This window comes from Struthio camelus, chromosome Z (genome assembly GCF_040807025.1).
Source record: "Struthio camelus isolate bStrCam1 chromosome Z, bStrCam1.hap1, whole genome shotgun sequence".
In the NCBI taxonomy this organism is placed as follows: domain Eukaryota; kingdom Metazoa; phylum Chordata; class Aves; order Struthioniformes; family Struthionidae; genus Struthio; species Struthio camelus.
The window spans coordinates 14,023,420-14,095,020 of NC_090982.1; the positions used below are offsets into that span (position 1 = coordinate 14,023,420).

The window sequence follows — 71,601 nt, forward strand, 5'->3', positions numbered from 1 at the left end:
GAACTTTGCAAGGCAATCTAGGGTAAGAAAAATAAAGTATTTGGATTTTAGTTGCATTACAGCATTAAGTCAGCCTGAGATCTCTGCTCTCTTTTGCCAGGAAGAGATAGCCTTGGTTACCAAGAAAATGCTCTGCAAGGTCCCACGCCCTCTGGCGCAAGAGGTTATAAGGAGCTGGAGCAGCTATCTCTGTCACCAGCATAGCTGGTGCTGCAGAAGAACAGATAGACAACTGTAGAGTAAATGCTCTTTGCAGCAGGAACACGCTTTCACTGCCTAGAGTATATAAGAATAAACAGAGGTTAGTAACTCATCGAAGGCAAGCAGTTAACTACTGGAAAAGAATTCTGCTCTATCACTACATTGTCCTGTTCATTGGACCCCAAGGTTTCCATTCTGAGCGAGTATCCTACTTAGGCTCTTAGTTTATATACACTGGCCAAATTACTGTGAAACAATACTGCTGAAATACTGCTCTTACAGCCTTGGGAAAAAGCACCATGTAAGAACTTACATTAGTTATAAAAGCTGGAATGATTATTGCAGAGGACTAGACTTAACTTCTGCACTATGTGCACCGTAAGACTTCCCATGAATTTACCTGTGTTTCAGTTAAAGTCTCTCTCCTGAAATGGCATTCACTGTTTAAGAAGCTCATCACACGGACAACACCACGCCGTTATCTATTTCTTGGAGAAAAGTCTTCCACAACGCTAAGCCTGAGATCTGCTGCAGTGACAAACAAGCTCCTTCTCCTCATGGGTCGGCCGAGGTCTCAGCTTACCAGCAGATGCTGCTAAATGAACGGCGACCCGTGGCGAACCGGCCTGCCCTCCTGAACGAGACCGCGAGGGAAACGCAGCGTCCAGCCTGCCCGCCTCCGTCAGGGCGGCGACCTGCACCCTTCGGCGTGGCCAGAGCGCGAGCTGCCGGGCCGGGCGGCTCAGCCTTTCCGCGCCAAAGCGCGCCTCAGCGGGACGTGAGGTCATCCCTCCTCTCGGCGGCCGCCGCCGTGCCGGCCCGCCACCCTGCGCCGCGCAGCCAGAGCCGGCCGGCCTGCCGCGGCCGCCCCAACGGTCCCAACGGAACCAACGGCCGCGGCGGCAGAGGGGCAAAGGTCGCGCCGGCAGCTCCCCCCCCCGTGGCCGCCGCTACGGCGCGTACGCAGGCACGCACCCGCATGCCCACAGGCATGATTTTTATCCGCGCTCACACCCACGCGGGACCCCGGGGCGGCGCGGCCCTCCGCCGCCGCTGCCCCCTCCCCACCCGCCGCCGCGCGTGCGCAGTGGGGCCGGCGGCGCCCGCTCCTTAGGCGGCGCGGTGGGGGTGGAGGGGTGGCGGTGACGACATCGCTGGCGGCGGCGGCGGTTAGACCCCGGCCGCCTGCCGCCCTGGCTGGGCGGCGCGCTGCCTTTGCCGCGCACGCGCGCCGCGCTCCCCACGCGCTCGCGGCCCCCGCCCCCCCTCCGCCTTCGCGCAAGCGCGCTCGGCTCCCCCCGCCCGCCTGCTTGCCCCGCGCCGCGCCGCGCCGCTCCGGGGACGCGCGGCGGCAGCGAGCGCCGCGGGCGGCCCGGCGGCCGGCGCCATGCAGATCACGCTGAAGACGCTGCAGCAGCAGACCTTCCGCATCGACATCGACCCCGAGGAGACGGTGCGGGCCCGGCGGCGGCGGCGCGCCGTGTCCTCCCCCCACTTCCCTCCCCCTCCCTCCCGGGGCCGCCCCGCTTCGGCCCTGCCCGCGGCGGCGGGAGGCCTCTCGGCCGGGTCCCGCCGCGGCGGGAAGCGGCCTGGCGGGAGGCCGGGCCGGACCGAGACAGGACCGGGCCGTTGTGCTGCCGTGGGCGTCCCGGCGGCGGCGGGAGGCCGGGAGGGGCCCGGCCCGGCCTTCCCTCCTCCCCCCCTGCCCCGGGTCGGGAGGGCGGTTAACGTCTGCTGGGGAGCGCCTCGGCCGCGGATGCCCAGCGGCAGCGGGTGCTGCCAGCCGTCAAGGGCTTTAGCGCCTCGGTCCCTTGTCCGCTTCTTTATTTATTAACGGAGGAAGCTGCCCCTTGTCTTTTAGCGTTTCCTCGCTTGGATAATGGTCGTCCCGGGAAGCACAAGCGAGGAGGAGCAGGCTGAGAGGGTGTTTGCCAGCTCGGCCGGCTTATGAGACAGCAAAATGCTGGAAGTTGGATTATGGGAAATTTGAAAACGGGCTCTGCCGCGATTAAGTGCGCTGGCGGCAGCGTTTTGGGCGGCAGCGGGACAAAGGGGTGTCCTGCGGGAGCGTAGTGCGGCGGTTAGCGGTGGGGTCTGCGGGGCGCCTTGCGTTCGGGGTGGGGGATGAGGCCTTGCCTAAGTAGCTCTCGAGGCACGGGGGGGGGGGGGGGGGGCTGTGAAAAAACGTGCTTAAATCTGCTCAGAGGAGCGACTGGAAAGTTAAGGGCAAAAAATTCTCGTAGAGAAAGTTGGAAAGAGCTCGCAGAACTTAATGCGACGTAGTAAAAAAAGCAAGGAAAGAAAATTTTGTTGAGCCGTCCGTTGAAAGGTCTGTTTGAACTGTTGGCAGACGCTTTCAACCGTACCCTGTTAACCAAGCATTTCACAACTTTGCTGGGATGTTCCTAGTTAGCCTGATTTTGAGAAGAACTAACTGTACCTAAGTGCGCTGGTTCGTTAAATTTCTAACATCTTGAACGCAAATATTCTTGTTTCTGGGAGCTCAGGAGGCACTGCTTTTAGACCTTGCACCGTGCTTGTGTGGTTCACTGCTAGAGGTAGGCTTGTTTACTTGGAGCTGTGCCCTATACTGTGACAAGGCCGAAAATGATCTAGTTGTGATAGGCCCGGGAAACTTGTTGCTCTAAAATTGGCTTCTGTTTCTAGCACTTTCTTCCCTTATTCTCAGCATGAATTGATTTTAAACAGACTTAATATTACAGCGCAAAGTAGTATTTTTAACAGCAGTTCATGCTTGTTACTGAAAACTGTTATTAGCTTTAAGGAAAATATTTAAATGTGTTTTCCAGTGAGAGTATGAAGCAAAACACTTCATTATAATTAAGTAGGCATAAATTCTGTTACAGCTTTTACATGAAGACTACTATTTTTTTCTCCTTTATCAGGTGATTGATTCAGAACATGCTTTTAATGCTAGTGTGACTTAAGGTTGTACTTAGTTGTATTTTAAAATATTGGCCTGCTGAGTGTTTTTACTGAATAAATGTTAGACTTGAAAAACAAAGTCTGTGTTTATGACAGTTGTAGGTGAAGACTAATATGTTTTGACTGTTATTAAAAAGGAATTGAGGTGGCCTGAGGCCCCATTGTCTGAGAAGCAAGGTTCATTAACAGATTTTTTTTTTTTTTTTTTTCCAAACGTGGTTGGTTTGTTAATCTTGGGGGAAAAACTTCTGGGGTGTTTAGGAATCAATGCTGCACTCTTTATGCTCTGTAGAGAAGATGGGTTTGTCAGTTGTAATGATTCCAGTATTCTGAGCGGAGCGCTTCAGCGCTTGATAAGGCGTTCAGACTTGTCCAGGATAAACCAAAGCATTTACTTAGGAACAGAAGTTCACCCTCCTCTTTTTTGACTGCCTTTGAAAGAGTAAATGTGTTAAGCTGTGTGTTAGAAGCAAGAGACAAGCACTCTCTGAAACTAATGCACACCTGGGTAGCTGCAGCTCTTGTCTGAGTGTAACACTGTAGGCTTCTAAATCTGGTACTTCTGTTGCAGTTACCAGTATGTAGACGTGAAATACACTTCTAAAAAGTTCTAATCTTGGCAAATGTTCTTAACTTGTAAAGTGAAATAACAGCCTTAAATAAGTATATTCTATTTCTTTTTCAGTTTCCCTATGCTGTTAACCTAAATATCCTGATTTTCCCAGTGGAGGGAATTGCAAGGAATGTTCAGGATGTCAGTGGTCCTTTGACAGTTTCCACTTTGTGTAGTTTTCATGTTTCAATGTGAATTTCATATTTCAGTGTTCTGCTACAGTGTTTAAAAGGTCCAGGCTTTTCCTGGGCGAGTTTTAAGTGTCAACAGGAAGCTTTGTTAGGGAAATTTAGACTTTTATATGTTCTAGTGTATCCTTATATATGTTAAGTTCATTGTTAAACGAGTGTCCTGGGATTTTTGGATGTGCATGTAATCTCCCTTTGGTGCTGGAAGCTTGTGTTTTTTAAATTGAGGATTTTGGACTAGATACTGATGCAAGTTGCACAAAATATCTGGGGGATGGGTTCCAGGAAAAACAATTAGAAAATGAAGCAGGATCCAAAGGGTATGTAATAAAGAAAGAGCGAGGAGTGGCATATGTTTGGGTTTTCCAGTTAAAATAAGTATACTTCAAAAAAAAAAAAAAAAAAGGTCACAGCTCTTAAAGAGGTTTTTTGAGGGGAAGAAACTGTTCTAGCAAAGAATGCGTATTTTCTGACATGTAGGGGGTTTAAAAATGTCTTGGTCACGTAGCAACAAGAAAGCAGTACATATGAGGGAAATACTCTTTAATATGTACGTGGGGTGGTTCTGTGAAAAAGAAACAAGTTGCTTTAAATTCTCTTTGGAGAACCTTTTATTTTCAGTGGCAAATTCTGGAATTAGATAAGGTTAAACTGAAACTGTTATCTGAGTGGCTAGAGTACTATGTGAGAACCCATGAAAAGATTTGATTGGTTTCATCTCTTTGTATTTATTTGATATTTTGAGAGTTAAACTAAAGCATCTACTTTAAACAAAAAAAAGAGGAGTGTAGAGAAGCTGTATGTGTGAATGTTTTTGGTTTTTTTTTAAGCATGTTTTTTTTCTATTCCTGTTTCTATCTAGGGCAAGGAAAGGCACCTGGGAACAAGTGATGGGTTGTTATAAAATCTGTCTCTTGATAGTTCATATTTCTTAAGGCTATCGTAAGTGAACTGTGGGCTTCTGATCTAATAGCGTTAGCTGAAGCTTAAACGTTAACACAATTCTCCGTATTACTTAATAGATTTTCAGGAGCATTAGATATATCTTATAAGATAAGTTAAAATGTTTTGTCATAATGATATGTAACTGATATAAAAACAATTGATATTTTAGTTTTACTTTCCTACATTTGTGAGAAGAATTAGCTTTCGAAACAGTTCTATAGTAGCCAGAGAATGTTGCTGTGTTCAAAAACGCTAGAGTCTGACCTTATGAGGCTTTTAACTTACAAGGAAATGTGCACTTAACGCTAGTTACCTCCCCCAGCATGTGCTTCAGTATTGGTTAATGCAGCAGCCGTTTCTGATAAGAGGATTATTTTTATATTTCCCTGAGAGTTTGTATTCTCAGTGGTTAGAGGAGAAGTACCCTCATGATCCTGGTCAAAATCCAAAAATATGCTTCTAGGCTAGAGATGTCTTTCCATGTCCTTAAGTCCTGATATTTTTCTTTCAGTGCCTCTTTCGTTTTACACTAACTGTCTTGCTCCTGTTCTAGAAGATTGTCGTGTTGCTCTTCTGTCTTCTCGGATTTTGTTTGTGAGTGTATGCAGGTGCATGCTCAGCAAAGCTGTGATTTTACAGGGCTTGTACTTGCTGCCTGAGGTTTTGATAGATGACTCTGCAAAAGTGGTAGCTTCAGAGACTACTAGAATAAAGTGTCATTGCAATTTTTTACTTATATGTTAGATTTTCTTTACAGACTAGAATTTGTAAGTTTTGTTCTCTGATTAATCACATTTATCTTACTGTCTCTTTTTTTTTTTCCTGCAAATACTTTCTTTCTGTAGCTAGTCCTTTTTTTTTTTTTTTTTTTTTTTTAAACCTTCCTGTGTCTTGGTTAAATTTGGAATTTTCAAGCCAGAGAAGTTGCTTTACTTCTTGACTGAAGAAGATCTCAGTTTTCACATCTTCAGGAACATTTCCCTTAAGTTCAGTTGAGTGTTCTAATACTAGTTTCCAGAGAACTTTGGGAAGGATGATGCATATTCCGTAAAACTTAATGAAGGAAAGGTTAAGGGAACATAAGTTTGCAACTACCTTGTTTTGTAATGTTCTTATCCATTTTAGCTGTCATCAAGAAAAAATTTACCTTTGATGTGCTTTAATAATTGATCAATATTATGTGCTATATTTCTCAACAATCTCAACTTTCTTGGCATAGTACAGAAGGTGACCAGTAAACTGAGAGGCCAGATAGGTGGGTTTTGTGTGCTAACAGATTGTTCTGTACGTGTTCTGTGCCTTACACCTAAAGTCTATTTTGCAGTTATAATTGGTAGTCAAAGAAATCTGTCCCTTTTATGGAAAGCAGAACATGTTAAAAGTTGTTCCTTTTGGAATTTAGGGGAACTGGAGAGGAACAAAGGTAGGTATGAGTTGAAGAACAGTATCACCAGCTGATCATGTTGTGTTCTACAGTTTCTTTACTGCCCTCTTGCATACAAGAACGTAATTTACCATCAAGCCTTTGAAATGTGTTTTTGTTGTATTTCTGAAACATAGCAAAATACTTTTTAAAGTAAAATTCACAGGGCTGTATAAACTTACAGGACTATAGGATGTGGCTGCCAGTGTCTTCTCCGACCAAGAAACTTTTGTTTCTTTGGTCACTCTTCCAGGCAGCGTACTCAGCTTGAGTAGAGTCTAATCACTTTTCACCTTAGAGGATGTGCTGAAGCACAGCAAATCTCATCTAGACAAGAGGCGTTGCAGGCTCTCCTGATTTTTGCATGCTGCTCTGCAAGTAGCATAAATGGCCATAGAAAGGAGAGGAAGGGGCTTGTGGCTGCTATAGACATATTGGGTAGAAGTGTGGTATGAAGAGGTATAAAGACTAACTGACTCTACTGTCCCTTTCTCTGTCATTCCTTCTGTTTTGATCTGAGACATGGTAAAGTCAAGGAAACCAAGAGAAATGGGGCTAAAATGCTTATCTTCCCTCATCCATCACTTCAAGGTCTGAGCCTCAAAGCTTTTTTTTCTATCTTTTTTTTTTAATCTGGTACCCTAGATGAAGACTGTTACAGCATGTCTAAGTAAGCTTTGCATTTCCCTTCTAACTTGTTTGTAGATGCTCAATATTAGAAAAAATATTTTTGAAAAGTATCTCTTTACAGCGACTTGAAATGTCTTGTCAATTCTGCTCCTATTTGAAACCACAATACTGCTTTCACCCTCTCGTTGAAGTAGTTTGTGAGGAGTATCCTTGCAATTAAAAACTGTCTATTTAAAGGTACTGCAAGGTTTCAAAACAGTCCTAAACACTGCTACGCAAGAGCCGCCACTTAGAGTGCAAGCTCTTTCCTTAGGACAAGCTGTTGTGGGCTCTGAGAGAGTACTAAGAGCTATCAGAAGCTTCTGCTGTACTTGAAATGTGCAGACAACTGCTTTTTTTTTTTTTTTTTTCCTTCTCCTCTGCTACGTAAAGGTCTACTTTGTGTTGAAATCTATGTATCTGTTCACATATTACTACAAATCTCATGTGTGCAGCCCTTTCAGCCACCATTTAGCTTCAGAAAACTGACCCTACTGTTTCTGTCTTTAAAAAAGCAGTGCTGAGATCCATTTGGAAGTGTGGGATAGAAGTGCCTAGAGGCCAGCTTTGAGATCAGAAATTCCTTTTGTTGCTCTCTGGGCAATGCATAATAGCAATTACTAACTGATAAACTTCACCTACCTAGATGAGCTCAGTTTGGGAGAGGAAATTAGAAAGGCAGAGGTAGTTGCTCTGGGGTAAATGTCAAAGCTAAATTTAGATTTGTACATTGCAAATTTTAGACAACTTATCTACTTCCTAGGCCGTGCTGCTTCTATCTTTGTATACAAACTTCAGCATAGTAAACATAGACTGTAAATACAGAAGTTTTTGAATGCTTTCTACTGTCTGATAGACGTCTGTTTTTTAAAATACGAGGATAATTTTTTTAAATGCCTTTTTCCATGGAGTGTTAAATCCGGGTAACTGCTTGTTAAGCTAGTAAACCCGACTGGATTCACAGGACTTTTCTTCTTTGGTGGTGGTTAATTATTCTTAATTATTCTATTTGTTATGCCTTTGGGACCTGAAGTAGGATAATAATCTGTTAATTCAACTGTCAGGGGTTTCCTGGTTAAAAATGGAGTGTCCCAATTTGGAAGGTAATATAAGGCATTGTGCATGTAGGTTTGTTCCAACAAAATCTGCTTTTATTATATGTAGAAGTAGCTAGAATCAAATGTGTTCTTATCAACAAAACTACTGTAAAGCACTTATTTATATGAGGCAAGTACTGGACATCAGTGATTTGCAAAATACCGTGGAATTGGGTTAAGGATAGTACTGTTGCATTAGTCAGTTTTTCTTCGTCCGTCGGTTTGTTGTTAGATATAAATGCACTGTCCAAGGCTGATTTCAAGCAGTGTCTACATGGTAGTGTAATATATGGGAAACATGTTTTCAAGGGCAATGGGAGTGAAAACTTTGGAATGTTAAACGTAAATTCTGAGCCAAAGTGTAGTCTGTTATCCTCTGCGTCACCCTGCCCTCAGTCAGGGAGGGGGAGGAGAGCAAAGCCCTTTGGACTGAAACCTTGCATGTTTTGGACTGAAAGCTTTACCTGAAAGATTACTTTTTTTTCCCCTCCCGAAATGCTGGGAGAAAACTGACAGACTATTATAAAAGGGTTGGGGATTGATAGAGTAATTGTAACATGGATTTCAAAACTCCACTGGGAGTTGCTCAAATAAAAGGAAAAAACAGTTGAAGTATAGGTGGATTAGTAGTAAAGGTCTTTATATGTTAGTCTTGGGATCTATCTTTTCATCATTTTTTTTATTAATAATTTGGCAAGAATTTTATGATTTTGAGTACTGCTATGGGAACAGTTTCTGAGGAGCAGAGTCTCACGCCCATGTAAGCAGCAAAATTAATTATTTATTTAAATGATGGTACGGCATGGTAGCAGCTTGAGCTGCGTGCCTCTGGGAAGGGACCCCAAACAAAGAAATTGTGGGGGTAATTATACCCTTTTTGGTTTTATTTCCCTGCCTGCCAGTTAAGGTCTCCTCCAGTCTTCTTTACTGAGTCAGTGGTCTCTCTCCTTCTGATTGGTGTCTCTCTGCTTCTATCTGGTCTTGGCCTTCATCCCAGGCTGGCTGCCATGTCCTTTTTTCCCGTAGTCCCTTATCTTCTCGAAGGTCAGCCACAACCCAGGTGCATCCCATCTCATCTCCTGCATTCTGCTTTGTATCCTCGTTAGCTAGTTTTGTATCTTTATTAGCTGATTTCAATCGGTTTTGCAGTTACGTCCTTGGCAATGTTACATCCTCAGCAATGTTTTTCGAGTTCATTGACGGCTGGGATTGAGGCCTGCAGGCTTCATCTACTTTGGGCACTTACGCAGAGCAAGAGTCAAACTTGTGCTAAGCTGAAGCTAAGTCAGCTACCGTTCCCTTCCTTATCAGCGCTGAAGCTAAATCAGTTACGATTTCCTTCTATTTTTTTGGTACTGTTAGGGAAACATGATACAATTAAAGAATATAAAGTTTAAGATTTGACTTGGGTGTCTTGATTTGGAGGCCATCTTTTGGAAGCGGCTGTTAAATGAGCAACATAGCTTCACAACTTGAATTCACTAAAAGATGAAGCCTTGAAGTTCTCCAATCCTGGAATTTCCAGTCAGAGTTGGGATGCTATTGTAGTACATGCATGTTAGCCACCTGCCTCCAGCATGAATAGATTTCCACTAGAACAGGTGGAGAAAAGAGGTGCTGGGGGGATATTGACTCCTACATGAAAGGAAACTAAAGGGGCCTGGCTAGCTTAGCTTACAAGCTGAGAGGAGGATTTGGTAGTGCTGTATAAATGTTTACAGTGGTAAATACGATGCAAGGGAGAAAGGCTGTTCGTACTTAAAATATAGCACTGGCATAGGAAGAAATGAGTGTTAACAATCTGTGAACTAATTGAGGCTGGAAATTATAAGAAGGCTTCTAACATCAGAAGCAGCTTTGCAGTAGGATGGGTGAGAGCAAAAAAAAAAAAAAAAAAAACTTACTGGTTGTTAGATGAAGATGGTTCAGGTTCCACACGTAGCAAAGACTGTGAGATAAAGGAGGACATGTGACTTGATGCCAAAAGAGGTGCACTTCCGTTCTGTATCCGGTTTATCTATGGATCTTCAGAAATTCAGAGGTTTATCTTGATTGTGTTGCATAGCCTGAAAACTGACAGAATTGTACTGCTTCCTGCTTATTTTATTAGGAATCAAGAAATGTGACTTTGTATCAATATGTTTCCTCTTTTTTTTTCTTTCCTATTTTAGCATATTGTATAAGCTAAGAAGTGGAGAGTGATGTGTGAGAGGGAAGGGAGGGAGTTTGCTCAATATGCTCAGCTATGGGGAACTAGCTGTCTAAATGTCACTCAGGTCTGATATGTCTAGATACCAGACCTGCCAGGGTCTGATGCTTATTTAGAACACCTCAGTTTTTTTTAAGAAGTGCTGAACCGTGGCTCCTCCAACCAGGTTGTGTGGCGTCTTTTTCTTGAGCAGACTGCACTCAGTATAAACTCTGAATAACAGGGAGAGTTGTAGACCTTAATTTATAGAAGGCAGAAGAGATTCTACCAGCTTATTTTGTAAGTGAGCCGTTGTGGTGTTCATGTTCTGTTTCTGAATCTTTAGGGTAAGTGTTTACAAGTGAGTTGATGCTCATCCTTAAAAGATGTTGTCCTATAATGTATATTCTCTTTATTCTGCTCTAAATTTATTAAAACAAAAGAAAATGTGACTCTTAAGACTCAAATGCGTTTTAAACCTAGATTAGGTGGAGTTAAGCTAGGTAGCCTGGAGGTTTGGTTTATGCATACATGGTTTTTTTTGAGGAAAAATATGTTACAATGTTGTGGATGCAGAGAATGGCTGTGTATGTTGAACTGCTTTCCAAAATCATCAGATCAGCTGGCTGGACTTGCTTACTAGACGTTAATTCCCACTTAATAACCCTGAACTGATGGCGTTGCTGATGTCTGGGAGGTCTTCTACATACTTGGAGACCTAATTTGCTGGAGGCAAAATTTAAGATATTGCTGTATTTAGCAGCTCATCATGCTGTTAGCTGGAAGATGCTGCCACTGTTGCAAAGAGCAGTGAGAATGCTTCTGTCTTTCCTTGAAAATGGAGCTTTTACCTCTAAATAAAGCAGTTTGAACCACTTTGTCTGATTTGTAACCTAGGTGGATTATGGAGTTCTCTTTCTCGCTCTCTCTCCCCCCCCCCCCCCCCCCCGCCCCCACTGGTTAATTTAAGAGCATGGTTGTATTCTTGTTAGTGGATGTTAAGTCTTCAGGCACTCCTGCTAGAACTGCAAGAGGAAATTTATCTGTCAGTAAGAGTTTATTGGTAAATTTAGCGTATCACATGTTACCTAATACTTTTTTATTCTAAGAATTAGAACATCCTCTACAGGTGAAGTGTGTCTGGTCTCTCAGGTTTTGCAGTGTGAAAGCTGACGGAACAGACAGTTACTGTTTACAAAAACTAATTTTAGCCTGAGTGTTCTTAACTTCTGCATCTAGTAGCAGAATGCTTACATCTGAAGCAAATTGATTATTTTGTAGAATTGAGCTTTATGAGTTAAGAGTTGACTTAAACAGATTTTTGTTCTTCATTTGCTGTTCTGAATAAATAGGACTGTTAAAGTGAATTCATTTGACATGTGATGGACATTCCCTTATGTAAATTGCTCTTCTGTATAAAACAGTTAAATACGTGTTTAGGAATGTACCTTAAGGAAGTTACTTGAATGTTTTGTGTACTTCAGTTTTATTGGAACAAATTGAACAACGTTACGGAATTTCTTGATTTGTAATTTGACGCTCATGATGTGTTAAGTTACTGTCAGTCAGAAGAACACATTAAATGTGTTTGAAGGGCAACGATTTGGCTTTAGACCACAGTGAAAGTCTGTTTAAAGGGGAGGGTAAAGTTAATCATCTTTGCTTTTGCAAATAGCAGTGTGTGTGTGTGTGTGTGTGTGTATTGTTATTTAGCAAGCTACTGTAGGTTACTTGAACTGTGTTAACCTTAAGTTTAATTTAGATGTGTGTAAACCATTTGTCAGCTGAAGAAATGTGTCTGAGAATTGATTTGTTTCAAGTTAGTATCTGTTCTTAAGCTGATTGATGTATATGACAAGTTCTGAGAATGCGGATGACCAGTGTTGAAGACTATGGTCTTGTCTCTTTTGCATGTTTTTTGTTTGTTTATTTTTTTTAATTCCTGTAAAAAGTCAGTCGTGATTGGCTCTATTGGCTTATTCTAAAATATTCTATCAGTTCTTTGGGTGGTATAGTTTAGTCTAGCATTCATGCTCTGTTAGCTTATATGACTTTGTAGAATTCTTCAATATTTTAACTTTATTATTGCTCTGCATGTTCTTTGCCTCTGCCATTCAAGTCGAAAGGACTGATTCGCATCCTGGCCTACTGAGCTGGCGTTATTCAAGTAGTTAGGCCATAGTCAGAGGCATAGAGATTCTCCTTCAGTGTGTTGCTATGTAGTTGTTAGGGAGGTAGCTTCTGTTAGATAAACCACAATTAGGCAGGTGTGATGAAAAACACACAATTGGTAAAGGCAGCAGAGCTAAAGTTACTGTTGCTCGGTGACTCGCTACGCTGGTCAACAAGCAACAGCTCAGAGCACTCTGCCAGCTGGTGAAGATCAAATGGTGTGGATGATGCTCTCTCCATCATAAAACTCATCCACTTCTGACCTCTGTCTGATGAGGGGGATGACACAACTCTGCTTTCAGGGATGCCTGGCCACGAAGGACCTCTGGGGTGTCTGAGTGCAAGGTTGTGTAACCAGAAAGATTGTTCTTGGCACCCTGCTCCTCCTGACCGCTGGCACCACCACTCCCGTCAGTAAGGAAAGGGAAAGTGGAGATATCTGCTTTTCTGTGACTTTGTAATGTTCTTTGCATCATTAATCACCCTTTCAGAGAGATGATAAACACCCAAACTGCTCCATGTGGATCCAATTATTGTATAATTAATGTGCTCATTTAGTTTATCCTGATCTAAATCACGACACTGGTAAAAATGGTGTCAGCAGTGGGATCCAAAGGACATTTTTGGACTGTGAAACAGAGATTTTACAGTTATGATGCTGTCTGCTGAATATCCGTGAGGCTGAAATGTCGTATAGCACCTGTATGTAATCTTGTGGAACTGAGTGCCCGCTCTGAGGATGGGCGGGCACTCAGGGGTAGGAATCTAATGGGAAGTATATGTAGTACTCCTGCTTCCAGGAGTACTATATTAATAGCATATGTAGGGTAGCACTGACATCCACTCAATATGAGCCAGCAGAAGCTGGCCTTGCTCTTACTACAGGAAGCTGGAGACCCCTTGAAGTTGTAACAGGACCTAGCGCCCCTTGCGTCTTGGGTATTGACTTTTTGAGGAAATCAGTAAGGACCCTCAAGGACATCAGTGAGAATTTGGCATTGCTGCTGTAGAAATGTAAGGGCACTCCTTTCATGTCTCAACTGCCTGACCTCTTAGAAGAAGAGTCGATTGTACCACTGCTGCAGATGTCACCTCAGTCGGTGCTGCTTACAACTTGAACAGAGCACTGACAATAGCAAAGCAACAGAGATTTACTTGGTCCCATACCTGGTCCTGTCAAAGAACTGTGGAAAAGTCAAGGGGGCTGCAGCTTCAACCTATTCATCCTTCTACATCCCTGTCTGGACAGTGGAAAAATGATATGGTGTTTGCAGATTAGTCGTTGGCTACTGAGGCTCAAATGAGGTAATGCCACCCTTGAGCACAGCAGTACCAAATATGCTAGAACTGCAGTACAAGCTCTGAGCAAGGGATACCAGAATGCTGCCTGATATTCGACCATTCTCGTAGCTAGTGTGTTTTTCTCAGTTCCTCTGGCCTCTGAGTGTAAATTGCAGTTTGTCTTTACCTGGAAAGGACTACAGTACACCTAGAGCCTCCTGCAACAGGAGGATGGAAGTGCTTCCCCGCTGTCTGTCATGGACTAATATAGAATGTTTTGGAGAAAGGCAGTGCCTCAGGTCACTTGCAGTACATCACTGATGACACAGTAGGGGGAAACACTGTCCAAGAGGTGGATAACAAAGGCAAACAGACAATTGGAATTTTACTACCAGTATTTTACTACAATAAATATCTGAAATCCTTTACACAGATCCTGTTATTGCACAGAAGTTGGTGTGTATGTTTAGTCTATCCTAATCTAAACTGCAATATTTAGCTGTTAGAACTTTTTATTGGTGAGAGCAGGTTTTGGTTTATGTTTCTTGTGGGGAACGAGTGTAATCTAGAATAAAGCTGAAACACTAAAAGATGAAGAAGATAAAAGCTAATAGACATCTGAGCATGATAGCTTGACTGAGTGCAGTGGATGTGAAAGAAGCCGTAGTTCTTTCCATCAAAATAGATTATATCTGCTGATCATGTTACAGTATTTGTTATATATTTGTGGAAGAAGTTACGGACAGCGTGAATAAAAGGAGAAGTTTTAAAGCATCACCACTGAGTAATTAGTACAAGTACAGATAGGTGTAAAGAGGCAGACCGTGTGTTAAAGGATGGTAGGGATTTCAAAACATGACAGTTTTTAACCCTGACTAGTAATGGGGTTAATTTGCCTGACTGGGAGCAGGGCACTTCCTGGAGTTGTCTGATGTATCTAATTCTTTAAAATTCATAAAAATTACTTGATCAGGTATCTGTGGCCTAAGCAAACCTTGGAGTAGTAAGATGAATAACAACCTTAAATACTGGTTGAGAAGGAATTGCAATTTTAGATTTTCAAATCCAGGGATAGAACTAATTGTTTTGAAGTAAGTGCATGAGAAATGGTGATGTTATCAGCAAATCATTAGTATTAAGTTAAATCTTTACCCCTGCTGAAGACTTCAGGAGCATTTTGCTGTTAGCTTTACTGTAGAAATGCAACCAGTCAGTTGCAGGCTGTTTCCTAGTTTTTAGGCACGCTTTCCCAGAACCTGCTAAGTAAGAATACCAACAGCTGAGAATATAGCTATAAGAATGCTCCAGCTGTTAAGAAAAAAAGAATTGACTCCTTGTTTCAGTCTTGTCCCATAGACAACACTGTACTTTGTGTTCTGGATCCGTATAGTAGTTTAATTGCCATCTCTAGTCCTGCTGGGTCCTAGTTAGTTGTCTAATCACCTGAATCAGATGTAAGCCTAGGGAAGAGGTTTGCTTCTGCGGGCCTCCTTGACAAGTAACGACGCCTGGCGGAACGACTCCTTTTCGTGTTACTGCTAAAAAGATGCAGCTCCCTCGTGAACGTGGCCGTTTGATCCATTCGTTCTAAAACTTCCGGACTTTGAAAGGATAAGCCTGGTAAAAAGGCTGGAAAAGAAACTGTGAAATTAAAATCTGAGAGGAATAGGGAGAGGAAGAAGGAAACAACAAAGAAAAGGTGAAAAGATACTGAGCACAAAGGTTTTGGCATCAGGTAGAGAAGAGCAAAGTGAAGGCAGGAAGCGTGATTGACATATGGCAACTGGATGACAGATTTTATTTAGGCTGAAAGGTTAACCTTTTTGATACATAGGAAAGATTTACCATTTAACATCTGAAAGTGTTGTGTCAGAGCATCCGGAAGAGGAATGGTAGGGAAATGGGTCAATAGACAAAAGCATTTTCTGCTCAAATTTCTCTACTTTTCGTTGTGTTGTAAACTTGTACTTAACAGTTGTCATGACAAAATTAATCTCTCTTTTGCTGAATCTAATGAGATTACTATTTGAGGAGGGAAAAAAATTGTTCTAGGAAATTGCTAGAATGACATCTTTGCCAAGCCAGTGTTCCCCACATAATTGGGATATGACTGAAATGCTGCATTTTATAGTTAAAACTTGGAACAAAATCTAGTTAATTTTAAGTTTGTATTGTGAAAATGCTTTTTCTTTTTAAATTAACAAGACCATTTCTATGCTTTAGGTGAAGGCACTGAAAGAGAAGATTGAGTCTGAAAGAGGGAAAGATGCTTTTCCAGTAGCTGGTCAAAAACTAATCTATGCAGGTAACTGATGTTCTGAAGCTACTGTATCTGAATCTACAATATTTTTTCCTGTTTTTTTTCTGTGACGTTGATTCCAATGTTAAATTTTCTCTAAAATGCAAACAAATTAAAAATCTTATTGACAAAGGTAGCTTTTACTTTTGAATCAGAGTTTTTCAAATTTTAATACGTGTGTTTCTCTTACCTTCGTTCCCATAACATGGTCTACCACTAGCTTTATTTGTGGGTGGTGTATGGTGGGGGAAATAGGAGTAGCCATCGTTACAAGAAATCAACATTTACAAAGATCAGATTTCATGATTTTGGTCAGCTCTTGTCTTTTGTCATGTGTTTATCCAAAGCATTCATCCATATGCCTCAGATAATTAAAAATCAGGTTATTTCTTTTGGATTTACTTCATGATAAATAAAATCACCACCCAAACTCTTGCTAGACAAAAGTACTTGTCGTACTTCTAAGCTCTGAGATTAGAAACATGTGTTATGTGTGAGTGAAAAGCAGGCTATGTCAGGTGAAGTGTAAAGATGTAGAATTACTTCATTTGTACTAGGGCAGTCTGCTTTACTGACTTCTACCTGACTGGTCGATTCTGACGTGAATACCCACATCTGACTTTAAATTCTCACTTCATTTCTGTATTTCAAAGACTCTATCCCAAGAGTAGGGTGGAATCCTACCCTCTGAGGCTTTTTTTTGTTTTGTTTTGTTTTAACCCTACTACTTTTTCCTCTCAAGCTGCACTTGAAATTATTTGTGGTCTTTTTACTTTCTCAGTTTTCTGCTTTATAAACAATATTGTTTTTCCACTTCTAGTAAGCTGAGAAGCTACTCGTGGCAGAAAAAGTCAGAACTATCTCTCCTTGTTTCTAGGAACGTCTCAGAATTAAATTTCATAACAAATTTTATGCCCCTTACACTTGATGGAAGGCTATACACATCAAGACCGTGGAGGTAGAAGTCCCTTTTATAAAGAAGAGATATGAGCAAGGCAGAGGCTTTGTGCAGTGTACATTGTATGATATCCTTAAGATTATGTGTTTGTGACTAAAAAAAATCAAGAGTTGGGTGAGATTACGTGATGTCACTCAAGTTTACTTTCTGTATTTTCAAAAGCCAGAATTTGCCTTCAGCATTGTATAATCCTTACAAGCATGTAGACTATGTAGGAAATAAGATTTAGTATAGAAGTCTACTCTTAGTAATGATTCTCTCATATTTCCATAACTCTGTCATACTCGAGATGCTTCTCCAAGATGGATTTTGGGGGTGAGGGGGGCAAAAGATACAACGAGAGCATATTGGTGACCTTTTTACTTTACTTAGAATAAGGCTGAGAATTTTCGTGATTTGATGGAACGGAGTGTGATATCCCAAGTCAAACTGATTAAAAGCTTACTAAAAATGTTTATTTAAAAAAAAAAAAAGTTATGCTTATCAGCAATTATGTGGATCTGTTGTGTTGTCGTCGGTATTAATATAGCACCTAGGAACCTTGAAAGTGATACGTCCCAGGGAAGTAGGATGTCAGCGTATATGCATTGTATGAGGTCCTTCCCCAAAGTGCTTGTAAACCGGATTAGTATACATAAGCCTGTGCAGGTTTTGAGTCAGATGCTGTATCATATGCACTACAGGTGCTACTGCGCTACACATAACACGCTTTTGAGTATTTGCGCGGCAGGAACACGGTAGAACCAATGGGGAGTAAGGCAGTGCCACCTCATTTGTGTTCTCTGTGCCGTGATGTGTGTGCATAGCTTCGTTTCCTTGCAGTCAGCGGGACAAAGATGTGTCCTTCTGGTTGCGTTTAAATGGTATATTCCACTGCTGCCGAGAATGGTTATGAGAACGTGTATTTTAATCTTGAAATGGGGAAGTGATCCTGGATACGCCTTGAGAAAATTCCTCTGTGAAAACTGTAACTTGATTTCTGAAAATTCTTTAGTAGTAGCAGGTGCTGTAAAACTAACTGAGAAATGAACTTAACTCTCTGATTTGTGGCAATGCCTCTAAGCCAGCTCATTGTGTGTGTGTGCGCATATATATATAAAGCCTATGTTTAATGTATTTTTAAATTTTTGTATAAATTTGGCAAATATACTTTGTTACAATACCATCTCTGCTTAATAAGTGTTACAGGTGGTAGTATAGCAAACAAAGGTTTCTGGTTTTGTCCGATCGTTCTCTTTCATCCTTCTGCCAAGATAGCTGGGTGTGAAACAGTTCTAGCTTTTCCTAACGCTTTAGCCTTCTGTTAAATATAAATTAGTAAAACTGCAAAGTCACAAGTTTGTCTCCTGCAGGTAAATTTATGCTGTTGCAGGGAACTCCAGATCATTTACTAAATTTGAAGGGCTGACAGAAGAGAGTGAAGAAATATGAAGCAGGCAGGATTTTTCTCATCATGTCTAGAGCGTGTAAGCAGGCATAAATTATTTAGTTTAGCCTACTGTATCCTAAAACTTTTCCTCTACATTACTTGAATCTATTTTAAAAGTCCAATAAGTCTTTCCCTGGATTTGACACTTCTGTTTTAAAAGATTTGAAACACATTCAGCACTTGCGGAAAGGCAACAAATTTTTTACTGGGGGTAAGATACTGCCTTCAAGCAACTTATACTATGGGTGTCATAGGAAGAAAGTCACTTAGAACTCTACTGCCAAAGCTTAATGGCTGAAATACATTTTCTAGTATTATTAATATTCGTATGGCTGCATGAAGCTTGTTTTTGTGTATTTTGGAACTTTGTGGGAATGAATCTCAGGATCATCTAATCATCTGGCAAATGACTTCTTATTAATTTGAATCTGTTTAATTTGCTAGGTAAAATCCTTAATGACGATACGGCTCTTAAAGAATACAAAATAGATGAGAAGAACTTTGTGGTGGTTATGGTGACAAAAGTGAGTGGTCCTTATTTTTGAAAAGAAAATGCATTTTTTTTTTTTCGTTGTGATGAGTGATTGTATATGCATATCCTTAAAACCAGTGGAAACTGATTATATCAAACTTTTGATCAGCAGTAGAATGCCTGTGAGAATAGAGTTGAAATATCAATTTCCCTAAGTTGATTTTTTTTTTTTCTTCTGTGCTGTATGTTTGTACTTGAGAAAATAATTACCAGTGGTTGACATTGAGTATACTGTTTCTTCTGTTTCTGGCTTAGTCCTTTGGCGTCTGTTCTTCGAGTGTTTTTCTTGAAAGGAACAAGGGAACCTAGATTTTTTTACGAAGTCGTCTTTTTGGAACTTTCTCCAGTCTGGCCCTGTTGCTTTTCAAAACTAATGTCCCTGTTCCTTGTGTCTAGTTCAACAGCTTGAACCGGTAGAGGAAGAAAACATGCAAATCAACAAACCTATAAGTTTTGAATGACAGCTATGGCTTCTTAAAGAGAATAACTGTGACGCTTGAAGTATCTCTCCTATTACTGTCTCGCCGGATTGCTTCCAGGGACACAAGCCATTTGTCTTGTAGACATCCTAGGTCCTTCAGATCTAAATAGAATTCTGGTTTCGTCTCTGTCTTGAGATGCGAGGTTAACTTTGCAATTACAAGTCCCCTTCCTGACAAAGGGAACGTGTAGTTCAGTTGCCCTTTGCTTTTTTCTGATGTTGGCTCATTAGATTCTCTTTTTTTTTTTGAACGTAACTGTTAACAAACTCTTCCTGAGTTGCAGTCTCTCGTTTGCCTGGAGAAGAGGCTTTTATGAGTAGAAGCAAACAGAAACAGATGGGATTTCAGAGCATGTCTTTGATTTTACTTGTAGCGTAAAAAATACAGGTCACTTAAACTTGCTTAAATGCAATAGCTGGCCTTTGTGTAGGAGTTAGACAGTTCTTCAGTGTTATGAACCTCTGTGTGAAATAAAGAAAGTGGGGCATTCTTTGCGTTAAAGTCAGCCTTCTGCAATGCAAGCATTGCTATGCACGCTAAGTCTTTAAGCTTAGTTTTCCTTCTCTTAACTCTGTTGTCCAGATAACGCATGCCCCTGTCACAGAAGCAAACCCACTAACCATTTATGATGCTCAGAACTATATACATATTTGAGTCTTTTCTATAAATGTTTCTTAATCTTCTCTGTTGTGGTTCTTGTGGTGGAAACTGCTCATTCTCAACCTTTTTGCTTTCCTTTCAGACAAAAGGAGGAAGTACTTTCTTCCTAGGTTGGATAAACATACTGTCTGAAAGTGATTCACTTTGAATAACTAGTATTTTTCTAAAGTAGCTATTTTTATTGCTCAGGCAGAGAAGTGACTCAGCTGTAAGGGTATGTATAGATAAGGGACTATGCTGATATAGCTTTCAAATACTTAATTCCATACCTTAAGCAGAAGTTGTTATATACATTCTGAACAGCATAATTTCTGTATAATAGCATTAGTACTGTACAAAGCAGCATTCACGTTTCTAATGGTGAAGCTGAAATCAAAATTACATGCTTGTATTAGCAAATCTAAATTTGTTCTGGTGATTTGATAGTCCTTGATTCTGCTGGAATTTTTAGGTCCTATGTAGAACTCAAGTATGCGTAGTGCAAGTTACGTAGTGCTTTATATGCAGAGTGCAGAAGTGAAAAAGCCTTAATTTTTAATATTTCATTTTCCACTAAAGAGCATTCATAACAAAATGTGATTTCTACCTTTATCAACTTTTTCTAAATTTGAGTGGCGAGAAAACTTTATGCTTGTTACATGTGTCAGATGTCTTTTGACAACTGTTTGTTTTGTCTGACAAAAGGCGCTTTTAATAAAGCAAGATTGTTTTTGAAATTTAGAGTGTTTCATTCCAAAAATGTTTCGATTTTCTTTCTAGATTTCACTTTGTACTGAGATGATGTGAATGCTTAGGTGTCCAAAGAAGGACTTGAAACTTTAAACATAAAAAAAAAAAAATTATAGATTTAGATTCTTTCGAGTATTTTTGTTAAGCTTGATGTTGAGGCCACAGTATCAAAAATATAAATGGTCTTAGCAGGCATAAGCAAAGTATTGATTATAGAAAGTATCGTTATAGAAGCTTTGTGCATTGTCTGAATCCTCTTGTCCTCTTATAGCCCAAAGCGGCAGCTGTACTGACACAGTCACCAGCAGCAACTCAACAGTCAAATGCTATGACCACTGCTGGCTCTACAATTGCAGCTCCCACACCAGTCCTGGCACCAACACCTGCTGCTGCCCCTGTGCCAGCGCTTGTTCCAACCACTCCTGCGCCAACTGCAGCTGTTTGTGATCCTGCACCTGTAAGTACTCCTAAAGAAGAGAAGCCACCGGAAAAAACACCTGAAACACCAGCTGCTGTCAGCCCATCATCAACTGACAGGTATGAATGAGCCTCCCAAACTGCATTTTCTGTCAATTTCTGTTTCTTCTGGTTTTGGTTTTAAGGTGAATTTTCCATTGCAGTGTTAGTCCGATCATTTTTTTCTGTTCTACGGAGCTTTTCTTCCCTCCTAACTGTAATTTCAGTCTCTGGCTCGAGTATAACATTACTGAAGATAATAAGCTCACCCTTCACCCTGCACTTTTTCCTGTGGGAAGTGTGGGTTTTGGAACTAAACCTGTGCAATGGGAATTTGAATGTAACAAGTCGTGTATCGCTTTCTTTAGGCGTTTCAGAATTACTGTGACCCACATTTTCTTTTAAATGGAGGATACTCATCTGCATGGTGAACTCATGTTTGTGAAGCTCTTCCAGACTTTAAATAGGTGTGTCCTCCCACCTTTATAGTCCTCCGATTGTGTTTTGAATCATACTGGTTAGATTTGAACCATGCTAAGAAGTTCTTTACTACAGTAAGAGTATCTTAGTTTCTTGAAAGAAATTCATTTCAGTTTTTTTTCATAAAATGAAAAGATCTATAGTGTGCACCCTATTAATGAATTTTTACAGAATCAACTTTTTTGCCAGAAAGTAGGATATGATATTGCTTTTAATCATATAATAACTTAAAGCTGTAGGATTATTTATTATGAACAGTCCTTTGGCCCATCTGTAAATGGCTGTGGGAGTTGGGATAGCGTTTAACCTCAGTTCTCAATCAAGAAAATCAAGTGCAAGTTTGAAGTTGTGTCCCTGGTTGTACTTTGCCTTGTGTTACTCGCTTAAAGTTGCTCAAATATTGCATGGGATAAAAATATTGTCCACTGTAATTGAAAGCCCTGCGAAGTGCTGCATAGCATCAAGTCTCCATTTTTAAACACCGGTTTGTAATTATTTTTGTTATTTATATGAATGCTGTTGCACAAGACATGAATTTTTGAAGTGGTTGTATTTAAATACCATCAAATGTTGGTTTGATATGGGGATAAGGAAACAAAGCTTGCAGTTGCCTTAAAATGTCAGCGCTGATTTCTTACACTAAATACCCTTAATGATTGATTTAATTTTGCTGTTCTGTGAAATTGACATCTCTTTTTCAGTTTAGTAAAGTACGGAATACAAATGAAGCTTCAGGTAGCAATGGAATAGCTTCTCCCCTTACCCCTTTCTTTCCCTGCTCGGTTTGTCCAGTAAATTCAAAGACTAAATTATATCTTTGATTCAGAAGCAGTGTTCTCCAGATTTTCTATGCACAGATTGCAGTTCAGGAAAAGGAGTCGCAATGTGAATATTTAATTCTAATAGAAAACAAAGGAGTTATCTGGCAAATACACTGTTGGTATCACCTGCCTTGATTTTTATCAAGTACTGTTTATTTTTTAATTTGCTTGAGAAATTAAGTAACTACTGCTTCAAGGGCGCATGAAGATTTATCTGGCCTTGACCAGGCAAGCTGGTGTCCTATTTCACCTTTACTCTTTTTCAGTTGTGGTGAATCTTAGCAGTGATAAATACTGGCAAAGTATTTTTGCGGGAACAGATTTTCTTCTCACATGAAAAATACATCTCTGCAAATGTTTTATCCGTTTTTTTTATTTTAACGGACTCTACTGCAAGTTGATTCAGATGAATCTAATGCTTTCCTTTGCTATTGTTAGGAGTTGGCAGCTCCAGTAGCCTAATAAATGTGAAGCTGCTGCAGCTCCTTGAACGCAGGTTCTTCTAGTGCTGAGGTTGAACATGCGTTCCCAATAGGTGCGTGCATGCACACACACACACTATGCACATATACATGGCTAGCCACGCAGATCAACACAGACAGAAGACACAGCATCCAGGCAAATACAAACAGCACCAGCGATGTCATCCGCTTCCACTCTCTAGCACATCTTGTCTGAGAACAGAATTAGATATCATAGAACCAGTATCAGGAACTTCTTTACTGAAGAATATTTCGCATCATATATGTTTATTGTAAAAAAAAAAAAAAAAAAAAAAAGAAAAAAAAAAAAAAAGAAAATTCTTACCCTTCCTGTTTTTTTCTGTTTGCCTTGATATCTCTTCCAATTATTCAGCTTAAAATGGCTTGGATAAAAGACTGACCATAAATACGTGTAATTTCTTTTTCTTTTCTTTTTTTTTTTTTTTTTAAAAAAACTTTTGCTTCCCAGTGAGCAGATCTGATAAAATCACTGGCTTTGACTCACTTGTTCCAGCTTTGACAGTACTGTCAAAGTATATCCCGAATACTTTTAGATTGCAGTTAGATGACTTCACCATGTTTGCTGCTATCTGGGTTGAGGAGCGAGTGCATCCAAATGCCTACAGTCAATTCACTGTTGTTCTGACAGTTTAAATATCTTTACTTCTCAGTGGAACGAATGGGGTAAAAGCAATAGGGATTTCTGTCCCTTTTTACACTGATGCAAGTACTTACGGAATTACTAGACAAATCCCAAACCTCCTACCACTGGAATTGTCCGAGCTTTTTGGAGGGGATTTTTCAGAGTATAGCAAATTAAGGCACAGAAATTAGGAGGGAGGATCCCGTCAGTAGCTGAACTTAGATAATCTATTCCAGTAGTTGTCCCCTGGTGTCCTCAGTTCCTGGCACCTGGGCGTGCATCCACACAAGGCCTGCAGCCCCACTCTGGTTGCTAATACTCAGCCTCCCCTTGCACACAGTCATGAACACATGTGCTATGGGTCCATCCAGGAACTGACCTGAAACACTCAGTCTACCTCATAGCTGGCCCCTGGATCCCCTGGTCTCCCGGTTGCCTCTTGCATAGACACACACACTCAAACAGGACTCTCTGCTAGCTCTTCCAGACCTGTGGCCTTACCAACAGCTGATCCCCCAACCTTACGGTTTCTCCAGCAGCTGACTTGGATCTCCTGGTCCTTCCGCTAGGCAGCTCCCAGAGCCCCTGGTCTCTCCAGTAGCTGGCCCTGACTTAAAGCCAGTCTGATACCTCCTTTTAGCCCTCTCAACAGCTAGTTCAGCTCAACGTTCACTAGCTCTGATGCAAGCACAGACATTCACATCCATGTTCATTGCATGCACTCAGGTTTTTCCAGTAGCTGGCACCCCAGGTGCCTGGGCCCTTTGTGACCCAGGGCCTCTTCTCCAGTTGTTGGCACTTAGACCTCCACACAGTCCACTCTCTGTAGTTGTTGGCTCCGCAGACTCATAGCTCCTACGACTCATGGTTTCTTCCGCAGTTGCTGGCACTTAGACTTTCATACACACAGATGGGAGAGCCCCGTGACCTAGGAATACATTTGGGAGTGGAAGTTTAATAAGAAGGCAGGACTAACTATGGTGACGAGGCAGAGCATGGCCAGACAAATGTACTGACCAGTTTACACATGACTGGCTGCTTTTATCCCATTTTCACGTCCATTTTCCATATTTTTCACCCCCGGTCCGTATTGATGCTCGTCTTTGCCTGCCTTTGGTCCTTCCCCTAGACATCCCATAAATAGGTCTTTCACAATCCCAAAAGGCTTTTCCTGACGTCTGATGATGAGTCCCCTTGCCCTGAAGACAGTAACCCCTGCAGCCTCTAGGGCAACCAGGGAGTGTCTCCTGTTGACCTGTCGGGGTACAGAGGGAGGTGTCATCTCAGGCCCATGGGGCTGATCGGCATCCTGTGACAGGCCTGGGAGGAGCTGCGGCAGGGGCTTTATTGGCTCTGAATAGGTTACTGAGGTTCCTCTACCTGCCATTCTCCCTCTGTACTCCTTTGTATTTATGGAGATGAGCCTTCAATCCCATAACCTAACAGCTGTGATAATACGAAAGGGAATAATTGCATACTCTAGTAGCTTACCGTACTGGGAAAGTACAATGCTGAGATTTTTAAAAAGCGCTTGGCCGTGATCTCTTTAGGTCCTCACTGCAATCAGCCTGAGTTACACCGTTGACTTCAGCGAAGCAGTTAGAGAGACGGCTGGGTGCTTTTCAAAATCCATCTAATTCTGCCACCCTTTAAAGCGTTCAAGCAAGCAGATGGCAATCCCTGCACAGATGGGCAGTGGCCAAAATACGAGGAGGGGGTGTTGGCCTTTAAGTATTAAAAATGATAGCGTTGTAGGTTTGTAAAATCTGATCTCGCTGTAAGTCCAAGAGAAACATCCCTTTAGAAGGGTTGTTGGTTCTTCAAAAGGGGCCACTTACAGGTTACAGCTGCTTCTTCTGTTTTGAAAAACAGGAAGTTTTCCAAAGTTTTATAATTACCGTTGCACTTGTCTTCATCTTACAGTACAACAGGTGATACATCTCGATCAAATCTTTTTGAGGATGCTATAAGTGCACTTGGTAAGTGGAGTGTTTTTTTAATGTAGACATTATTTTGGCGCAGAAGAAACAAATGAGGGATTAGCAGATGTTATTTTTTGCCTTTCTCATCTCTGTAAACATTAAGCTGTATCTTAGTATGCAGGTAAACCAATTAAAGTCACTTACACTTTTGTATAGTGGGGTGTGCATATGTTGGAGGCAGGTATTGTGACTAAGCAGCTCCAGGTTGGTTGGGAGCAGTACTGCTTAACCTTTATTGGCGGTGGCCTCCGGGTTTAGTACATCTAGTTGAAGTTTAGGGACCTACGTTATGACAGCCTATGTTAAAGGCTGAAGAAATGCTTGAGCTAAGGTAGCTGATAGGTAGTGTAGGAGACAACCAGTCAAGTATTCTGTTACGTTTCATAAGCGATTGTTAGTGCCAAAGGTGCTACAGGCTTCATTAATGACTTGTTATACCTTAGTGACTGAGAAGCGCTTATCACAAATGCTCACATTAACAATAATGTCCAGCAAGTTTAAATGAGCTGGCACTCGGTTTAATAGTTACCTTCAGAGTTGAATTTTTTTCAGCGTAGCAGAAGAGAATCAGCTTGTTTATCCGTTTGATATGAAAATTTTTTCACCGTTTTTTGTTACGGTAAACCCAGATGTCTCTTAACAGTTTCGATTTAGCAAGTGTTGAGCGTAATTTTCTGGATGAACATGCCACAAGGTTTATAAGCCAAAAAATTTTTAAAGCCAATAGGCATGAGCTCTATAGTCCTTCTCCTTTAGGAAGAAAGTTTCCTCACACAAGTTTGTGTAGTTTGCTTTTTGCTCTCTGAGGAGGATCCTAGGCATGTTCTTACTCTCGTCTCTGAGTTATATCTTCTGAAGGGACTTTTCACTTTAAAAACAAAGATTGGTTTCTAATGAATTGCTCTTATTTTCAGTCAATTAAACAGACTGAAAATCAGTCTGACAGTGTATCACATAGGGATATACATGTTTTGCACTTTCTAGGTAGCCATCTCTGTCCCTGGAACAGTGCAAGTTTTTATTAAGGCATGGGACAGGAATTATTGTGTGGAGTATGAGGAACTGGATTTGAAAATTAATCAAACTTTAAAATGTTGTTTGAAGAAAGGAGGGGGAAAAAAAGAAAAGAACCAAAAAAAAACCCCACCAGAATCGGTTTGGTAGTGACTGCACAAACAGTAGCAGTACATAGAGATGGGCCAGAGTGTGTTATATAACATAACTGGTGTGTAGCTGCTAAATTATATATTCTTGGGCTTGTTTCAGCACTACTTATGTTAAGTAGATTGTGTATGAACTACACATGCCTACATTTACAGTACTTTCTGTTTACTTTGGCTTTCGCTTGTGCTTAATGTAGGTGTGAGTAAGTTGACCTTCTTTGCTTTCGAGTTTCCTTTTTCTGTAGCTTATCTCATATTGTTCTGGTCTCTGCCTAGCCTATATTGGTAGACCACTACAGAATTGTTTAAGAACCAGCTAATCAAATAAAAAGGCATTCCGTTTACTGTTTAGCTCGATTAGTTGTTAGCAATAGCAAGGATAAACTAGTGGTGGATGAGAAAGAACGTAAGCAGTAAGTTTATCAAAATTGCTATTGGGAAGAATGTTTTCTGGCTTTTTTGCTTCTTTAAAAAGATATGCAGAAATATATGTCTTTAAAGCAGAAGTTTGTGGGATGGATTTTATTTTTTTTTTTTTTTTGAAAAATGAAGGTTGATGTGAAGTGATTGACCTTCCAGTTGTGTGTATACAGACTTCTACCTAGCATTGCTTAAACTCAGGTCAGAGCTCTTATTTTGTAGTCTTAACAATAAATACTCTGTTTAGGTAAGTGGTGTCAATTCATTTCTCATATTTATGGAAAATGCACAAATGTTTTTGGGTCAGGGCTTTTCTTGCTATGCTTGAGTGTACTGCCCTCAGCTATATAGCCATAGATTAATTGGAAGCAGTCTTAAACATGAAATTAACTTCAAGCAATGTGATTATGTTAATACTGGCTTGTGTTAGATTCCTTCTCCTTGAGTGTGTAAAACATGAGATTTTCTTTGGTTCTCTTAATTGTGACATATTTATCTTAGAAGAGTAGATCTGTTAGCATTTGCTTCCTCTGTTTCCTGTAATCTGTTGTTCTTAGTGAATAACTCTACATTATTTAACTTTCCTGCCAGTCACTTGATAGTGTTACGATGTCAGCAGTGCGTTCCTGCTGAGATTACTATCTGTACCTTTATTTCAGGAGGGAAATGATGTTTTAGTGCCTCTTTTTTTGTCTGCATGGAAGGAAAAACCTTTAAGGTGTTGCTCATTTACAATTTAGAACAGAGTAATTCTTTCTTTGAATTGCTAAATCTGCTCTCTGGCTTTAAAGAAAGGAAATAAAGTGGTTTGTGCACAGAGAATCAAACATTTTATTCTGATATTGTTAACATATTAGTCATTTAGGCATTTTTGTTTCTATCAAAAGTCATGAGTTGTCCTTAAATTGCTCCATCTATAGTGTGTATACCTTTATCTCTTCGGACATCTGGCAGTATGGGCCAGTTTTAGCCCATTTGCTCCATAAGGCAGCAGGGGACTCATTATGGAGGATATCTGGTCAAAAATACGTACGTTTTATAAAATGTAGTCTGTTCTGCCTGATCCTCACTGAGATCTTAAGTGACTTTCTCGATGCAATGTCAGATCTTCTGCCTGACTTGAATTGATCCATATGAAGTTGATTAATGACTCTTGTCACCAGCATGTAGCAATACACCGTTATAACTTGGCCCTCACCTATCCCTATCAGCTTTCTAACCATAGTATAGTGTTTTTATTTCAAAAACCATAATGGCTAACAGCAGTTTGACAAGCAGATTTCTGCCTAGAGAGCCTTGCAACCTTATATGGCAGGAGACGTTTTTAATTAAGTAGGGAATTGAATATTAGCTGTGAGGATGCTTTTGACCTTAGAAGAAAGCTTAGGGAGGGAGAATTACTTCAATTATGAATACAGAGGTGTCACAAATGCTGGGTTTTTTTCAGTACAAGGCTACATTGTTTTCTGTCTCCTGGACCTTACCATTCCAATTGAACACATAGTAAAACCCCCTGAATATATTTTAAGTTAATGAAACAGAACTGTGGCAAGTTTAGTATGAGCTCTTCTTCTTTACTCTCCAATGAATGACTCAGATTTAGGGTAGAAATGGCATTTCTCCACTGAAACATTTTTGACTTCTTTTTTGCCTTACTCCAATAAAATGATGGTTGTATTACTTCTAGTGACAGGTCAGTCCTATGAGAATATGGTGACTGAGATCATGTCAATGGGCTATGAACGAGAGCAAGTAATTGCAGCGCTGAGGGCAAGCTTCAACAATCCTGACAGAGCAGTGGAATACCTTTTAATGGTGAGCAGCTTTTTATTTACACTCTCCCCTTTCATTTTTTGTTTTCCTCTCATTAAAGAGAAATTTTGACATTGATTTCCTTATTTTTATTATTATCCAATCAGCGAGAGTAATGTGTTTTGACAAGGGAATAGCAGCTCCTAAGCAGAGCATGTGGAAGGCTGAGATACGGAATTTGAGGATCATGTCTTACAGGAAATACTGAAGTCATCCTTAGCTACATCTCTCACTTCTTTGCTTTTGTTTTGTGTCGATTTGTGTGGTTACGTATGTAAAGTATGCCCTGTGTCAGTTTTAGTATCTAACAGTGTTTGTATTAGTATCTATTTCAGTGTTTGTGTTAGTATCTAACTTCACAAGGGAATTTTTAGCATTCCAGTTCATTATTCTTACTAATCATGCACAGTGTTCTTATTAGTACATTTTCCAAATAGAAAGATTTGAATCTTTTGAAGTGTGCTCAGTTTAACTAGTATTTTAATTAAATAATCTTCTGGACAGGAAACAAGCTCTCATTTGTCAGTTGTGCTTTTAAAGCTGAAATAAGTTCATTGACTCGAAAGGAAATGAAGTATAGTTTCAATCTAGTGGGAATTTTGTGAGTTATTTCAGGGTTTTATGTTGTTGTTGAATGACATCTCATTGCATACTACCTTTAGTGTGGTAGGAGAATTGTAACCATTGGAGAATGGATCTGGGAGCTCAAATGTATAGAAATGGTTGTTTAATCATTATTACTAGTGTGTTTAGTTTTGACTATGCTCCGGTTCACTCTAGCATGCCATTTTTTCCCCTGATTTGTTTTTCCTTTGTTCCAAATCTGAACCTGATTAAAATCTTGAAGCTAGTTACCTTGATCCAATCCTTGCAGGATATATGCAGATTGAATTTCTGATAGATTGATAAGGAGACTGTGGCCTTGGCCTCCAGCTATAAAACTTCCTTTTTGCTAATGAAGGTTCTCTTCAGTAGTTAGTACAAGTCCACTTTTGTGCTTGTTGCTTACACTGATGGTCCTAAAACTGTAACTTGAAGTTTTTGTACTGATAGCAAATGTCAGTAAGTGGGATGTAAAAAGTTCAATCCTCATCTAATATTAAGCCGACCAAAGGTGATAAGTGTTTTATTGCCCAAAAGAAAGGCAGTTGCTACAATCTGGCTCTCCTTGGTCTGGAAATCTCAAACATTTCTACGTGCTTTGTACCTTAAAAGAGTTGAATTTCCTGTGTGCTCACGGAATGTGCCATAAATCCAGTACCTCCTTGAAGTGCTAGGTTGGTTATGCGTGTGCCAGTCTTTTGTATGCTGCTTGTACAGTCATTCTGGTATTTCCCTGCTCTTGCTTGTTGCTGTTATAGGAAGTCTGGAAAGAAATAGAGCATCCATACAGTGGAGTTCAGCACATGGCATGTCTGCCAAATCATTAAGCCTAGCTATTCTGAGCAAACCATTTTTTCTTCTTGAGTAGGTCCCTCTGTTACATAAGCTTGTTCCTTTCTCTGTTTCATGTCATCTTTTACTGAGTGAGCTTTCTTCTTTCTCCTCTCTCCCCATTAGAAAAAAGGATGGTGAGAAGGTTTGTTTTTTTTTTTTTTTGAGACTGTATAAGCTGACACAGATTTTTTGTTTTCCCTCCAAGAAAATTCTGTTGCTGCAAGTGATCTATTAATTTTCTTGATCTTTTGGAGTCTGAGCACACTTTTTAACATCCTGCTGCATCAAAAAAGCTTTTTGTAGTTAATGCTGGTCAATTGATGACACATTTCTTCGGCCCCTTGCTCTGTCCACCATGAAATCACCTACATGCACCTAAGTATTATCTTTCTAGATAATCTGCAGAGTAGTGTTAGGATGGTGAGCACTGTAAGTGTGTACCAGTCTCCTGGTTTTAAGAATCACTACTCAAAAAGTGCCTGCGTACTGCTGAACAGATATGGAAAAGAATAAGTATATGCATAAATCATAGCAGTTCTTTAGATTATCTCTGGACAATCACTTGTTATCCATGGTTTAGATGGCAAGCTCTTTGGTTTTCCTCAGCTCCATGACTGAGGATCTGGAACTTTTATAATCCTATACCTCTGAGCTGTGTTCATGGAAGATCTAACTATACGTTTGAGATGTGTTCATGGAAGATCTAGATTTCAAAAGATGCCATTTCTTTCTGTAATCCAGGCTTGTCTTTGGGAAACATTTAGCTTCAAGTCTGCTTCTGACTCAGGGATTTCTTAATCCTTGATTAGGAAGGAGTTTTGACTTTCCTCCAACCACTAGACTATTGGTTGCGGTCTCTTAGCTGGGAAACCTGTACCTTGTGTGGGTAGAGCCTGGTGTGAGTATTGCCTGCCCCCGTGGTGAGCAGCGTCACATAAAATCTGCTCCACTGCTTAGTTAAGCTGTAAACAGATTGTTTAACCCACTGCGAGGCAGAAATTCCCTTCTCACTGCCCAGGCAATATTTACATCCCAAATTAGTTCTTTTATGTTAAGAACCCTATATTCCGTATTAACTTTTAATTGACGTTATACTTTAATGAGTTGTATAGCTGTATGAACTAGATGTGTAGAGGTCATCAGTCTCATCTGATTGCCGTAACACAGCTCAGTTATTGGGAGGGTGATACTTCAAGCTTAGCTTTAGGAATTAATTGTACAGATCATCCCTAAATCAATTTGGTAAGACTAGTTTCGTAAGTACTTCCGTTCAAGAGGAAAGTTAAGGTTTAGCAAACATTGGCTGTCTGGTCTGGACGTATAGATTGTGATGACAACATGCCTCTATGAACAGATAAAGTCAAACAGTAATTTTGTAATATTAACTAGAGTTCATACTTTGTATTTATATACCACCAAATATCTAATTTGATGGGAAAATATGTTTAAGCGGTGTCCTCTAATGTAGCAGTAAGAGAGAGAGTTACCAAACAATTACATCAGTAATGGAATATTTTTCCCCTTTGTGGAAGGAGGAAAGCATAGCAAGCTGATCAAGCCAGATAATAACGGTAATAAAGGGAGAGACGGGGGAAAATTTGCATGAATGGCTTAAATATGGACTTGATGTTTTAGGTGCGCTATACCTTGATGTGCTTCTGAACTCTCAGATAAGGCCAAGTCATGCCTGAAGCATTATGCAGTTCTCCCTTTTTAGATGTAGCCTTTATATTAGCTATGTATTTGTCCTCATCAGCTACAGTGATGACTGTATCGTGAAAAAAATGTTGTAGCAGGGCTTTTAATTTACATTATCTGCCAGTAAATTCTGTGCTAGATTTACCAAACCTCTTCATTATCTGGTTACACTGGCTTCTCTGATTAATTCCACCCACTCCATTTGTTATGCTTAGTGTTTCCAAACTGTAGGGTGTCTTTTCCCCTTGAGACAAGTGAAATGCATTCTGTTGTACCAGTGCTGCTGCCTTCCCAGACTGAGAGCAAGTGGAATGTACTGATCTCTGCCTAGGGGTGGAAGATGAATGGGTCAAGAGCTTATAGGTAAGGATTAAAAGGCAGACTGAAGTGGGTGACACTGTTGTGGGTGTTTGCTACAGGCGACCTGATCAGGGAAGAGGAAGTAGATGAGGCCATCTACAGCAGCTAGAAGTAGCCTCATGATCACAGGCCCTGGACCTCATGGGGGATTTCAGCCGCCCTGATATCTGCTGAAGGAACAACACAGCACGGCACAAACAATCCAGGAGGTTCATTCCTGGAGAGCATTGGTGATAACTTTCTGACACAGATGATAGAGGAGCCAATGAGGAGAGGTGCTGGACCTTGTGCTAACAAACAAGGAAGGGCTGGCTGGAGATGTGAAGGTTGGGGGCAGCCTTGGCTGCAGTGACCACGAGACCGTGAAGTTCAGGAGTCTGCCGGGAGAGAGCAGAGCAATAAGTAGGATCGCAGCCCTGGACTTCAGGAGAGCTAACTTTGGCCTCTTCACGGACCTCTTGGAAGAATCCCATGGGATAGGGCCCTAGAAGGAAGAGGGGTCCAAGAGAGCTGGTTAATATTCAAAGATCACTTTCTCCAAACTCAAGAAGGGTGTATCCCTACGAGTAAGAAGTCGAGCAAAGCAGGCAGGAGACCTGCATGGATGAACAAGGAGCTCCTAGTAAAACTCAGACATATGTAGGAAATGTACAGGAAGTGGAAGCAGGGACAGACCACTTGGGAGGAATTTAGGGATGTTGTCAGAGTATGCAGGGAAGCGATGAGGAAGGCCCATTTGCAGTTAAATGTGGCAAGATATGTCAAGGACAAGAAGGGTTTCTTCAAATACATCATTAACAAAAGGAAGATTAGGGAAAATGTGGGCCTGCTACTAGTGAGGCAGGAGCGGGCACCAGCCTCTGGTGACAGAGGACACAGAGAAGGCAGAGATACAGAGTGCCTTCTTTGCTTCAGTCTTTACAGCTAAGGCCAGCCCTCAGGAATCTGAGACCCTGGAGACCAGGGAGAAAGTCTGGAGAAAGGCAGACTTTCTCTTGCTCGAGGAGGATGGGCTTAGAGATCATTTAGGCAAACTTGACACCCACAAGTCCATTGGCCCTGATGGGATGCACCCGCGAGTGCTGAGGGAGCTGCTGGACATCATTGCTAGGTCACTCTCGATCACCTTTGAAAGGTCATGGCAATCATGAGAGGTGCCTGAGGACTGGAAGACAGCCAGCGTCACTCCAGTCTTCAAAACGGCCAGAAGGAGGACCCAGGGAATGACAGACCAGTCAGCTCCCGTAAGCCCTGGAAAGCTGATGGAGCAGCTCATCCTGGAGGCCCTCTCTAACCACGTGGAGGACAAGGAGTAGTCAGCATGGGTTCACCAAGGGGAGTAGTCAGCATGGATTCAGCGAGGGGAAATCATGCTTAGCCAAACTGATTGCCTTCTCTGGTGGCCGGACTGGCTGGATAGATGAGGGGAGAGCAGTGGATGTTGTCTCCTTTGACTTCAGTCAGGCTTTGGCCACTCTCTCCCATAACGTTGTCCTAGGCAAGCTCAGGAAGTCAGGGCTGGATGAGTGGATGGTGAGGTGCAGTGAGAACTGACTGACTGGCAGAGCTCAGAGGGTTGTGATCAATGGCAGAGTCTAGTTGGAAGCCTGTAGCTAGCAGTGTCCCCCAGAGGTCAATACTGAGTCCAGTATTGTTCAACTTATTAATCAGTGACTTGGATGAAAGGATGGAGCGCACTCTCAGCAAGTCTACTGATTTAAAAAAAAAGAAAAAAAGAAAAAAGAAAAACTGGGAGGAGCAGCAGATACCCCAGAGGGCTGTGCTGCCATTCAGAGGGACCTGGACAGGCTGGAGAGCTGGGCCGAGAGGAACCTCCTGAAGTTCAACAAAGGCAAGTGCATGGCCCTGCACCTGGGGAGGAAGAACCCCAGGCACCAGGACAGGCTGGGGTCTGACCTGCTGGAAAGCAGCTCTGCCAAGAAGGACCTGGGAGCGCTGGTGGACAAGAAATTAACCATGAGGCAGCAGTGTGCCCTTGTGGCCCAGAAGGCCAATGGTATGCTGGGGTGCATTCGGGAGAGTGTTGCCAGCAGGCGGAGGGAGGTGATCCTGCCCCTCTCCTCAGCCCTGGGGAGGCCTCCCCTGGAGTCCTGTGTCCAGTTGTGGGCTCCCCAGTACAAGAGAGACGTGGCACTACTGGAGTGAGTTTAGCAGAGGGCTACAGAGATGATGAAGGGGCTGGAGCATCTCTCCTCTGAAGAAAGGCTGCGAGAGCTGGGCCTGTTGAGCCTGGAGAAGACTGAGGGAGGAGTCTTACCAATGCATTTAAAGAGCTGAAGGAATGATGCCAAGAAGATGGAATCAGTCTCTTCTCCGTGGTGCCCAGCGACAGGACAAGAGGCAACGGGCAGAAACTGAACCACAAGCAGTTCCGTCTGAACCTGAGGAAAAACTTCTTTCCTGGGAGGGTGACAGAGCACTGGAGCAGGTTGCCCCGAGAGGTTGTGGAGTCTTCTTCCCTGGTGATAGATATTCAAAACCCGTCTGGATGCGATCCTGGGAAATGTGCTCTAGAGGACCCTGCTTGAGCAGGGGAGTTGGACTAGATGATCTCCAGAGAGTCCCTTCCAACCTCAACCATTCTGTGATTCTGTGATCCAGACTGAATGTTCTGGAAGGTGTAGAAAAACTGAATTTTCTCTGTACCTTGGAAAATAAGTATTAGGGAGTAGAGAATCTTGTATGGTCTTGCCCCTTTGGGGCTGGTTTAACATCTCCCAGTTATTACTGCTTGTTTCTCAGGAGATATACTGCTTGATGGAGCCTGCCTGTTTTGAGTTCCTTTCCAGCAATTCCTCTCCTCTCCTGTTCTACCAGAGTCTTGTCATGTAGGAATTTCTCTCTGTGAGAAATCTTCCCATGCAAAGCTGAAAAAAATGCTCTCAAAGTGTGCACAAAGGTAGTTTCCAGGCTTCAGGGAGGGTGACAGAATGAACAGATTTGGCACAGGAAGTACAGTGTTCAGTGGCAGTGGGTAAAGTATGGTTAGAGTAGAAAGTTTGAAGAGTTTTCCATGTAGGAAAAAGGCAATATGGTGTAGTCTGACTGCACTGTGTAACTGGCACTCTAATTGCTTCAATTATTCTTTTTTTTATATTTCTTAGGTTCATCCCTCTGAATAGTTAGTTACTCTTTAAAGTTTGCCTAAGGAAAATGAAACTACATGCAAGTTAACTATTTTTTAATTGTTAGAAATTTGATTATATTACAGGCTTTTCACACTCCAAATGCAGTAATTGACAATCGTAACATTATTAGCTGGAGAAAGAAGATCCAAATAGCTGTGCTCTTATCTCTTTTAATTTCCTGCCAACTAAATTATATGATCCTTAGTCAACTGTATGTCATCCGTAACCTCACTGTAAGCATTGTATGCTATGATTCTCTGCTGTAATGTAACTTTATTTGCATGACACAATAACATAAAGTTACAACTTTATAGTTGGTTAAACTTTTTCACAGCGCTATATATATATATATATATATATATATATATTAGTACAGGGTTCAAAGCAACTTTTTGTTCAAGGAGTAAAATGCATTTTAACCTGAACAAACTGATGCATGACAAGGTTTATTACCTTACTACCTAGTTATACAAACCATATATTTTTTGCGTTAAAAAAGAATTACTCTCTCTGCAGTATTCTTCTCCAGCAGTAAATGCCTATCTGCCACTAGCACTGCATTGACGATATATTTGCAGTGAAAGCATTAATGTGTTTTCTTTCATTTTGGGAACTAAATAATACGTACAATAAAACAAACGCCTTTTAGCATTCTCTAAATAACGTGATCTGTGTCTTTAGGGTATACCTGGAGATAATCAGGCTGTGGCTGAACCTCCTCAAGTAGCAAGCACTGGTACCTCTCAGCCATCAGCAGCGGTGGCAGCAGCAGCAGCAACTGTACCAACAACTACTAGTTCTTCAGGAGGTAAGAAAGATTGCGTTTGAGAGGATCTGATAAGCATATGCACCTAAGCATTCTGTGCTGCAGTAAATTTGAAGGACCTGGTAAAAGTGAATTAGATAAGAGCCATAACATGGAAATTCCATAAGTGTGGTCCTGCTTGGAAGAAATGACTTGTTGTATATGTATATATCTGTAATAAGGCATCACATTTTTAATGCTGCTGTGATCTTGCGCCATTCCTTTGATTCAGTGTTTTGGTTTTAAATGCAAGACCACAAATGTGGATGGGGCTGTGTTTTCTCTCACTTAAATCTGTCTTCCTACTGTTTGTGGCTGACTGTGCTCTGCTGACTGTGGCTATACTAATGCGTTTACCGCTTGGGGAAGTTGGAATGTCAAGAAGGAAATGTGCAATAGGGCAATTGGGCGTAGTGCGTCTGACACCCATTCGTGAGCTCCTCGCGCACTCCTCATTCATCAGTGTGCCGTGTGAAGGGAGTGGTTAGTGCCTGCTAAAGAGAATGCTGTAGAAGAAGAAATGAATACATGAAAGGAGCGTAATCAAGTCTTACTTAATTTGTGCCAGACAGAATTTTCAAGATTTAACGTTGTTAGAGGGCAGAACGTTAAACCTACAGATAAGAGTGACAGGCAGTTTTGGCATCATCCATAAGTACAGAATGGGGCAAGCAGGTTATTTCAGAGCACTTTTGACTGTGCTGAGTTTTTCCTAATAGCATAGGACTGTGCTGAGTATTTGCTAATAGCACAGGAAATGTGGAAGGCCGAGACTCACTTGAGAAAGATTGAACTGACCTAATTAGAAGGCATGCATCCGGTTTAGCCACAGAGACGGAACCTGCTAAGAGCTGAGATATAAAGAGCTGAGATAGAAAAGTGCAGGGCATCTGGGAGAAGGGCCTATGGGATCTTCAGAGAAGGCGGGACAAGAAGAACGCACATCATTTAGCTTTGTTAGAAAAGGTACTAGGTTAAAGCTATGGAGTAAATCAGAGTTAAAAAGCAAGTTTTGTTCTTCTCCAGGGTGGCAGGTACTGTCCACTGTCATAAATGAGATCATTTAAGCTATCGAATCTGCTCCTTCCCAGTCTGTCAGAGAGGAATATGCTAAGATACCAAATATTTGGGGAAGCTGACTTGCTTTGAAAGGAAAGTTAGGTTAAGTAGGAATGTAAAGTTTTAGTCAAGTTAGAACGCAAAAAGGCTTATAATCTAACTTGACCCTGGAAATGCTGCGTTTCTATTTACGTTTATGATGTAGAACTGTATTCTACAAAAGTCTTGGTAACTTGCTTCTTAAAAAGCTTTCTGTCTTTGATTTTCAGGACATCCTCTTGAATTTTTACGAAATCAGCCTCAGTTCCAGCAGATGAGACAAATTATTCAGCAAAATCCTTCTCTGTTGCCAGCATTACTACAACAGATAGGACGAGAAAACCCTCAACTACTGCAGGTGAATTTTAAAGCAGCACAAAATAAAGTTACTAAATATGTAGCTTTTGAAGAAAGTGAGATGTTGACATTAAGTAGGATAACATGCTAATGGCAGTTTCAGCATGCTATTGTTGGCTTTCCAGCAGTTGCTACTGAACAGAACATTTTCTGTGGTATTAGAAATGAGTCTGAATCCCCTTATAAGAGATGCAAAGGGCATGGGGAAGAGAGGAGGGTCGCTGCAACTGGATTTAACTATAAAATTGCGTTTTTTATGGTTAAGTTTAATCATTTTTTCTCGAAGTACTTTCTCCACGTTCTTTTGACTACTTAATTCAATGAAAATAAATAATATTAGCTGCCTGTTGGCAGGACTGAACACGCATTATTTCAGTATGTACTTCCTTTTGTTTTCCCATTTACCACAGCAAATAAGCCAGCATCAGGAGCATTTTATTCAGATGTTGAATGAGCCAGTTCAAGACTCCAGTCAAGGTGTAAGTGGTGGTGACAGCAGTGCTGGAGGAGCAGCAGAAGCTGGAAGTGGTCACATGAACTATATTCAAGTAACGCCTCAGGAAAAAGAAGCTATAGAAAGGGTGAGCCTTTCTGCTTTGAGAAGTTGTTTGGCTGTTGCTGTAAGGTGTTGACTCTGCTTGTTGCACGGTTAAGACAAGCCTTAACTTAAACTGTGTATTTAGTAGTTTATGACTCATTTTTGATATTTCATAGCTGCCGTAGTCTGCGTTTCAAATCACATCTGTTCTTGCTGGATAGTGATTGAGTCTAAACTCTCCTGAATCTGCCTTATTTAGAAGATGCAGAGCCTTTTAAGTGATCAGATAGCATCTGTAATAATTGATGATTTGAATGAGTTTTACTGAGGAAATAAACTTTCAAGGAATAACTGCTCTTGCAGAAGCCTCAGATAGTAGTGTTCAAGATAGTGGTAGCTGTAATAGGTTGCTAGGTTCAAAGGAGTGTGCATGAGGACTGTTTGCAAAGTGCTTGGATAGTACGAGCTCTCATGATTAAGTAGATTAATTAAAGTCACTACTTAACCCAGTTGCTTCGCTATCTATAAGAATTAGTTAATTATACCTTTCTAAAAATACAAGTAACATTTCCATATAAAAATAAACTTTTGGGGGAGTACTGCATTCCTAAATATTATTTGTAACGCTGACTAAATCAGGATTAACATAGGTGACACTGCCTCTGAGATTTTATTATTTTGTTAAGATCCAGTTACAGGGACTTATAACGTCATATGATAGTAATGTTTTTGTTGTATATCAAAGACACTTTTTTTTTTTTTCTTTTTAAACTGGCAAAGCACAGGGTAATGTAATGGTTATCCAAAAGCTCTTTAATCCAGCCCTTAGCTTTCTAGATCTGAAGGAAATTGATAGTTAATAAACTAATCTTTTTGCCCATGTACTCTTTACAGATTATCGTCTCTCAGGTCTGCTGCATTTCCTTTTAAAATCATTTTTATGCAGATCAGCATTATCGCTTAAAACCTGCTCCGGAACGTACAAAGAGATATACGCTTCTTCCCATTTCCATGAAAGACACCTGAAAACTTAGGTGCCTTAATACTACAGTTGGCATATTCATTCTGTTTGTCAGCATGATACTAAATCTAAGAATGGTTGATAAGAGATAACAGGACCTAGTTTCTCACAGAGATTTGGTCTGCGTTATATGTAGAATGCATTACAGGTGATGTGAGGATTTTGAGAAAATCTCCAAAAGGTGATTTTACTTACTTGCCTTTGGCTAAAACAAAGATTTGTTTGTAGAATGTCTAAATGTAGGCTAATCCCGTTTCACCTGGCATAGTAAACAGCCTTTCTCCAGTAGTCTTACCCACAATGTTGTTGCATCCAGGACGTTAGTCCCAAGACTTTCTGAGAACAGGTCGCTTTCAGCTTATGTCTCTTGGCTGCAATTTGTAGTCAGACTTTTTGAAAACCAAAGCCTAGCTGGGACAATTGCAAGTATGGCTTGATGTGGTGTGTTGAGCTACTTACCAGTGGTCTGCAAATCACAGGTTGCAAGCTTCTGCTCCAGGCAACTTTTGTTAAAAGTACTGTGCTTTATATAATTGCTACATTAAAATGTACCTCATTTCAAATTATTTTTCTCTGCAGCACTGCAGTGTGTAGTTACTTGCTAAGTTTACTGTGACCCAGGTCTGTTTTAATAACTTACTGTGGCAGTGAAAGCAAAGAGGTGTGACTTTCAGTGCTTCATTGGATGCGTTCAATTCACTTTATCAAGTGAGAACTTAATTTTGCTTCCTAAAGAAACAGGCTACATATTCTTTGTTTGCTAAAGGCTATATTGAGCCAAGCAGCAATGTTTATTTCAACAAACCAAAAATGGCTTAAGTGGCATCTGAAGATATAAAACATAAAAAGAAGCTTACTATACAAACTGTTGTTTCTAAATATGTTTCTCTTCTTCAGTTAAAGGCATTAGGATTTCCTGAAGGACTTGTGATACAAGCATATTTTGCTTGTGAGAAGAATGAAAACTTGGCTGCCAACTTTCTTCTACAACAGAACTTTGATGAAGATTGAAAAGGAGAGACTTTTTTTTTTTTTTTTAATCTCGCACCTCACACCAGTGCATTACATACACTAACTTTGTTCACTGGATTGTCTGGGATATTTGGGCTCATATCCATAATGCTTGGTGTATGGTATATGGGAGGGTGGGGGGAAGAGAGAAGAAAATATAGGAAACAAAGCAAAGAAAAATACAAGTATGTCTGCTTTAAATTGGCAGATGCAGCGAATCACACAGTGTAAAATAATATGCAACCAAAAATCAGCTTCTGCAGGTATTTAGTTCCTTCTATAAACTGTAGGCTAATTTTTTTTTCTAGGTTTTCACTCTTACTGTACTGGTTCCAGAAATGTAGTGTAATGCCCTGCTTCATGTTCCTTTTTCCTTAACATTGGTATTGGAGATTGCCTTTACTACCTAGAACCTACAATCTGTATTTCATGGCAACACTTGGATAGTGGCTTTGAGAAATCTAAAATATCTGAGCAAATGTAAACTTGAATGCCAAAGTATGGGTAGTTATTTTGCTTTTTCAGATGTATTAATTAGTGCAAGAAGCCCATTATTTTGTTTGACAATTAAAAAATGAGTTCCTTCAAATGGAAGCCCATTTTAGTTAAATGTTTTGATCATTAGTTGAGAAACCCTTCCCCCCCTTCTAAAATGATCTGAGAAGCTGTATATGTACAGGTAAACTTTTTCTCCTGTTTACATTTCTTACTTTTGAGAAAAATGATAGGTATCTAATTGCTGTTTACTTCAATGTTATGTTCCAGTAAAGGTTTGAAAAGCAATGATTGCATATGCTTGGTTTTGTTATACTCGCTCTTTTTAACAGAGTATTCTTTTTCTGCCAGCAAAGAAAATGTAAGCTTTGTTTTTATCCATCCCAGTAAGGCTTTATTTATTATCAACTCAAATTTTACTTTTCTACTTTTTTAGTAAGGGCTGATCCAAAATATACCGCTGTAAGCATCTGAGAACCAGGTATCTGATATTTGTGATACCTTAAACTTTATTTTTGCTCCCATCTTTGGGACTGAATGACCACTCTGAAGCTCTTGGCGTTCTGTTGCTCTTGAATAGATTGTAATGATCAAGGCATTTCTGTTCAGTAAGGCCATTTTAGGATTTATTTACTTTGTGAGAAAGAGTAGTTCAAAAATTGAGAAATTAAGCAAACAAGTTACTGCAGCTCAAAAGATTATGCACAAATGCTTTTGTTTTAAAAAAAATAAGGTCTAATTGCAGAGTTTTGAATCTTATTTCTTGGTACCCGTTTGTCATTATTTTGTTTAGTGAGCAGGAAATTTAAGTCTTAATATACATTGACTTTTAGAGACAACTTTGCTAGTCAATGCAGTGCTAGTGACGAAAAGAAATTACGTTTTTTTTGTAAAGATATTTTGTGCAACATTTCCTGAACATACTTTGGGGATATCGTGAGCTTTTTAATGTTGTGTTCCAGTTAGCTGATTGCAAGTTCATCTCTGCAATAGCTAAAAGAATGTCTGCATCATTAGTCGTATAACCCTGAACTGTTGTACCACTAGTAACATTAATGATTTAGTGGTGCAACTAAAGAATGGTTTTATGCTTGGAATATGTAGAATTGGATTTAATTACTGCTTATGTGCAAAGTACAAATCACGTATCTGAGAAGAGAGAGGGAGAAAAAGATGGAAACACTTGTACCCGTACTTTGTTTCTTCATTGGTGGGCCTTAGTCTGTTAAATAATTATTTGCGTAAAATAATGGAACATAATAAAACCTTTCACTGCTTCTATGTAGCCTTAAACATCTATGATGTTTTTCCGATGGTGTGTATTTTAATTATTCAAATTTTTATTCTTTAACATTTCATAGATGCATAATGTCTAAGTGATCAGTAGTGCAACCAAAATCTGTCAGTACAAGCTGTGATACTGCTGAATACAAAATAACTCTTTCATAGTGCATTCGTTTTACAGAAGTTAACATTAATATCTGAGACAGTCAGTACATTTCGACCAAACAGGAGTATCAATGTATTTTTGGTACTGCAAGAGATTGGTTTTAATAGTGTACAGTTATGCAGACAAGAAGGGGCTAATAATTATCTGTAGAAGGACTAGCTGCCAGGTACTTGAAAAATGCTAATTTTGTACAAGGACTTCCAGAATATACCTTACTACATAGTTAATATACTTTACTATGTAGTTACTACAGAAGGTACTTTACTACATAGTTTGATTATGTATAGTTAATATATGACCAAAAAAAAAAAAAAAAGCAAGCTCTTGGACTGTAGGAGTCTTGTGTACCAATCATATTGTCTGCTCTCAGAAATAACCTTTCCTTCCTCAGGAAGAAGAGGAATAAGGTAAGAATGGCTATGAGTGTTTCTGATCTGCTCCCTTTGGCTTTCATCCTGAAGCATTTACTCATTATAAACACATTTGAATTAAAAACTGGTCATCTTGATTTTCAGGAAAGAGCGAGCGGCTATGGTCATTTGTAGCTTTGTATACTTGGTGCCAGAGGAGTTTATAGGTGCCCTGATTGAAGGTTATGATGTTCCTGCTTTTTATTAGTGGAATCATGCTTGTATGCCATTGGTGGTCTGTCTTCTGGTGAAGAACAGGTTACCAGATATATATGCTAGCAAAAACAGTATCTGCTCAATAGTGGGATACTTGCTAGGCAGAACCACACATCTCTCTATAGCTGCAGCCAAAAAGGAAGACTATATGGAAATCTTATGCAGTTGTGCTGGTAAGTGTGACCTGAACAAGTTGCATAGGTATGATGCTCCCCTTTCACTCCTGCTTGCTACCGTAGGAACCGACATTGTCTGCACAGATAAGAGCTTTCTAGCTTGGGGAGCCACCTCCTCAGGGCTCTCTGAAGAGTAGCCAAGAAAAGCAAGTATTGCTTCTTAAGTTTTGTTACTGGAGTCCTTGCCTCTATTGGAAAACTTTTAGGTGTCTGCTTACTGAAAAATGAATGAAAACCTCTGAAAGTTTTTGTTTGTTTGTTTCCTTCCCCCCTTTTCTGCTATTCCTGATGGACTTTTCATTGGGGGAAAACATCTTACTCTGAAAGCTCTATCAGCTCTATAGTTGTTTATACCTATGTCCTCGCTGCTGCTGCATTATAATGATAAAGTTCATTAACTTTGTCCAGCATCCTCTCATGCATCTATATAAGACCCAAGAGATTGGATTGATACACTTTATTGTTACCACAATAGGGTAACTTTTTTAGGAATGTGAGGTAATCACTTAAGAAGTCAAACCATGACTAATTCTGAAGTGTCAGGCTGAACTCTTTCTTCAAGAATACATATTAATGAATGAAATCAGAAGACACAAAGCCAAGACCCCTGCTGATGTAGGTTGACCTGTTACCTTGGGTTTCAGGTGATGTTTCAGTTATTTTTAGAGATTGGGGTGCAAGTTTGTTAGTGTTGGACGTTTGGTACTGATTTTCTTCAAACCCGGTCCTGCTTATGCACAAAATGAACCAACTCTAGAGTTTGTGCATTTGAGGATACTTTGTAATTCAATGGAAATGATAAGGGGGAGAGACAGTCTCTGGTAATATTTTTAGTTCTTTTTCCTTGTGTGGTTTAGGAGACCAGTCAGATGTTCAGCTGTTCTAAGTTAATCACGTTATCTTTTGAGAAACATTATTTTGAAACTAAAGCTATATGGTTATGAAACCATGAGGTAGAAAATGGAACTGCACTGAAATGTCTACAAAAGTGGGTTTATTCCACCCTTGATGAAATTATATGCAAGAATAATTTAGTTTTGAAATTACCACAGAATACATAATCGATCATCAGTGTTCATGCTTGGGATTCGTGGTCGCAGACTCTAGCTGATTCTTCTGGCTTCTAATAGTCAAGTGCCAGTGCTGTATTTGTATAAAAATACTTCTTCATAGAAAATATGACCTGCAAGAAAAGGAGACATTTATCTTCTTGGTTCGTGTTAGAATTCAACTAACTTCTCTTTCCACCTTCTTAAAAATGAGAAATACCTGTTGTCTAGGGATGAGAAAAACATGCTAGTAATAAGCAGTTTAACTGCAGTTCTAATCAAAGCATGTTTTAGGAAATACCACAGATGTTAGTTTCTTCATATCTAGAACTGCACTGAGGTCAGTAATTTCGGATGCATATTCCTAAGCATTGGAAGTATTCAGCTAGAAAAATAGTAGTACGCTCTAAAGATGCTTATCTCCACTTGCCCCTGTGCTCCAGCATTTCCCTCAGTGCACACTTAGAAAGCAATAGCTACTGTATGCTTTTATTCATTGAAAGTCTAGTGTCAAAACTGCCACTTAGGTGAGGTTTGTGTTATGTATACCTTTGCAGCTGTTCCTGGAGAAATGGAATGCAAAACGTCTTCAGCTTGCAAAATAGGTACCTTGCTATCCTATTGTGGTATTGGCTAGAAGCACTAATGCAAATACTTTGTGGCCCAGAGGGCAAGGAGCAACATCCCTGAGATTCTTGTTGCCTGAGATAAGGATTTTAGATGTGATAGACTAGGAGGGACCAGATATTACAGCAAGCATTTCTGTTTGCCATCCTAAGGAGGGATTCACTGCTATCCTTGTAATGTAAAACATGCAACTCAATGTGCAGCAGCCAAAGATGAGAAAACAAGGCAATGTCTCCAAAGTTCTTACGTGGTCTTATTTGTAGAGTTAGTCAAAATGCTTTAAATTCAAGTCTATATTTTTAATGGCATATTTGAGTTCAACATGCACCTTTTTTTTTTTTTTTTTTCCTTCCTCTTTTCACTTATGAAGGAAGCATGTGAGGTGCAAGGGAAATGCCATGAGCTCCTGTTAGTGAACGGAAGAATAAGAGTTCAGAGGCAGGGGTTGAAATATAGCAGACGGAAGTGGTCAGCCTTCAGGGTGGGGAATGTAACAAAACAATGATGCTGAGGTGATGAGTGCTAAGCACATGGACTAGAAGAGGTTTCCTCTGTGGGGAGGCCCGCTTGAAGTGAGAGTCCACATCTGGAAGAGGAGGTGGCAGTGCTTCTGAAAGGACATGACTGCGAGAGTTGGAGCACCTGTGTTGAACATAGAGAAATGGAGTCACAGGGCAGGATTGAATGGAGAGCCAGCTAATGAAAGAATGCTTGGGACTGTGCAAGTAAAAACAAGTGTTAGATTGGTGGAGAAGCTGGGAGCAGAACTAACATTTCTATTCAAGAAGACTTCAATGAAAAGTAAAGAAATGGGTTCCTTTTTCGCCCATTAGCTCTTTGTCTAGCAGGTCAGTCATCATGAGATGATTGTTTATAAAGCATATTCTGACTGAGAGGCAATAAAGAGATTACAAAATAAAGACAGCGGTAAAGAGGGACAAACCAGAGTTTGCTACATGTTGTCCTTGAGATCTATGTTAAGATTTAGTCTTAAGCCACTGAACTTGACCATACTGAGATGCTTCTGAATGTGGGGGGAAAAAGTCATTTGATTTTATTTCTAACTCTGTATCACCTTGTTAAGACCTAATCTGGTCTTTGGGCCTCTTCAGAAATCTACGACCTTTGCTTTTTGAAGTGAGGAAAGTGGATGATCCACGTAAACTGTGCGTTTAACTGTTTGCTTTATTTGTACCTTTTTGTGAAGTATCAAAATTTCCTTTGGCATGGGGCAGTGTTATGCAGCATACCAGTGGACCAATGCTGCAAAGTTCATTTTGGTAGCTGATTCTGCTGGGGTCAGGTCACATCAACATGTGTCTAATTCATGCCTGTTCTGAATTCTAAATTGAGACCAGTGGAAAGATGCCACAGCAACAACTAGGAATAATCCCAGAAGAGGAGCAAGACGAGAAACTATCAGAATATGTGAAGTATGGCTCTAAATCAAGATCCATCTTATTTTCACAGTTGCTGAAAGAAAACAAGCTGTTGCTAAATGAGGGCATAGCTATGTTGTTCTTCTTTCACGTTACCATTTCTCAAAGTAACCGTGGCTCACTTGTGAGCAAGTACTAAGGAGGGAAAGGATGCAGACCGTTTCCTACACCTGTTTACTGTGTGCATGCAGTGTCCAGGTCACTGTTCAAAATCAGTGATAAATTGACATTCCTGAAATATTTACCCTTACTTTGCTTTGAACAAGAACGATGACTTTGTTCGCACTCAGGATAGCTTGGTGAAGAGATGTTTTGCTGATTATAATTGCTTTCATGACAATTTGTGGAGAGGAAGGAAAACAGCATTTAATGGCAGCTTTGTACGGTTGCTTTGTGTTCCTGAATTCAATTTGGAAGTGGTTTTGCTTCAGAGTTGTTGGAAGGGACTTGCTGCTTTGCATGTTTATTTGAAGAGTCAGCATTGTCGTCCGAGTTGTATTCCCCCACTGCTTGAAGTGGAAGCTAGTTGAAAGAAAGCTGAGCGTGCTAGTGAGGACAGAGAAAGCCACCTACTTCTTCATGGAGTGGTAGGATCTCATTCTTTTCTGTGATACGTTACTGAGCATAGTAATGCAAAGTGAGGCTGAAGTTTTAAGTTATGCATGTGATGCATTGTATTTTAATTTCATGGCATCAGGTGGCATAGATGGTGGTATTTTAATGTTTACAAAGTATAATTTGGCCGAAGAAAAAGGAAATTGCTTCCAAGTCACTAGTGATGGATCTTTAACCACAGCAGGTCAATTAAGAGAAAAAACTTTGTGCTCGAATTTGTGGGGAGAAGCAGGAGAAGAAAAATTAAAAAAAAAAAAAAAAAAAAAGAAGAAGTAGTGACCTCCAGTCCTATTTTTCTCATGAAAGTACCACGAACACAAGACGTTGGAGGTTATATGAGCTACCAGCTTATAACAGCTTTCTTCTGATGGACCGCAGGCTCAATGTCCTGTTTAATGTGACCTAGGAGGAAACAAGGAGGTGCAAGAGATCTTGTTGGAGGTCAATGTGGCAAGAAAAATAGGCTTGATTAGTGGGGCCTCTTCCAGTACAGAAGCAGAATTCTGCCATCTTTTATGTATTTATGTTTTAATTTGAAGACACCAGTGCTATGTTTTCTGTTGATTGCTGCCCTGTTGGAGTTTGTAGTGTCCTGAGAATGCCATCTAAATATCCAAGTGCTTAAGTCTATGTTTACATAAATGAGATATGTTGGTGGTAGGATGTCATTTGCATGAGTGTGGTTTGTAGGTTGAGAAACTGGAAACTTGTTATATTACTCCTTCTAACTGAAAAAATTCTCTCCACTTGGCTGTCACATCATCTTCATAGGCCACATGGGACAATTCGTATGCTAAGTGTCTGAAAGATTGTTGTTGTTCCTGTTCTTATTTAGCCTCCTCTTTTAGAGAGAAGAAAACAAGTTTAATTTAGAGTGCTGAGACAAATGAAAGCAGGTTTTCTACTTACTTGTAGTTTATTAGATTCCCCTAATCTCCAGTATGGTGTATTTCTGGGTTTGCGTTTTGTTATTACGTAGCCAGCCACTCAATGCCCTGAGACTTGCTGAAACTTTTTTCTTCAGTTAGAAGGATGGCAGGGTCATTCTTATGCAGTGGCGTTGGTCAAGTGGAAGTATAGGTTATTTAGTTTAATCCTGTCTCGCTTCACCTCTGACTGCAGCCACACTGTTGCTTGTATTCATGTTAACACTCACATTTTGGAATTGTGGAGTAAGCTACACTAGGGAGATGAAAATGAAGGATGAACAGTTCAGATATCAAATTAAACTAGCAGCTACAAAAGTGTGAGTAGAGGCCGCTCGAAGTTGACTAGGTTTCTTGTGCAGCTTGGCTCACAGAGTAACTTGAGGGGAGGGAAGAAAAGGACAAGGTGATTCAGCATTTGAGACAGGAGAAGGCAGAACATTGCCAGGTGGAAGCAAAAAGCTTTTCCAGAAGTTTCTGAAGCTCCTCTGGGAAAGCAGAGTTTAAGTCCTGGGTTAGGGAGTCTAGCAGCATACAGGTAAGGTGGCTAGAGACAGGAGATACTTGAAGAAATGTCTGCTCAAGTCATTTATGTGTGAGGATTGGGTAGATGTGTGAAAATAGGTATGCAGCTTGAGAAGCTGTTATTTCAGCTCAGAACTGCATCTCCTTTTATCAAGCAAAATGAGTGCAATCTCAGTAACCTGCTACTTTTTAATAGAGTCTATTATTCCAAATCTGAATATGTAACTCTGAGAACAAGTAAAACTTAAGAGACCTTGAGTGTGGAGATGGGAAATGCAGTCATTTGGTTTCGTCTGACGGACTGGAGTATTGTTTGGTCCTGTGCTTGAGCACAGGCTGCTTCACAGATCAAAGTAGTGTTAGCGGTGTAAAGGACTAGCTATTGCACTCTTAGAAAAAGTCATAATCAGGAAGGAGGTGAGACTGGTGTTCTGAAAACACTTGCCGTTGTAGGGCTTCTCAGAGAGCTAAGTGGAATAATTAAAACATTGATTTCCGTTCTGTGTTCTAAGATGCTCTAATCAGTTGCTTCTAACTTTTCTACTTTAAACAACGTGCCAGGTGTCTGCCTGTGACTGCCTATTTTTTTTTAGTATTTTTCAGATAAACAGTTTTGCTGTTTTCGAAAATAATATTAGCGATGAGGCCATTTCAAATTTGTTTCACTGAGCAGAGGTATGAGATACCTGGATGTTCTTGTTTGTGGCCTCTTTTTTTCCCACCTGTTCAGTTGGGACCAGGAGGGGGAAAAATTATGAGGTTTGAGAGTTTTCTTGGCTTCCGAAAGTACAGTGCCCAGGCAGAATATGCCATGTGAGAAGTCTACATAAGTCCTATACCTGTCTACTCCAAATATGCTAAATTTACCACTCCTACGCTTGCAGGTTGTAGGTGCAAAAAAGTGGCTGTTGTTAACTGCCGCTAGAAGATACAGTTACTGAAATCTGTAGGCTTAAAGTTTGGAAAAGAGCAGTGGAAAGGAAGAGAGCGGTGGGGTTTGGTGAAAGAGACAGAGGTTTTGAGCATCTTTGATTTGCTTTTGTTTATTTTTAATCCAGAATGATTGTTTTGCTGCTACAATAGCTCTCATTTACGAATACAAGCAGCTCACCATTGATGGTATTTCTATTAATTTCAGTTTTCCCACACTGTATCTCCTTGCCTACACAGGAATTTGTGTTCTATTTGCGCTTGGCAGCAGTTCCTGGGACTGTGTGCACGTGCGGTAGAGAGCACAGGGTGTGAATCACCAAGCTATGGCACGTGCATCTCTGGAAACACGTCCTAAGCAGCTGGACCGTTGCCTGTCCTCTGCTCTTGGCATGTATCTGTTAAGGCACCCAACAAACTTTGTCATCCTGTTCTCATTGCTTAAAGGATCGTGTCCCGTTAACAGTTACTGGCTTACTCCTTAGCTAAAGTGGAAAGGTTGGGTGGTCTAATGGCTTCAACCACCGTTTATGAACCAAGAGGCAATGGGATTTGAGGCAGTTTTTCTTGTGGGCAACTTTCACTTCAGCAGATAACTTAGGTTGGCAGGTGGATGCTGCTGTTCCCACAGAATGATTTCTAGAATGTTTGTATTTAAACTCATTCTTATAATGGAGGAGATTCCTTTTCTTAACACAGTGAAGCAAGAGTCATTTAAGTCAAGCAGTAGAACAGGTTGCCCAGAGAGGTTGTGCCAACTCTATCTTTGCAGGTTTTCAAGTCCAGACTGGCTGAAACCCTGAGCTACTTGATCTGACCTCATGGCTGATCCTGTTTTGAGCAGGCGGTTGAGCTAAAGACTTCCCAAGGTCCCTTTGAACCCCATTAATTCAGGGTCTCAACTTTTGAATGCCTCTGTCATGCAGCCGCATCATTCAGTGGGGGGCATTACTTCCATGACAGCTTATCTTAACTTTCCAGATTCTGATTTTTTTTTTTTGTTTGTTTTGTTTTTCTTAAGGGTAGAGACTGACTAAAGAGCATCTAAGTGCTCTTTAGTACTTCTGCCGTCTTCATTCTGTGCCTTCACATTTTAAGGAGACCTGTAGAAATTAGTGAAGCAAGTTTGGCTGACACTGTCAGTTCTTTAAAAGTTCATCAGTGATGTCACTGCAGGTTAGTTTTGACCCAAATTTTTCTCTTAATTAGATTCTGTTACGCAAAAAAATGTTGCAGAATCAGGCAAAGAGTAGGCTGTCCATTCTTATCCAATGTTGTATGATGCCTACCGTAAAGTGAAAGAAGGATTTTGGATAGTATATAATCTCTTACATATCAGTGTTCAGTCAAAAAGTAATTTCTTTGAGTGGAAGTTGAGTGTAGGTGGAATCCTGTCCTGCTTCTTGTAATGGTTGCAACTACTCAAGTAGCCTTGCCTCAGTCTGGCAACCCATGAGGTGTAAAACTGCGAAGGAGTTTGTCAAGACTCGTAGGAGGCGGAAGGCCAAAGCTCCCTTTCAACCACTAAGATTAATACCCTTGCTTCTTGGGAGACTGTTTGCTAAAATGTTTCCTGTTCCTTCAAGGTTGAACTGCATTGGTCTGCATGCCACTAAAAGCTCTAGTAATAGTCTCTGCTCAGTGAAAAATGACAACATGGAAAGGAATGTTCTTGTGAAAGTGTCTGAGAGGATTTATCAACTGATAAATCTCTGAACAATTAAGAAGAGGTTGGAGGTGGGAGGAGGAGGAATGACAGGGTAAGAAACAACACCAAATGAGATCCTGTAACTGTCTGTCTACTATTTCACTTCAAAGGACACCTTCATTATCAGTCCTTAAGTTACCATGCACTTTTCTAGCAGTGAGAGAAGGAAGGGATAAAAGAAAGCATTTGCTTCTCAAGCTTAAGTCACTAATGCACACACACTGTGCTATCGGAAACCTGTCAGTTCTGTTTGAGCTCATTCCCTCGTGCTAAAAATGGCTTTATAGACCAACAAACATAACACGGTGGCTGTGGAAAGAAGAATTTGACCTAAAAGGGAGTGTTTGGTGCGTTCTTGAGTGAAGTGCTACTGTGGGACTGCATTTTGGGTGCCTGCCTGCCTGGGCTCTGTCCTAATTTGAGCCTGAGCAGGCTGAGAAGCAAGTAGTGAGTCAGAGAAGCAAGCCACATACTGGATGGGTACTCAGTGTAAGCAAAAGAGCCATCTGCTGACCAGTGAGTATCATATCGTGCAGGATTTACTCACGAGAAAACCAAATAGTAGTTGTTTGTGTATGAACAGTGTTTGTGGTGTTGTGAAGGACTCCAGGTGCACTCCGGCACTATAGGAATGAATTTTTCACACCGTAAGGTTATTCTTTGATGCTAATCAGGGAGCCATTGTCTTTTCTGATTTTAGATATTTATACCCTATAAAGCAGTGGCTTGTTTGCAAGGTGCCTGTTTTCTCTGCATCAGTTGCATTGTATTAGCAAATTAAAAAACCATAACTACTTTTCTCTTTCAGTGCCTGTGTCTTTGGGTCAAGAAAAATGTATCCGTGCATTAGAAATCTCCTTTAAAGCAAGCAATGACACTGCTCTGAGACTCTAAAGTGACTTGATGAAGGTCACTTGCAGCAAGCTCAAGAACTGAAGCCAGGTGTCCGGCCTTCCCAGTTTTCACATGAGTCACAGGAATAGTTGTTAACGGGGTCTCTGGGGTGGTCACAGCCATGGTTTGAGTGGAGGAAATAGGAACAGTATGTTGCCTTGACTGTCCTGTGAGACAGGACTATATAAGCTGGTTCAACTGGTGTCATGGGGAAAGAAAAGGTGACCTTCCCACCCTCCCTGCTTTCTTCTACCCATACATCAGGGGTCAGGGAACTTGTGCTCCAAAAAAATCACCTCTCTGGTGCATGATGGTCTTGCCTTATGAAAAAGCTGATGGTGCTTAGGTAAAAGTGGGAGCATGATTTATATCAATTAGCACATGGCAGTAGTGCACCATAGTGTAGTAATGGACCCTATTACCTTAGTTCTCCTGTTATCCCTACAGGTCTCCCTGTAGGCATTGTGGAAATCTGCCTCACTCAGGGGCTAACTGACCAGTAGGCGTTTTTGCTATTGCATTTATTAACACTAAAGGAGATCCGCTGTGTGGTGTTACCAAGCTAGGCAGATCTTTCCTGGGGCTCTGTATGAGGCACTTGAATTATACCTTAGCTTTAATGTAAATTTGAGTTTTGTGGTTCATACAAAGCAAAAAGGGGAAGGTTTTCAGGGCCTAAATGACATTTGAGCCTTTCTAGAGATTTTGGTGGGAGTTTGTCTTTGGAAAAGATTTCAAGTCTCTGAAAATCCTCTTTGATCCTTCATACTAAATTTTTGGCAGTTGGTCCTTTCTCATCTCTTCATCTCAGTGCCAGTGACTGTCATCATTCATGACAAGAACAGTTTGGGAAAGGGTATAATTAGAGATTAGCCTTCAGGTAGTTCTTAGTAATTAGAGCTAACGATAAGATCTGTTGTGAAGAAGAGGTGGACTGACATCTCGCCCAATCTACACTCCTGTATAAGATTAACCATCCTCATCTACACTCCCCTCTGAACCAGTGGGCAGTGCTACAATTGTGTACTGGGCTGCTTTGGACCTGATAAATAAATGGATAATTATCCCTCTTGGAAAACACTGTAGCCTATTTTGACGTTCTGCCTGTCATGTGAATGTGTCTAGCTTGTCAGAGTCAAGGTCTCTGGTGATCAGATAAGCTGGGTGCATACTCTGCAGTAAAATAATGAACCGGGAAGGTAGGTTTTGCTAGGGTTCCAAATAATAATCAAAAAAGCAAGTTGTTCTTTGAGACATTGTTCATAATAATGTCTGATTTCCTGTGGGTTTGTGGCTCTTTATGTACACTGAGCCCTCCTAGAGGCTTTTCCCCATTGTTGAGATGTTTATAAATCTTTTCTCTCTTGAGAGTTCTTTGGTTTTGAATCGTACATGCCTTGAGCTCTGCTTTCATGGAGCAGAGAGGGTTCTTTCTCTTCTCTGGCTGCTTACCTGGCTGCTTAATCTTTTAGGAGTGCAAACCTCCACCCAGTCAAATTTGGTGATTTGGTGTGGGGAAGGATTGGTGATGGTTGGGTGGACAGATGTGAACATACCAAACATGATCGTATCAATCTCATTGATGCAGCTTCCTTAGGCGACAAGGCTTTCTTCAGAATAACAAATAAGCAGAAGAAAAGAAATCTAATCCAGAATTCTCAGTGGCATCTGAACTTGTTGCCGTCAGCTCTGTGTGCCATTTTGCTCATTTTTTAACAGATTTCCTCCACATTAAATGCCTGTTCATCTAAAATCTTTGAGTGAGTAGCCATTAATGAGTTATCCTGTCTTTTATTTGCTGATGGATATCTTAGATAGCTACCCAACTGCCCTCCCAAGTAGAGACTTTTTTAAAATGGCCTTTATATGTTGGAAGTGTCTGATAAAAAGAGATGCAGTGACCTTTGGGCTAAAGCATGGAATGATCTGTGTTGCATAACTACATTTCAGACAAATGTGGGATTTTTTCCCTTTCTTTCTTTCTTTTTTTTTTTTTTTTCTTTTTTTACACTTTTCCAAATCTGCCATTAACCTCTCTGGAGCTTTTGTCAGCAGCCCATAAAAGTGGTATGTTACAACCGTTCCACTATTCTTCACAAGGACATTCTGGCTGCCGCATGAGTTTCAGATGCTTCTGATATTTTCCAGATTCTTTGCAGAACACGAAGAACTGGAACAGAGACCATGAGGTTCTGCTTTGGAAATTCCGCTTCTCTTGGAGGCCTCTTCCCAAGGCCAGAGTGATGTAAGGAAGCCTGAGTGTAAATAAGAATCAGATGCTGTTTAGAGAGCAGAAGACTGACAAACAGAGCCATTAATTTTCTCCTCACAATGGAGCAACAAAGCATGTTGCAGGGGCAAGAGCATCCATTGATGTAAATTGACATATTTTTACTGATCAGGGGATTTGTATCCTTTCATTGCAGCTGCAGATGTGTCGCTTGAGGGACAATTTAGTATCTCCAGTCAACATTGAGGGATTTAACAAAAAAAAAAAAAAAAACCAACAACATTAAAGAAGGCAGTCTGCTTAGATCAATATGTGGCATTAAAGGCTTGATTTTTAAAACAGAGAAAGCTTGCACATTGTAGTTAATTTAAAAAAGGGGCTTTAGTGACTGTTCATACGGATAGCTGGGCTATATGTGCAGGTGATCTGGTAAAATACATTGCCTTTTGTTTTTATATGTAATTAATAGCTTTAGAGATGAAATAATGTTAAGAATGTGCCAATTTGTGCTCTGCTCTTGCAAATGTGCAAGTATGCACATAAGTACTTCAGTGGGGTTACTCATATGAGCAAAAAAAAAAAAAAAAAAAAACCACAGAAACATTATGCTTTTGCTCTCTTTCTTCTAGGTTGGTTCTTCCAGCGTAACTTCTTATGCCTCATTCTCAAAATGCTCCCTCTGGAAATACCCTGGAAATTCCTGCTGTAATCTCATTACCTGCTAATAAACATTTTTCCCTTTCTGTCACATAATAGGTTATTTTGCTGCGTATTGCTTTCTGGGGATTAAGGAAAGGCTGAAATTAACTCCTGACTGGTGATGCTGTTGCCAGAACATACACTCTGGTCAGTCATCAGCCAAATACGTAAGAGAGAGATTACCTCCTTCATTTTGGGGTGGCCAACTTCTGTGTGCTGAGGGGACGTTTCTGTTCCCAGCCAGGTGTTTGGAGAAGGTCAGGTAATGCAGCCACCTTTGCAAGGGGGGAGGTGTGTCTTGTTGCTGCCAAGCATGATTTGAATCTGCGTTCCCTCTTCCTCTGCTGCTTTTCTCACAGTGGTGCTCTGACCTGGACAGGTCAATAAAATTATCCTATGGGCTAAATTCAGCCTGTAGGCTGACAGCTGACCAAACCTATCTAACACTCCTGCTGTGCTGGTGCAGGATCGTTCTTATGGCATGTTTATCAGTGCTTTATATATTCAGATGTCTCCAGTGACGTGACTTTATGGACCTAACTCTGAGAAAAGGTACCTGCAGCCCAGCAGAGGGCTGGTACCTCAAGGTACTGGGAGCAGTATCGCTGGGTTAATTCAGTCTAATCAGTCCTGCTCAGGCTGAAAGCATTAGGTTCCTCAGAAGCTGTCAGAGGGATGTTGCTTACATTACTCCCCGGGGAAGTTTTGTATCTAATTTTATACGCTCTGTTATAGTATTTTTTTGCTGCTTATCCAGAGGAGAAATTCAGTTCTTCTTACCCTGCTCCATCTGCAGCCACCCCCTCTTTGTATCTGGTTATGACACTTGCCAAATATGCAGGCTTGCATCAGTGTCCTTGCATCACAAAGCTAAACACAAACAAGCCCTTCATCCAGCTCCTATTAAAGTCAATAGGAGTCTTTCCACTGACTTTAATGGCAGTCAGAGTGAGCCTTTCATATTGCTTTCCTAGAAACTGGTTGTTCTGGGTCCTTATTGTTCTTGTTCTGGCCTTTGTCCCCATCATGTCTGAGCACTTCAGTCTGTAGTAGATTCCTTTCTTCTACTTTAGTACATTTATTCTCTGTTACTTGATGAGGCTGCGAAGTGCTAGTGTCTCCATTACTCTGCAGATCCACATCTTTAAATGGAGACAGATGGCAAAGATGAAAGGCTAGATTTTTAAGATGTGAATGATAATCTGCTGTGATTTTTTTCTTCTTTTTTTTAAGGTGTTTAGACACTTCAAATACCATGACTCTGTCGGTACTCATGTCTCTCTCTTTAAGCCCATAAACCTCTTGAAAAAAACCCACACTAAACAGCTTGGCAGAGGTGGTGGAGGAAGTCTGTTGCAGAGGATTTGAACAGGCTTCTCCAGTTCTCTCAGTCTGCCTCTGAACGGTTAGATCGTCCTCCCTTTTCTGACTGTCTGGACATCTCTCTGTGTCGGGGTTCTCCATGTGTCGGGTCTCCAGGCACAATGTCAGCAGCAAGCCTGAGAACTCGGAGAAAAGCAACTGTTCTGCAGTACATGGTGATATTGCTGCCACGCTTTAAGGTACTGAGGGCTCCTCTACCTTTCCTCAGTTATCATTTGCCCTTTTTGTTTCAGGAAGCTGGTTCCACGGTTCAAGAGGAATCAAAATGCACTGTAAATACGAGGCACGAACCTCACAGAGTTGCTCTCACATGAGCATATGGAAGTTAACAGAGGTCAAGAGCAGCCCAGTGACTCGATCCTTTCGTGTGGAGATACAAGGTTGTGACAGAGAGATTTGGAAATACCTCATTTTAAGTCTTACTGCGTGGTGGCACAAACAGCTTGACCCTCCAGCTCTCAGCTTACCTAGTAGATTTTGGACAGTTTGTGGGTGCTCTGAGGTGGTCAGATATCTGCACTATAGCCCTGGTGCCAGCAATGAATTGCACCTTCAGAAATGGAATCCCTTATTAAAGCCTGGCCATAGATGCGAAGATACAGCATTTCGTCTGAGCCCTTTGAAGTCTTTGAATGTTGAAAGTCTAATAGTAGCAATAATAATGGTAATTATATACAAACACACATACACTTCCCGAGTGTGTCACAACCACATTAAGTACAGGCTGAAGCATGGTGGTAAGGATGCAAGAAAGAGGAAAACAAAAGCTCTAGGAGACCCATGGCACATCTCTGTAACAAACGTCACTTTTAATGGAAAATGTGTGCCTTTCTCTTTGGCCAAATTTCCTTCTCTGTTATGCTGGTGCACATTCAGGGCATTTCATAGCATAACTGAGTCACTAATATTACAGAGGGAAGGTTTGGTGAGTTTTAATGTGAGCATGTGATGGCTCAGCTAATGATAGCCAGACTAAGAAAGTGTTGCTAAAGGATTGTTTGAAAGGTTCATGGAAATAGCTCCTTGCAACCTCAGCCAAGAAGCAAAAGGAGGTCATTAAATTAATCTCAAGTGCGGCAATGGCGAAACTTTGCTCCAGAAAAACTGCTGTGCTAGGGAAGAGAGATTGAAGGTTTAAGAAATAGGCACTTTTGTGGTCGTTTAAGGCAAAGTTTGTGGCCCGCAAGCTCCAGAATATTCTGAGCTAACGGATGGTGGATGGTACGGATGATGGGAACACTGGTATTGGAAAGGTGACAGTAGCCAGCTAAATCCCGAGCCTGAATAAAGCCAAAGCGAAAAGTATCATGACCTTGTTAAACGCTATGGATGTGGCAACGTCCGAGGCGGGGAGGGGGACTGAAGTTTGGAACCTTCCTAAAGGAGTGCCTTGGAAGTCACAATCGGGGCATCCACAGGAATTGCTAACTGGCTAATTTATTGTTTTCTCAGCCTGCTGAGTCAGAGACAGCATTGCCATTATGCAGAGCTGAGACCAAAATGACTGTGACAAGCTTCTGTGATATTGTTGGAGGCAGCTATGGAATGAATTCTTCCTGAGTGCTTCTTGTTAGTTGGACTTGGGGGTGAGATGAGGAGAGGGGAGGTGAAGATAAAGAAAGAGAGAGGAGAGCAGAGGCAGATAATAAAGCCTTTTCAGAAGGACAGTCGTGTAGATCAGAAAAGAGTTCTCGTCCAAAAACGTTCTTTTTTTCTTGGAGAGCTCAGGAAAAACGGAGGGAACAAAGCAAGCATGTGAACGTAGTCTTTAATTGTTCTCACCTCTGGTTTGGGCACAGTGAAGGGCAGGATTCATACTGTCTTGCTTTAGGTGTTGAAGTTCGGTGTCAATTGCTAGAAGCAGAGCCCCACCGCGTTCTCAGCAGAGCTGGGAGTCGGGGTCAATGCCTGTTCTGCGGCAGGTCTCTGTGGTCCTCATCTTCTCACAGCTGCTGCTGCGTGTGAAATGAAACATCTCTGTGTGTTACTGCCCTGCTGGACTCGCAGCCCTCTGCTGTAACCTGTACCAGGCAGCAAGTATGACCCTGTTTAGAACATCATTTGAGTTTGGAACTAATCTGAACGTACTGGTGAACACAGTATTTGAGGAAGTCTGGAAGTGGGGTATCGGTGTGATGGTTAGGGAATTTCGATGCAGAGCTTTATCACCGATTTTCTCTGTAACCTGGGGTAAGTCTCTCACCTTTCTACTGCTAGTGACATTGATGACATTGTACTTTGGAGCAAAAGCTTTTTAAGAGGAAGGTTGTGTTATTTTAATTCTGCTGTGTGAGGAAGCTATAACCCTCACAAAATTGAAAAATCGTATGCTTACTGCTCTAGGGTCATTAGGGTTTCAAAATCATTACAAAACCCTAGACTAGAAAATGAAATCTCTGCTGTAAGTTGTTTGGGTTCCAGATTTGAACCAGTGAAACATTTCCAGCTGGCTAGAGATTTCTTTCCAGTGGACCATGTAATGTAGGGGGTCAGACTGAATGATATAACAAATTATTCTGACCTCAAAAAATCTGAGTCGTGTGACCTAAGTCGTGTGACCTGTCCTCTGGATAGAGGTTTCTTGGAAAGCTTGAATTTTCTCTGAAAATCTTTTTCCAAAGAGGAGGGAGATCCTAGATACATTAATTTGTTATGTACAGTTGGGGGGTTACAGTTTTAAAGTATATGAAGGAAGAGACGACAGAACTTTATGAGACTGAATGAAAATCTGTAATTGAGCAGGTGTGGGGCGGGTATTTTAAGGAAGGAGCAGTGAACTTGGAATATTGTTTGGATGGACTTCACCAGTAGATTTGGGGCCATGCTTCTAGAAAAACTGAGGCCTCGTGTATTTAATTTACTTGAAATTATGCATTACTTTTTCAAAATATAAGTTCTCAGGGCTTCTGTGTCATTCTGAATCCCCAGGCCCACCTAACTTTTCCTGTCACTCAGACTCTGCTGCAAAGGTCTGCAGGGCTGTAAACTGGGGAAGCTGATCAGCATTATGAGGAAGTACCTGCTGCTCTCCTGCGTAGAGCTTTAGGGAAACAAAGGCATTACCCTTCTCAGGGGACTAAATTATGCTAAGCACAGAAGAAGGCAAAGTCCCCATGCACCTCTTCAGTGCCAAGGACTTGATTTCTGAGACCTATGCCCATGATCCTTGCTGACAATCGATGTATTATATTGCAGAGCAAACAGCATCTTGTGTCTGTGCCGACATGTTCTGCTGTTAGGAAGTAGTTTCTTTCTCCAGGTCTTTAAACAGTCTGATTTTTTTTTTTTTTTTTTTTTTTTTTTTACCTTTTCTCTGAACAAAGTGCAATGAGGAAATACTTCTTCTTACCACAAAGCTATGACTGTTTTTAGTGTCGTCTGTGCTCCCCCTACCATAACTCTAGCACTAAGCTCTTGTTAAAAAATTGGGAGATAAATGGAGGAAAAAAAGTATTTTGGGGTGTTTTTCAGAATCTCCTAGTAAAATGACTGGTATCTGTAGCTCTTTCCATGTTGTCCTATAGATAATATCTTAGGAATTTCTCTACTTTCAACTACTAGCCACTTCAACTGCTATCTTTGCTATCTTTGCTGGCAAAAGTGAGATATTGCCCAGCATTTGCCACAACTGTGACTGAGCTGTGTATCTCAGTAGCAGCAGCTCCCCTTCTCTCTCTCCACCTTTTTTCAGCAGCCCTTCCATTACCCTCGAGGCCTGTCTTTGGCCTGTCTTTGTCTCAGAGCATCTTGGAGTAGGAAAGAGCATGGCTATGGTGAGGCATGGGACAGCCCTGGTCCTCCTGGCAGGACTTAACACTCTGTGTGCAGAGGTGGTAGCTAGTCCTTAGTTGTGCAACCTAAATAATGTATTTTGGGCATTGACCAGTCTGTTCAAACCATTTCGTAATGATGACCTGTCCTCCTTAGCTCTTACTATGCTATCAGCCAGTGAGTCACCCACTAACTTTACCAGCACAGATTTGGCATCATGGTTTAGACAGTGGGTAATAATACAGAACAGTGTTGCAGCCAGGATCGTACTTGGGGCGTTGTTAAAACAGACTCACACCTTTCTCGTAATCTCATTAGCAACCGCAGAACTTAAAGATGTGTCAGTTGAGAGAGTGTTTATCTGCATCACCTCCACTCTTGTAAACCTCTACAGTGTAAGAACTTACAACAGATAAGTAAGGTAAGGCACCTGGGAAAATCCAGGTATATCAAGTCAACACAGTAATCTCGTTGAAATAAAAAGTTAACACTATTTGACAGGTTTTATGGAATAAATTATATCATTTAGACGCTAGTAGTAGGGGCCAGAAATAGTTGTTTCATTTTGCTCCTGGAGAGTGGCATTAGTCTGAAGCTAGCGTACAGGAAATGAGGCTGTACGCATTTGTGTGATGGCTGTTTGCAAATTCGTCCAGATTTAGAAAACATTTGCTAATTCCTTGCAAGCACCAACATTCTTATGCCAGGCACTCCTTTCTGCTGCAGATGTCCTCAAATCCACTACAGTTATTAAGTGGGGAAGAAGGGAGAAGCATATCCCTCTGTTAATCCCACAACACTTCTGCTGGAAGTCACTAGTTCCAGAACTTTATCAGCTCTCTGAGAGCTCTTATGGGGCTGTTGCATTCACTTCATTTCTGTGAAAGAGTGTCTGCCTATGTGCTTGCAGTATGTGTGAAATGTGTAGGATTATCTGTTAAAAGTTCTGTGGTTCAAAGTACTCCTTTGTGTGTCCTGAAGCTGGCTGAAGGACATGGATGGAGTAATTTTAGTTTGCAGTAGGAAGGATGGTACATGCTTCTGGAGAATTGCAGTCTACGAACTCTTGCAGGCGAGCATCTCTGCCTTTGTGCGTGCAAGGCCACAAAAGGTGTTCAGCACTGTTTAACACAGGCGGTGTCGCCTCACTTAAAACCTACCAGCCGAACAGACTTTAGATTCACCTGCTAAATGTGTTAGATTGCTCTTGTGTTGCTTTGTTTCCAGCTTCCTCTAAGTATAATTTTCTCTTGCCAGCTGAACTGTGTGGCGGGGAAAAGCTGAAATACCATTTATGCCTAATGTTTAGTAAACATCTTTCAGAGTCCTCTGAGGTATGCAAACATGACATACATCCATTAGCCAAGCTATAGAGGGAGAAGTTTGCATAATGTAAATGAACACTTTCTACAGACTTCCTTACTCATAACGACCCTATATCAAGGAGTAGATGATGTAAAGCATGTAATTAAGGGCATAGGTAGGTGGTGATACCCCAAGACCTCCAGTATCTTCTGGCTGACTGCTGAGATCAGCATCTTAAAGCATCTTGGGCCAAATTCTCACAGAAGCTCAGCTCTTTGGAAAATCAAAGTACTTATTTAGATGTGAAGTTGCTTTAGAACTGGTTTCCTAAGGAAATTAGGGATTAGATTTTTTTCCCCCTGCCTCTGTAACCATTTCTGTCTTTTAGGGCTCACCTCTGAATAAGTTCTAAATCCTCTGGCTAGTCACAAATGACACAGCAGTTAACAGCCTCAGAGCATTTAAATTCTGTGCTGTAACTGATTTTGAATATAACAAGATAGAAAGGCTGATGAAACAGCCTCTAACCTGGCTAGTGGCTGAATTGACACATTTGTTGTTCTGAATCAGTGTCCGCTCACTTAGCCCGATGGAGAAGGGGTGTGAAAATGGGGGTAGTTTCATAGCAGAAGAGAGCTGGAGACAGGGAAAGGTTCGAGGGATGCCTGGAGGGAAGTTAGAGGGAAAAAAAAGTGTGGTAATATGGCTCAAAAGTCAGGCTCAAAGTTGCAGAAAACCAGCCTCCGCAGAAGTGTCCTCATGGAGTCATCTTTGGGATTCTACTCCTGGGATGGCTCCATGAAATGTGGGCCTGAGTTAATGCTCAGAAATGGCTGAGCCAAAAGTCATAGAGGTCTCTCATAGTCTAAAGTCATAGTAATCTCTCATATTCTGCAGGCACTCTCCTGATATCAGACAACAGAGCAAGTCACAGTGATCGCAAACCTTCAGTGAAAACATGCTCTGCCTTGTGTTGCCTGCTTCATGGGTTGGCAGGGTCAGTGGGCTGCTAGGATGACAGCTGCTTACATTGTCCCTGTGTCCACGCAGGAGTGAAGAGGCAGCCAAGCACAGTTGTGAGCAGCTGTCCTAGCACAGCTCAGGCTGGGGAAGGTCCTCAGGTCCCTCAGTTGCTTCTCCTCTCCTTAATCTCATCTTCAGTCCAAGGCTGACTCACTGGTAGACACTGTAACACCCAAGGGAGTGAAAAGCAACTAGAGGCAGTAGTCCACAACAACGGAAGGATGTCTCTGGGACCCTTAAATCTTCCCACACAACCATGCCTATAGTTACTCATGGTGTGATACTGTACTGGAGAGGAGAATGAGGAAACCTTGGGGCAGGATAAAAATCACTGGAAGTCCTGCTGCCTTCACTGGGATTGCTACATTTGTCTAAAGACTTTAACCTTTACTCAGAATGTATGTGATTAAAATACGTCTTTTAAGACAGATAAACCTTATCCTAGGAGGAGAAAGGGGAATATCTTGGTTGCAGAAAGTAAGAATTTGGTCGGAGGGATAATAGTACAAATCCACCCTGTCTTTGAATACCTGAAGGATGCAGATGAATGAAAGGAGACCTGAGTTCTGGTAGCACAGCTGCTGTTCATCTAGTTTTTGGTGTGTTTAGTGGTAAGATGTCTGTTAATCCCCACAGAGTCTCTTAATGTAAACCAGGCTTAGCACAGGGAGGTAGCTTTTCTCCAGTCCTGATATGTAAGGGCTGCTATCTCCATTTCTGCTCATTTTGTTACCATTCAATTCCTCTTACCCCAAACATCCACCCACCTGTGAATGTAGGAGCATACAGGGGACAAGTGTGGTCACATAGAGGAGAGCTACCTAAAGTCAGGATGAGTTTTGAGGGAAAACAGTTAGGACAAGTGGATATATCAGCTTGGGGAGAATTACTTTAGGCCGGTTTTGGTGACTGCGCAGCCTCCAGTTGTGTCTGTCCCAGCGTGCCCAATTCGTTTTCCAGCAGTGCTCCTCGTCAGTACTCTCCCCAACTAGCTGCTTCCATCAACTTTGTGCAATTAGCTAGACAATCGGCAAGTGGTAGGATAAGCCTCCCCCTAAGTACACTGCTTCTCCCATCCAAAGCCAAATTTGCTTCAGCCTTTGACTTTGTGGGGTTAGAGTGCACCTAAAACTCAGGGTGCATCGTAATCCTACTTATTTCCAAACTCTTCAAACCTGTCTGCAATGCTGGCGTTTTCAAATGCCAGCATTAACTTCATTAATGTCGAGTCTGAGAGGGGCTCATGTCTGTATAAGGTATATGTCTATGTCTATGTCTGAGGGTTATTTTCAATATGTTTCATGAAAGGCAGGATTCTTACGCATGAGGGCTGGAAAAGTTACTGAGTTGGCATGTGCTCCACCACCTCAAGAAATAGCACAACTGTATGCATTTTGCTGTAAATTAGCATTTTTTTGACCTTATACCTGTCAGATGCTGCTAGCACAGACGCTGGCCCTCCACTCACATACCAGCTTGTGTGTTGCATCGCAGGCTTTCTCCGGAGTTGTGGTTTCTGTGATCAGTGACAACAAAATGGTTGTGTTACTCGATGTCCCTAACAAAAATCCTAGAACTCTTCAAACTGGAAGGGACTGTGGGAGGTGTCTAGTCCAACCTCCCGCTCATGGCAGGGTCAATACTGAATTCAGACTAGGGTGCTCGAGGCTGTGTCCGGCTGGGTTTTGAACCCCTCCAAGAATGGAGGTTGTACGACCTGTCTGAGCCCCTCCTCACTGCAAAGTTAGTAAAGTAGCTAAAGGCTTGCTTTTCTCACCTTTTCGCTAGTGAATGATGAAGGAGGGAAGCCAACGCGACTGGTACTTGTAAAACACCAGCCTCGGTGGGCTGAAGGGCCTCGTCCGCATGCTTTTGTTGTTACAGGCTCTCAGGTGTTGCTCTCCAGGAGAGCAGGTAGCCATAGCTTTGTGGTTCTTAATAAAACACTGCTTATGGGTACAGTTGCTTAACACCACCTACTGAGCTCCGTGAGCATGGAGAGTCATTTAAAATCTGCATGTACCAGTCTTCACATTTGTACTGGAGCAGCCCTTTCAGGATGGAGCCAGCAACGCTACTGCACTAATTATAGTGTTTGTTGGGGTGACGGGGAATAAAACCGCTGCTTTTTAAGCCTGTAATTATGTTGAGGCTTTAATATAACAGGAAGATTAAAAAACAGTAGAGGAAGAGGGAAGGCAGAAAAGCTGTGTCTTCCAAGCTGCTCGCTCGCTCACTCGCTCAAACAACTGGCCTAAGCGAGTGTGTTGCAGGAGGTTGTATTTCAAGCTGGATGACCTTATGCTAACAGCTGTGCATACCTACGGCAAAAGGCTGACCCTGCTGTGCAGAGCTGGGAATCTGAAATCACAGGGCTACAAGGGCAGTGGGCAGTGTGATTTGCACGGTAAGAGTCACCTCACATCTTTAATTGTAGTTCCTGCAAGGCAGTTTTTATTTTAGCCCTGTGATGCCTCTAGCAGTTCTGTGGTAAAGCCAGAAACAGGGCCCCACTGTTCTTGCTTGCCTCAATTTTAGCCAAGTTCGTGTGGCTTTTGCCATCTCACTCTGTGGTGCACCTCACAGCTGATCAACAGCCCGTGTTGATCTGTGGCTCTCTAACAAACATGACATCATGAAATTATTGTGACATTCAACTGCATCATGCGCCTCTTCAGGAAAAAAAAAAAAACACAGGAAAAGAGACGTCTTTAAAGCTGCTGTGTCAAAAAGCTACAGAACACATTGCTGTCTGGATTCACGGTGCATTGCTGCTTTGGCAGATGCCCTTTCAGGTGGGGTTTACGGTCCTTGCGTCAGGTAAGCAGTCTCAGAAGGAAGATGCTGGCCGACAATTCTTTGCAAATCTTTTTAAAAAGTCTGCAGTAGCAAAAATGTTGTCTTTCTCTGTGCTGATCTGCACAGGCATGCCAGCTTGGTTTGTGAGTCAGAGATGCTGGTTATTTGGGCTTTGGAGCCTGGAGAAAAGTCAACTCACCTGACAATGCCTGATGCCTGGGAAATTTGCCTTGTTTCATGGGTTCAGCGGGGCCTTTCACGTCGAGGAGTTAATAGAGCTCAAAAACAAAGCCAAAGGACCAAATTCCTATAACTGAAAATGAAATGCAACAGCAGTCAGCAGTGTCTGTGCGTGGTCACAACAGCTGGTAGCATGATCCAAGAGCTTGATCCCAGTAGCGATTTTCCCATTACTGATTTCTATGAAGGATTTGTGTTCATTTTCTTGGTAATTATGCGAGAGGCAAATGGATGTCCCCCCTGAGAAAGAGCGATGAAATGTGTCTGTTGTCTTATTGCTAACATACTATTCAGCTTCAGTCAAGCTTCAAATACTGAAGTATTTGAAGTATCGATGCTCCAGTTCAGATTGCCAAATGGCAGTCGAGGGGATGTCCTGTTTAGGATTAGGGGGGAACTAAACATCACTGAGTTTTCCCTGTGCCATACATAATCAGAGTGTTTCAAGGATTTTTAAAATGTCAGGTTCTGGCCCAGAAGTTCTACCTTCTTCCCCCAAGCCAGGAAACTATGTACATCCACTGACAGTGCTCCTGTTTCTCAGCTGGAGTGGATCTCAAAAAATTTACTTTGTTCAACTGCAGCACAGAAACAAAGCACAGAGTCAGACAATATGCTCTCAATGTCCACTTCATAAACGAGATCATAGGAAGCCAAGGTGTTGGGACTTGCTACCTTTCTTCTACACATCTCTCTTAGTGCTAGCCCAAGTTGCCGCATGCAGTCTCTGCAGCTTTGGGTGTAAGTATGGAAATCCTCACTGAGGACTGCTGTGGAGACTCAAAGTGCTTTCTGCTCATGTATGTCGTGGTGTACAGGTTGGTGCTGACCTGTACACCATTCATGCTTAGTCTTTAAGGGAAGTAAGACTCAGAAAGATGCTAATGAGATTCATAAAGTCTGGTGGGAATGGACCTCACTGCTTCCAATGGAAAAGCTCATCCTAGTCGTACCTCAAGGAAACAATGTTACGAGCGGATCCAGCCAGTGGTATATTGCTTGCTGTACTCTCAGACTCTTTGAAAACATACAGGCTTCTTTTTCATGGAGCAAACACGGGGCAGAAGAAGAGTACAGAGATTTCAGACCCAGCTGAAAGGTATGCCAAAAAGAAAGAATAAGAGAGGATGTTCACTGAATACAGATGATATTTTTATTGAAGATAAAATAGAGAGAACCAGGAAGACATTTGGACCTAACCTATTACCACAGGCTATTAAATTTCATGCAGCTGCCAATATGTTGAAACTAATAACTTGCTGTTTACTCACATATATCTTCCAGAAAACTGGCCTGCTGTAATGTGAGCGTATCAAAGGACAGCAAAACTATTGCTTCTCTCTGCTGTTTGTTCCTAAGGTCAACCATCCTTTCTGCTAAAAAGGGTCACCTCGTTTATAGTTCGAACGTATCTAGCTCTATCTTGCAGATCTTAGTACATCTTAAGCCCTTCTCAGCTAGTCTGTGCAGACTGTAGAATGTGACATTTCCTTCTTTCGAAAATGTGGGCATGTATCTGCATTGTACTGTAGCGTGGAAACATCTAAAGACTCTAAATGAGCAAAGCTGGGTCCCAAAGAAGTCTCAATATAGCAACATATGCCTTTTTCCTGAAGCAGATGGTGTTGGTCACAGTGGAAGAAAGCATGTGGGGATGACGTGTGCTCTTGGGCTGATCTATTCTTATGTCCTGGGCTGTTTTTTCCAATCACTGGCTAGCTATACAACTAATTAGTGCTTTTCTATGCCTCAGTTTCCTGGCTGCAGAACTGGATTCAGCAATTCTACCTCAAAATAAGAGAGAGCTGGGACATTCAGTGACATTCTTAACATCTTTTCCTATCCACTTCCAAAGGCATAGCATAAAATGCTACAGCTTGCCATCAAATCAGTGAAAAACCTAAAATGTTTTGTTGCCTTTGCTTTAAACTGATATTACACAATGTGAGAGGCATGGCTGGGCTTTCCTCAAACATCCTCAGCACACCACCCTTTTCCCCACCTTTGCGCCAATTTTAAACTGCTGGGACTCCACTGTCTACAGTGGTGCTGATGTGACACATTGAATGGCCTACTAGTGAAGTGCTGTCTATGAACTCCGAGAGACTCTCCCCCTTTTTGTCATACATTAGAAAAAAGAGCATGCGCTTTTCCTGTCAGAAAGGGCTTGTTCATAACTGCTGGTCCATGCTCTGCAGCTTCATGATGGCTTCCTTTGGTGATCATGTCCTCTTGAGGATCTCTCACTCTTTCTGGGCATTAGATGGGTCAAATATTTGCAGGAAGCTCATGCAGGCCTCTGTGAAATTGCCTCTTCCAGTGAATGGGAGATCTAGATGGAAACACATGCTCAAACACCTTCCAGCAGGATATACTGGGAAATCACCCTAGGCTATTGTCTTCTACTGCAGTGGAGTATCAAGAACAAGTGCATCCCTGCATCTTGGCTTCTGAAAGAGCATGTAGGTGCCACCCCTGTGCTGACTATGGCTGTGTGAAGGTCTGATGGCCTCACAGTAACTTTGCATCAGGCCACAACAGCTCTCCAAAACCGCTGGGAGAGAGGATTTTGAAGGCAAAGGCAAACAAGATGTGAGGCCCGCAGTCAACCTCTGCCGAGCCAAAAGAGGAACAGCAAGTATTACTAGCCCTCTTGCTGGCCAGACAACTTTCTCCTGGGCTTGTGGAAGCGCAGTGTTGACTTTGTGGGTGACGGAGGAGATAAGCCTGGTGCCGTGCTTGTTCCAAGTGCCCTACACAGACAGCTTTCCCTCTAGGCAGATGGAGGAGTAGGTGAGCCAGTCTGGATCCTATACAGAAGATTTGATCCTATATAAATAGAAACAGTTGTTTTAAAAAGCAAATAACAAACAGGTTCTTCTCCTCTATCACCCACCTTTTTTTGTTTGTTTATGAATGGATCAGAAGCAAAGCATAGTCTGCAACCACTAAGAAGACTTAAAGCAGTGAATGCCAAGCCACTATAGTTTGTTTACCTATATTTCAGATCTTTGAGCAGAGATCAATATATGTGAGGAGTTAATCAGTGTGTGAAAAATAACAGAACAGAGAGAAAGCATAGCAAGTCTGTTCACCACTTAATAGTTTTTTGCTTGTGTTTATCTATATACGCACACTGCATATTGCTGAGTCTAACTGTGTGTTAGCTTTGCTGCTCACTCTGGTTTAACGCCCATCTGCCAGATCTTCCATGAGGGCAGCACTAGCAGCCCAAGCTCACATGGCCATGTCCGTATTTCATTGTGAAACACTTCACTTTTTCATTAGTAGATACTAAATACTAATTTCAGCTAAATATGATGAAATATTGGATCTGTTTTGCTCTATTTTGTTTTTCCCATATGCTAAATACCACATTCAAATGTGCTCAAACACCTACTAAAAATGAACCATCTGGGAGGTATTTAGTTTCGCAGCCAAATACGGACCTTCGCTGAATCAAATTTCAGGATGCAGACAGTCGGGATCAAGTTTAGATCCAAATGCTGAATTCCAAACTCCGGCGAGGTACTTGGAAAGCAAACAGCTGAAGCGGTTCACCACAAGCACTGAGGAATATTCCTTTGACATTTTTTCCCCAAGGGCAGAGAAAAATCAGCATAGCTCAGAGCAGTGGGTCCTGTGTTTCTCATCATCCAAAGCCTTTCCTGGTCCAGTGTAGCCATATTGCACTTGGAAAACACTGCAACGGTGGTATGAATGTATGTAATGAGTATGAGTGTGCATAGTGCACTACTGAGCACAGCGCTGGGGATCGGCCGCTGAGCTTTGTGCTGCTTCACAGTGCTACTGCCCAGCAAAGAGGCAGATAACAGGGCTGGGATTTGTTCCCACCCCTACCATTAATTTGCCAGGCATCCTCAGTGAGTTACTTGCCGTCCCACCTTCTGTCTTTTCTATTTATATTGCAAGCTCTTCAGGTCAGTGGCAGAGTCTCTGTAGCGCCAAACACAGGGAAATTTATGTCTAAGGCTGCTTGGAAAAGCTTTAATTGCAAAGATAATAGATATGATGCTGAGAAGCGTATTTCAGGGTTTTTTTACAGGAAGCCATCCTGTCTTGGTATACAACACAGCGTAGCTGAGTGTATTTGTCTGCTGGTAACAGGTAACTGACCGCATAACTCCTTGTCTTTGGGTATGCAGCTATGCTACGAATACCCTTGGATGTGTACATTTTGTGCCCCTGCCACTAGACAGCACACAGATCAGGCCAGATTTGTCAGAGTGCTGGCCTTTCACACTTGAGCTTGGCTCAAGGGAAAAAGAGCTACTTCCCAGCTACGTTGCAATGAGGAGCCGATACTTAATAGCCCCCAAATTACTTTCTAATTGCACAACTGGACTCAGACAAGAGAACCAGTTTATGACAGAGCCTGAAAAGGAAGAACCTGAGGGACCTGGACAGGCTGGAGAGCTGGGCGGAGAGGAACCTCCTGAAGTTCAACAAAGGCAAGTGCATGGCCCTGCACCTGGGGAGGAAGAACCCCAGGCACCAGTACAGGCTGGAGGCTACCTGCTGGAAAGCAGCTCTGCCAAGAAGGACCTGGGAGTGCTGGTGGACAAGAAATTAACCATGAGGCAGCAGTGTGCCCTTGTGGCCCAGAAGGCCAATGGTATGCTGGGGTGCATTCGGGAGAGTGTTGCCAGCAGGCGGAGGGAGGTGATCCTGCCCCTCTCCTCAGCCCTGGGGAGGCCTCCCCTGGAGTCCTGTGTCCAGTTCTGGGCTCCCCAGTACAAGAGAGACGTGGCACTCCTGGAGAGAGTCCAGCGGAGGGCTACAGAGATGATGAGGGGACTGGAGCATCTCTCCTCTGAAGAAAGGCTGCGAGAGCTGGGCCTGTTGAGCCTGGAGAAGAGAAGACTGAGAGGCGATCTCATCAACGTGTACAAGTATCTGAAGGGGGAGTGTCAAGAGGATGAGGCCAGCCTCTTCTCCGTGGTGCCCAGCGACAGGACAAGAGGCAACGGGCAGAAACTGAACCACAAGCAGTTCCGTCTGAACATGAGGAAAAACTTCTTTCCTGGGAGGGTGACAGAGCACTGGAGCAGGTTGCCCCGAGAGGTTGTGGAGTCTTCTTCCCTGGTGATAGATATTCAAAACCCGTCTGGATGTGATCCTGGGCAATATGCTCTAGAGGACCTTGCTTGAGCAGGGGGGTTGGACTAGATGATCTCCAGAGGTCCCTTCCAACCTCAACCATTCTGTGATTCTGTAATTCTGTGATTCCCTAGAATAAGATCTTCAAGGATGTCTTCCTACAGATCCAGAAAACCTTCCAGCAGAAAAACAGGCCTTTGGTGCTGGGAGCCCGAGGTGGGATGAGGTGACATCAGCCACATCGCTATCACTCCCTTGCATGCTGTTGAGTCTCAATGCTGGCACACTCCAGCAGTGCCAGCCCAATAGTCCGTGCAGGCAGCAGTGGGAGCGATGAAGGAAAACCTGCTCAGCAAAGAAACGAGCGAGTGGCAGAGTCTGTACAGGAGATGAGAGCACAATGAGCACAAATAACATACTTCTGCACAAGGTTCAGCGGAGGCAGGCAACTGCACCTGCCAGGTTAATTTCAAAGTCATTTACCAAGGGTTTTTGAGCCACATCATTTCTTCTGATAAAAAGCATAGCAGCGTTCTAGGTAGTTTGGGGGGGGAGGGGGGGATCTGTTTATTTGTTTGGTGGTTGCTTGGGTTTTTCTTTCTTTAAAGTGCCAAATTTGTTACTGCATCAAAGCATATATGGGGTAGAGATTGCCGTATGAAACATACATCTACTTGCTTTCATCAGCATGTACCACATCCTCAACATTCATTAATATTTGGGGCGGGGGGAAGGTTTGTGTGTGAAGAAAGGGTTAAGATGTGCATTAAAAACATGTCACATACAGCATGAAGCACAAATCTCATCATATACGCAGCCATACAAAAGCAAATATTCTAATCAGGGCTTCCACACTAGCACTTTGATCCGAGTTTGGCTACGGTCTGGAGAGAAAGATTTCTCTTTCAACTCTGTTGTGTTCTGCACAGTTCCAAGAGAGGAAAATAAGGAATGTAAGGTTGTTTTAAGAGGGGGCAGGATGCAACTCATGTTTGGGATCTCCTCTGGGTAGTATAAATAGAGAG

At 41.6% G+C, this 71,601-nt stretch overlaps 1 protein-coding gene across 2 annotated transcripts; it reads left to right on the top strand.

The window, feature by feature from the left end:
* The first annotated feature begins 1,504 nt into the window (after positions 1-1,504).
* Positions 1,505-42,337, top strand: RAD23B (RAD23 homolog B, nucleotide excision repair protein). 2 transcript variants are annotated; one of them, XM_068928313.1, is made up of 10 exons: positions 1,505-1,654; positions 15,947-16,028; positions 18,854-18,933; positions 21,084-21,349; positions 25,618-25,673; positions 28,947-29,074; positions 36,397-36,523; positions 37,849-37,976; positions 38,386-38,556; positions 40,432-42,337. In XM_068928313.1, the coding sequence occupies exons 1-10, from the start codon at positions 1,589-1,591 to the stop codon at positions 40,543-40,545; spliced, it is 1,218 nt and encodes a 405-aa protein (XP_068784414.1). In that variant the 5' UTR covers positions 1,505-1,588; the 3' UTR covers positions 40,546-42,337. The 2 variants fall into 2 exon arrangements, with proteins under 2 accessions (XP_068784414.1, XP_068784415.1); XM_068928314.1 differs by lacking the exon at positions 18,854-18,933 and having other exon boundaries at positions 1,521-1,654.
* Positions 42,338-71,601: the final 29,264 nt, after the last annotated feature.

Excerpts from the sequence above, each read along its gene's own strand:
- RAD23B (XM_068928313.1), top strand. The coding sequence starts at position 1,589 with ATGCAGATCACGCTGAAGACGCTGCAGCAGCAGACCTTCCGCATCGAC. Across the intron at positions 21,350-25,617 it reads AGCCCATCATCAACTGACAG|TACAACAGGTGATACATCTC; the intron begins GTATGAATGAGC and ends TTCATCTTACAG. Across the intron at positions 29,075-36,396 it reads CAGTGGAATACCTTTTAATG|GGTATACCTGGAGATAATCA; the intron begins GTGAGCAGCTTT and ends CTGTGTCTTTAG.